Below are 72089 nucleotides of genomic sequence, written 5' to 3'. Positions count from 1 at the left end.
AACTAATTCCCCAGCAGATTCAAGGTATGTGGATTCCCTAGCAAGGTCAGGATGGTTATCCCCAGCAGGTTTTAGATCGATGCTTCCCCAGTCGCCAGGCCTGAAGGTTGCTATTTCCCTGCGGAGGTATCTGTGGGAGGTGGTTCCCCGAGCAGAGTCGGGAGAACTAATTCCCCAGCAGATTCAAGGTATGTGTTTTCCCTAGCAGGGTCCGAATGGTTATCCCCCAGCAGGTTTTAGATCAATGCTTCCCTAGTCGCCAGGCCTGAAGGTTGCTATTTCCCAACGGAGGTATATGTGGGCGGTGGATTCCCTAGCAGAGTCGGGATTTATATCCCCAGCAAGTTAAAAACCTTTGTTTCCCCACAGAGTGTGTTGGTGGTTCTTATCCCCAGCGAGGTCCCCAAGCGGATCGGGTGCAAAGGAGGTTTTCCCCGACAAGGGTTGCCTTTTTCCCAGCAGCAGTGCTATTCCCCAGCAGGGTGGAATTGGAGTGTTGTCGAGTTCCTCAGCAGAGTGCCTCGAGCTCCCCAGAAGAGTCCCTTGAGGGGGATACCTTTTTTATGCATTCATCATGTAGAATAAGCATAGCATATTGCATAATAAATCGTGTAGCATTTCCATGATTATGGAGCATTACGTTGAAAAAGTCATGCATCATCATTGCAAGCATAGGCTAGTCTCAAGCCGTGGTTATCGTTTGAGAGGTGGTTTTGCCCGAAGGCGAAGATGTACTCCGAGGAGTTTTGGTATCATGATCTTGAATCAAAAGTATTCCCCAGTAGCGCGATACTGGAGGAAACTTTTCCGTCGGACAGAGATGGAAATGAAGAACGCAATCAGCGCGACTCGAGCCGTGGTTACCGCTTGAGATTTGGTTTCGCCGGATGGTGAAGATGTTACTCCGAGGAGTTTAGCATCATGACGTCAGATCAACAATGTTCCCCGGTAGTACGATACTGGAGGAAACTTTTCCGTCGGATAGAGATGGAAATGAAGATCGCGATCAGCGCGACGCAAGCCGTGGTTACCGTTTGAGAATTGGTTTGGGAGGTTGGAAGGTGTTACTCTGAGGAGTTCAACATCGTGATTTTGGATCAACAACATTCCCCAGTTAGTCCCCGGCAAGCGTCTGCATGGTGTTGACGTATGTGGATGTCATCCTTGCGATACCAGTAAGTGTCATGTCGATCCCTGTAATATCCTTTCTTTGGTGTCAATAAACATCATTGTTCGATGTCCAGTAAGCGTCGAGTTTCCTCCCAGTCATTGGTTAATGTCTGGTCGAGTTTTCTTTGGTGTCAGTAAACATCATTGTTCGATGTCCAGTAAACGTCGAGTTCCCTCCCAGTCATCAGTAAGTGTCTGGTCGAGTTTTCTTTGGTGTCAAGTAAACATCATTGTTCGATGTCCAGTAAACGTCGAGTTCCCTCCCAGTCATCAATAAGTGTCTGGTCGAGTTTTCTTTGGTGTCAGTAAACATCATTGTTCGATGTCCAGTAAACGTCGTGTTCCCTCCCAGTCATCAGTATATGTCTGGTCGAGTTTTCTTTGGTGTCAAGTAAACATCATTGTTCGATGTCCAGTAAACGTCGTGTTCCCTCCCAGTCATCAGTATATGTCTGGTCGAGTTTTCTTTGGTGTCAAGTAAACATCATTGTTTGATGTCCAGTAAACGTCGTGTTCCCTCCCAGTCATTGGTCAATGTCTGGTCGAGTTTTCTTTGGTGTCAGTAAACATCATTGTTCGATGTCAAGTAAACGTCGAGTTTCCTCCCAGTCATTGGTCAATGTTTGGTCGAGTTTTCTCTGATATATCGCCATCAGAATGGTGTTTTGGTGTTATTTCCGTCGTTGCCAGCGGAATTATCACAAGAAAATGGAGAGCGGGGTTCATTATTTGGCAAACAAGACTGCTATGAAGTGTCGGGGTTCAAATGCAGTGATCCGGGATCATTTGCGCGAAGGAAAATTTCGGGATTCAAGAAAAACATTAAAAAGAGGTGATAATCCCCAGCAGATGTGGTGTTCAGGCCATAGTTATCCCTGCGTTACCATTTATTTTGGTATACAGGTCGACATTTCTGTTTCGGTGGTCAGGCCGACTTTCTCCGTACCAGACGGATTCTTCTTTCAAGGTTGTTCTTTGCCGATTCTGACAGGCATTGTTAATTATTTTCCCATCAGAGTGCAAATTATTCGTTTGTTCTTGGTATTCAATCTCTCTTCATCCTGATCATCTGAAAGCCGAGGCTATTCATATCGACAGGTTCACAGTGGATTGAATAGGGGCAGCTGTAACACCTCAAAATTTGCCCTCCTCTCTTGGGACTAGCTTAGCATATTGCATTTCATTTTTAGGTCATTAGTCATTGCATATTTGCATATCATATGGCAACATCAGGCAAGTCATCCTCCTAGGTCTTGATCAGAAGATAAAGAGGTTAATAGATATTCAAGTTGAGGGTATTATGAATGGATCACTGACCATCTGAGGGTTGTGCATCAACTAGGGTTTCTTGGTTCCTCAAGGAGGATTGATCATTATCTTGGTTGAAATGGTACATCATCATCATCATGGTCTTGTCATCACCAAGAGACTCATTGTGCTTGATCAGATACCTTGAGATTAGGGTTTTGACCTCTGGTCAACCCTAATCATCTGCATTGTGCCAATCAGGGTTTATTAAGGAGATGAGGTCTTCATTGAGATGAGAGATCATTCTAGTGTTTCATTGAGCTTATGGAAGCTAGGGTTTCATGTTTGAGCCATTTCATCAGGAGTTTGAGGCTCAAGATCATCAATGCATAGCCAATTCATCTATCAGTCAGCAAAAGTCAACCAAAGGTCAACTGATGGATTTGGAGGTGGGAGAGGGTTAGAGACACTTCATTCATGTCCAAAAAAGTTTCATTTGACATTTCAAACATCAACAATGAAGAAAATAAAGTCAGATGAAAACTTTCCAAAAATAGAAAGTGACTTGTAATTCAAAATTGCCAAAAATGGAAAGGTTTTCTCCTTAAAATTACATGTCCAAAAATGCTTCAAATGAAATTTTGTCCAACATGAAAGTTGTAGATCTTGCTCTCAACTTTCCAAAAAGTCCAAGAACATGAATTTCTCATTTGTGGTTGGCAAGTTATGATCAAATCATTGTCAGGAAAAGTTGAATTTCAAAGTTGGATAACTTTCACACCAAATGGCCAAATGAAGTGGGACTTTTTGGAGCAAATTTCTTTTGATCTCCTCTATTCAATTCATGCATCACATTTCATTAAAACTCATCACACAAAAAGTGCATTTTTCATGTGAACTTAATTTGAAAAATGGAGGGAAAAAGTGAATTTGAAAAATAAGCATGGTTTTCATGTTTCTCCACTTGCATTGGCTTACAAACCTCATTTTGAAGTGCATTGTGACAGAAAAATGCACTGTTCCATTGGTATGAGCACATAAGGGTGGATTTGCTAATATGCACCAAAATTTGCATTTTCACTAATCATGTGCATTTTGGCTAATTGTAATTACCAACATCATTAGCATCACATATATAAACCTAATTCTAACTGTTTTTGTGATTAACACTTCATAATTCAGAAATCAAGATCTAGATCTCAAGAACTCTTCATTTTTCCTCTCAACTTTTCTTCATCTTTCTTCACAAACCGTGCCAAGATCTTCATCAATCCTTCATCCATGAGCATAATGGAAGCTATTTGAAGCAAGATCCATTGATTTCCAAGCCAATTCAAGGATTGTTGCAAGTGTGTTCAACAATGGCAAATGGAGATTTGAGCTAAATTGTGTACAATCAACATCAAAACCTTGCTTCATTCACTCATACAAGCGCTGGAGGACTTCTGTTTTTGCTTGCCATAGCTTGATTCACACGATTTCACTTCTGCCATCCAATTAAGGTGAGATTTCGACCTTAACGATTCTTGAAATTGATACATGTTTTTGGTAGATCTTGGAATGTAGGTCACACTGCAATTTGTTTCATTGATTTTCATCAAGAATTGGTTGAGTTATGTAGATTTTAAGTTTCCATGCACAAATATGTTTTGCTTCGAATCTTTGAAATTAGGAAGAGTTAGGATAAATTAATGTTATATTGTTGATGTGCTTGGAAATACCTTTCCAATGATGTGTGGTTTGTTAATTTTGGTGAAGAATTGTTCATGAGCTGGGTTTGGATGAAGAACGCGTGATAAACCCTAGAAAATTTTCCAGAAAACCTTGTTTGATCCGGTTTTTCGCTTATTGCATGCGCTAGAGTGTTATGAGGCCATGTATTGGACCACGTGTCCTGGCCGTTAGTGAGCGCGCGCTGCTTTTCAAAATGAGCCTCCCTTCGATCCTCAGCTGGATCACTTCACCAATTTGCCTTGCATTTTTTTCTTCACTAACCTTACATGTTCACATGCCTTCATTCATCCATTTTTTAATTTTCTTCCATATGAAAAAATTCATAACTTCTTGATTACTTGTCCAAATCACATGGAATTTTTTTCACAATGTTCATCATCATGTCTACTATTTAATGGATATTTTTCCAGAATTTGTGCACGTGTGATATTTTGAATGGCCTAGGGAATGTTTACACATGTGTTTGCTTGCACCTTGCTTGCTATTTTGGTTGTGAAATGATGATGCTTAATCCAAAAATCTTGAAATTTTGCATGTGTAAAATGGACATCTCAATGAACATTTTGGCTTTGAGTTTGTGATTTTATCATTCCTGGTTTGTGAGATATGAGCTGTTGAATCTAGGTGTGACAATTTGTGTCACACCATTTCTTGTCCAATTTGTGGATTTTCATTACCATGCCATATGAACTTCAAATAATGTGAACTTTTGCATGTTGATACTTCTGGATGTTAAGATCACTTGTGAATGTTTGTGGATTTTTTGGATGCAGTTTTGATTTTTTGGAGATTTTCTCTTCTGTTTGACCAATTGTGGACGTTTTGTGAGTCATGATCTTAAATGATTTGTGAATTTCTTGATATGTATTGGATGGACTTGAAATTTTGTGGAGTGGTTCTAGACACATTGAAGTGTGCCATGGCTTTGGTTTGGTGCATTTATCATGTTCCTACTCTGTTTTATGCTTGTGTGAAGTTGATGCATGATCTTGTGCTTCTTATGAGCTTGTTTTTCCTTGCCTTGACTTATGGAATTTATTTGACTTGCTTCCACTTGTCCAAATGACTTGAAATATGGTAAGATAATCATGTTATGAGTGCTGTTTTGCCATGATTTTTCTTGAGATTTATTTAAATATTTTTGAGTTGATTTGGATTGATTCATTCTGTTTGGTCCAATGAGCTTTGAAATTGCACACTTTGCCTTAGATGCTTTGTGAAATGAAATTGGTGTATGATATGAACATGAGACCACTTGGACATTGTTCTAATTTAATTGAACTTGAGTTGTGCCAATTTTCATGTTCTGGTTTGAAATATTTATCCTCCTTTGACCCTAGGCCTTGTCCTAGGGGTTTGGTTCTCATGTTTGAGTTGTGTTTCAGGGCAAAAAGCATATGGCATGGAGGAATTAATTCACTTGGCTTGAGTTGCTTGTTTGATTGATGTTGATTAAAATTAAGTTGTTTTGTAGGTGGCTTCTAAGTCATTTGTGTTGAGCATTGGCTTATGCTTTGCTTGATGCATTGCTTGTGTACAGTTAACTATTGACCATTAGTTTGTCTGTTTGACTGTTTGAGTTGTGTACTGATTATTATTTAGATTGATTTCAGGTACATTAGTTGCTATAGTTCATTTTGAACTTGCTTGTGCTGTTGCTTGGTTGCTTAACTAATTGAGGCAGAATTCCTTTTCTCCATGTAGTCTGGAAGACCTGGCCTGTTACTTGGCCAGACACCTGTCTGAAGTCCTCCTTAAGAGGCAATGCTTGTGCTTGTTTATCTTTGTCCCCAAGCAGGAAAAGACCTTTGTTAAGGCAATTGGCAGACACAAGAGATGTGCAATCCATCTCCTGCTATTCTGTTGAGTCATCCCTTGGCTCACATTACATGTTGATGCCTTGAGGATAGTAACCCAAGATCCTTGTACAGTTGTACAGTTGAGTCAGAGTCATAAGTGTAGAAGGGTTCCCACTTTCTGAACCCACACTTCCTTTGTCTGAAGCTCTCCCTGGCCAGGGATAAGAGCTGTGAGGCACACCCCTCACTTCCTATTTCATCCGCTTCACCCTAACTCTCGATGTTAGGTTAAGAGCTAACATCACCTGATACAGTTGGCTTGCTTTTGCAGCCTAACCCTTGTGTGAGCCCACTTTGTCTGTATATAGTGTGTGCTATTTGTGATTGTTTGCTTTGATTGCTTTGCCTGTTTAGGATTAGCTTGCTGCCTGTGCAAGTAGATAGAAAACTTAACCTAGGACCATGGTGAATTTGCATGATAACTATTAGGCTCGAGTCCAGCTCCCTTCTAGTTTGTCATTTCCCAGTCTCTGGTTAGGTTAGAGTTCTTTCCCGTTCGGGGGAACTACGTCGCCCTGATCCTCATACCAGATGAGGTACGTAGGCAGGAGACCGTGCGAGGTCTCTCCGGGCACCCTTTTCTTTTTTTGTGTGTGTTTGCTTGATAGTTGCTAGGCTCGAGTGCCTGACTCCTTAATAACTTGTTTGTTTGTTAACCCTCTTGTGTGTCGGGATATGGATGTAAGACCAGCGATTGGCAGTCCGTATCCTATTGGTGTTCGTTGTGTGGAGTCCGACGTAAGTCCAGCGATTGGCAGTCGGTTTCCTTTGTTGGTGTTCGTTGTGTGGAGTCCGACGTAAGTCCAGCGATTGGCAGTCGGTTTCCTTTGTTGGTGTTTGTTGTGTGGAGTCCGACGTAAGCCCAGCGATTGGCAGTTGGTTTCCTGAGTGTGTGTTTGTTGGTTCGGAGTCTGATGTAAGTCCAGCGATTGGCGTTCGGTTTCCATGTTTGCCTGTTTGTGTGGAGTCTGGCGTAAGCCCAGCGATTGGCAGTCGGTTTCCTGTGTTTGTGTTTTGTTTCGGCGTGCGTGAGCCGAACTACGGTAGCTCTGATTCTCGTTCCAGACGAGATACGTAGGCATAGGATGCGATGTCCTAGCGAGCCCTCTCCCCTCTTCCTCCACCTGTGTTATTTTCAGTGTGTGTGTGTGATGTTTGTGAGCAGCTTTAGCAACCTTTCTTCTATTCTTTTGAGCGTGGATCCCGTCGAGTACGACGGACGTGAGGGGTGCTAATACCTTCCCCTTGCGTAACTGACTCCCGATCCCATCTCTCTTTGGTCGCGAGACCATGTCTTTTCCAGGTTTACTTCGAGCGTTTCCTTTCCCTCTTTTGGGATAAATAACGCACGGTGGCGGCTCTGTTTGTTTTGCTTTTAGCCCGCCGGTTGTTTTTCGCGGATGCGACACTGTCTGAATGTCAAACTGGATATTATGACATTCATCACTGACAGCATATGCTGAATAATAGGCAGGTTGGTTGTCTGCTACAGTTCAGTATGTATCTCAGTCTGCTTATCAAGAGGATAACAGACCTGACATAAGGCTCAATGTGTAAATGTCAAATTGGATGCTTTGACATTTATTAATGTACGCTGATACTGAAGTATGGACAGATTGGTCCTGTACAGTTCAGCAAATTTGTACTGTCTGTTTTCAGGAAAAATAGACTTAGCATATGGTCCTTGATTTGGATGTCAAACTGAATGTTGCAACATTCATTCCTAACAGCGTATGCTACATTGTAGGTTGTTTAGTTTTTCTGTTTCAGCATTTTTCTCAGGCTATTCTTCAGGGATTCAACAGCTGAGAGAAAATCCAGGAAACCAACAACCAAGCTACAATTAATGAACCTAACAAATAGCCTATTTGTTAGTAACCTAGATGTGGAATTTAGGGGAACTCGTGTGACCTTAATTTCAGGAAAATACAAGTACAAGGCCCAAGTGCTGCAATATAAAAGGATGGCAATCCTTCATTCAGAAGTGGGGTTTTTAGGCGTGAAGATTTAGTGTGTCCATCATACTTCACTGCTGTATTTTTGTGTGTCTTGTATTAGACGTATCTTGTAAGCCAAGATATTGTCACGTAGATGATTGCATTGGTATAGGGTGTTCATTGAGTTGTAAGTGTTGTGTCACTCTAAGCTTTTAAGCGTGAGTGTTGTGTATCTTGATTAAAGCTGTTAAGCATAATCAAGAGTTGTTTGAAGTGTGACTTCATAATTGTCTTTAATATTGATTAAAGGTAGTAATCACTGAGGTGATTGAGGGGGAGTGAGTAGGAACTCTGATCTTAGTGTAAGATTGAAATTACATTGGGTAGGTATTAAGTGATAGGGTTAAACAGTTGGTTTAAGGTCTGAATTAATACTACTAATAGTGGATTTCCTCCCTGGCTTGGTAGCCCCCAGACGTAGGTCATGTTGGACCGAACTGGGTAAACAATTACTTGTGTTATTTACTGCACTTACATTTTAAGTTCTGCATAATTCTTGTCTGCGTAGAATTGGATGTCATAACAACCCTTGTGACATCGGAAGTCTGTTAACTAGAATTTCAATTGGTATCAGAGCAGGCACCCTGCCTGTTAATTTCTGGGTGAGATCTAGGGAAGTTACTTTCTAGTACCATGGACAAGGATGTAGGACACTCAAATAGACCACCCATGCTGGATGGTTCTAACTATGATGACTGGAAGCCTCGTATGATAGCCTTCTTAAGGTCTCTAGATAGCAAAGTCTGGAGAGCTGTCAACAAAGGATGGGAACATCCAACGAAGACAGGTAACGATGGAGTCAGTATGCAAATCCCTGAAGAAGAGTGGGACAAGGAGCTAGAGGTATTAGCCCTTGGAAATTCTAAGGCCTTGAATGCATTGTTCAATGGAATAAGTAAGAACATCTTCAGACTGGTGCACCACTGTGAGCTGGCCAAGGAAGTGTGGGATACCCTCAAGGTAACTCATGAAGGTACCTCCAAGGTGAAGATGTCTAAACTTCAGATGCTGACCACCAAGTTTGAAAATCTGAGGATGAAAGAGGATGAGACTATTCATGACTTTCACATGAATATTCTTGAGATTGCAAACACCTCTGGTGGCTTAGGGGAGAAAATGGCTGAAGAGAAACTTGTAAGAAAGATTCTCAGGTCATTACCTAAGAGATTTTCCATGAAGGTCACTGCAATAGAATAGGCTCAAGATATCTGCATCATGAAGGTGGATGAGCTCATTGGTTCTCTCCAAACCTTTGAAATGGGCTTGTGTGAGAATGTTGAAAAGAAGAACAAAAGCATAGCTTTTGTATCGAATACTGAAGAGGAGTCAGAAGCTGGATATACTGGAGGTGATGAAAGCATATCAGAAGCCATAGCCATGCTTGGGAGACAGTTCAACAAGTTCGTGAAGAAGATTGATCAAAGAGGTAGACCAAATGTCAAGAACATCCCGTCTGACATAAGGAAAAGATCAACTTCTGAAGAAAAGTTCAACCAAGGCAAGGGAATCCAATGTCATGGATGTGAAGGTTATGGACACATTAGAGCTGAATGCCCTACTTACCTCAAGATGCAAAAGAAGGGGCTAGCTGTCACATGGTCTGAGGGAGATTCTGAGAGTGAATCTGAAGGAGAATCTGCTAAACATGTCACTGCACTAACGAGTGTTTGTGCCACTGATGATGACTCAAGTGCAGATGAACTGACCTTTGATGAACTTGCTGCAGCATATAAGAAGCTATGTGTCACCAGTGCAGAAGTGCATGTACAAGGAGAAAAGCAGAAGAAGCTCATCAAGGAGCTGGAGGATGAGAAACAGAAGCATCTGACAGTCATAGAGGGTCTAAATGGTGAGATAACCTTGCTGACCTCCAAGCTGGATCAAATGACTAAATCCATCAGAATGTTGAATAAAGGAACTGACACCTTGGAAGAGATCCTAAAGGTGGGACAGAAGTCTGGAACCAGGTCTGGTTTAGGCTTTGTGAGAAAATCCTCAGCTGAACTCAAACGCTCAAAGGCTAAAGTTAAGAAATTCAAGCGAAGGTCACACCCAATGTCTCAACATCAGGGAACCAGGATGAGTAATCATCAGAAGAGGAAATTCCAGCAATGGAGATGTCACCACTGTGGTAGGCTTGGCCATATAAAAGCCTTCTGCTACAGGCTTCATGGTTGCCCTAACCAAGCCTCTCATGTCAGACCTAAGCATAAGACATATAGGCACAATGTCCACATCAAGAAGCGACAATGGTATGCTAGGTTAGCTCACACAGCTCTAAGGGCATCTACCAGAGAAGACTGGTACTTTGATAGTGGCTGCTCAAGACATATGACTGGTATGGAGAATATATTGGTGGATATACAACCTCACACCACCAGCTATGTGACCTTTGGTGATGGTGCTAAAGGAAAAATAAAAGGTGTGGGTAAGCTGGACTGCTCTGGAGTTCCAGAACTGAATAATGTGCTCTTAGTAAAAGGACTAACGGCAAACCTCATCAGCATAAGCCAGCTGTGTGATCAAGGGTTTTACGTTCAGTTTACTAAGGAGCTATGTGTTGTGACAAATGGCTATAATCAAGAAGTTATGAGAGGATCCAGATCCAAAGATAACTGTTATCTGTGGGAACCTAAGCTCTCAAACTTTTCCACAATGTGCTCCTCAGCCAAGGAAGAACAGGAGGTGAAGCTGTGGCATAGACGCCTTGGTCATCTACACTTAAGGGGAATGAAAAAGATCATATCCAAGGAAGCAGTTAGAGGAATCCCAAAGCTGCTTATTGATGAAGGAAGAGTCTGTGGAGAATGCCAGGTGGGCAAGCAAACCAAGATGTCACATCCGAAGCTAGGACATCCTACAACTTCCAGAGTTCTGGAACTGTTGCACATGGACTTAATGGGACCTATGCAGGTTGAAAGTATGGGTGGAAAGAGATATGCATACGTGGTGGTTGATGGCCATTCCAGATACACGTGGATAAGCTTCATCAGAGAGAAGTCAGATACATTTGATGTCTTCAAAGACCTGTGCATCAGACTTCAAAGGGAAAAGGACAGTTGTGTTGTCCGAATTAGGAGCGATCATGGTACGGAGTTCAAAAATTCCAAGTTTGATGAGTTCTGCTCGTCTAAAGGAATAAGTCATGAGTTCTCCTCTCCTATAACTCCTCAGCAGAATGGGATAGTTGAAAGGAAAAATAGAACTATTTAAGAATCTGCCAGAGCTATGATTCATGCAAAGAAGCTCCCTATGCACTTTTGGGCTGAAGCTATGAATACCGCTTGCTATGTTCACAATAGAGTCACCTTGAGAAAAGGAACCTCCTCCACTCTGTATGAAATATGGAAAGGCAGAAAACCCACTGTGAAGTACTTTCATATCTTTGGAAGTAAATGCTACATTCTCACAGATCGTGAACAGAGAAGGAAAATGGATCCCAAAAGTGATGAGGGTATATTCCTAGGATACTCAACTAACAGCAGAGCGTACAGAGTGTTCAACTACAGGACCAATGTCCTGATGGAATCCATAAATGTTATTGTGGATGATAAAGAGGAAGGAATCGATGTCATAGAGGATGTTGGAACATTCCTTGATACTACAGTAGACATACCAGTCAAGTCTGAAGAAGTACATGAGACTCCTACTGAATGTGAGGTAGATGCACCCACCAAAATGCCATCTATCAGAATTCAGAAAGACCACCCTAAGGATCTTATCATAGGAGATCCCAATAGTGGTGTGACTACCCGATCAAGGGAAATTAGCTCAAATTCCTGTTTTGTATCCAAAGTTGAACCAAAAAATGTGAAAGAAGCCCTGACTGATGAATATTGGATCAATGCCATGCAAGATGAACTGGAGCAGTTTAAAAGGAATGAAGTATGGGAGCTAGTTCCACGACCTGAAGGGACTAACATCATTGGTACCAAGTGGACCTACAAAAACAAGTCTGATGAGAAAGGAGTAATTACTAGGAATAAAGCAAGACTAGTAGCTCAAGGATATACTCAAGTTGAAGGGGTTGATTTTGATGAGATGTTTGCACCCGTTGCTAGGCTTGAGTCCATCATATTGTTGTTAGGTGTAGCATGCATTCTGAAGTTCAAATTGTTCCAAATGGATGTGAAGAGTGCATTCTTAAACGGCTACTTAAATGAAGAAGTCTATGTGGAACAACCGAAAGGGTTCTGTGATCCTAACCAACCTAAGCATGTGTACAAGTTGAGGAAAGCCTTGTATGGGTTGAAGCAAGCACCTAGAGCTTGGTATGAAAGGTTGACTGAATTTCTGACCTCAAATGGATACAGAAAAGGTGGGATAGATAAGACCTCTTTTGTGAAGGATGAAGATGGCAAAATCATGATTGCTCAAATCTATGTGGATGATATAGTTTTTGGTGGAATGTCAGAGCAAATGGTAAAACATTTTGTTCACCAAATACAATCTGAGTTTGAAATGAGTCTGGTTGGGGAACTGACTTATTTTCTTGGAATGCAAGTCAACCAAATGGAGGATTCTATGTTTCTATCCCAAAGCAAGTATGCCAAAAACATAGTTAAGAAGTTTGGTATGGATAATGCTAGGCACAAGAGAACTCCTGCACCTACTCATCTAAAGTTAACCAAAGATGATGGAGGGCCCAATGTTGATCAATGTTTGTATAGAAGCATGATAGGGAGTCTTCTATACCTAACTGCAAGTAGACCTGACATTTCCTATGCAGTTGGAGTGTGTGCTAGATACCAAGCAGAGCCCAAAGTGAGCCACTTGAATCAAGTCAAGAGGATTCTCAAGTACATCAATGGGACTTGTGATTATAGGATGCTGTACTCACATGGATCTGAGCCTATCCTATTTGGGTATTGTGATGCTGATTGGGCTGGGAGTGCTGGTGACAGAAAAAGCACATCAGGAGGATGTTTCTTCTTGGGAAACAATCTCATATCATGGTTCAGCAAGAAGCAGAACTGTGTATCTCTGTCCACTGCAGAGGCTGAATACATAGCGGCTGGAAGCAGTTGTTCCCAACTGGTGTGGATGAAACAGATGCTTACTGAGTACAATGTCTCTCAAAATGTCATGACATTGTTCTGTGATAATCTCAGTGCCATCAATATTTCCAAGAATCCCATCCAACACAGTAGGACCAAACATATTGACATTAGACATCACTTCATCAGAGATCTGGTGGAAGACAAAGTGATTACCTTGGAACATGTAGCCACTGAACTCCAACTGGCTGACATATTTACAAAGGCTCTGGATGCTACTCAGTTTGAAAACTTGAGGGGCAAACTGGGAATATGTCTCTTTGAGAACTTATAGCAACCAATGATGTTTGGGATGTATTGTTTAATATCTCTGCCTATTAAACAATTGGAAGTGTGCTCCGATTGGTCAACAGATCATAGCTATGTCACTTGCAATAAGTGTGGCAACAAGAGGTTAAGGAGATATCCTAACTTGAGGCAGCCTATGCACCTACAGGAGTTCAAGGACAATGTTCATGCAGGAGTGGTTCTGGATGTCAGACACAAAGTCATGGCATCTGATATGGTGGTACCTACTGTAAAGAAAGAGTGTGCGACTACTTGATCAAAGTTGTGAAGCAAGATCAAGTGGGTGTTGACTTGGTTGAAACTGTGAAGTAAAACCAAGTCTGTAATTCTGTCATTTATGTGTAACTCTGTTTATGTGGATCTGTAATTTAAAGTGTTGCTTTGTCAACATTTTTGACAAAAAGGGGGAGTAACACCTGTGATGCCCCCAGGACAACAGATTGTTTTGTTAAAACAGATATTCAAGACAGATTCAAGATCCTCTACTCTGCAGCTGATGTTCCACTTCTATGAGAGTGAGTATGTGTATGTGTGTTGCAATTAGAAGTTTTTATTTAACTTCTGTATGTGTGCTACAATTAGAAGTTTTTATTTAACTTCTGTATGTGTGCTGCAATGTGAAGTTTTTATTTAACTTCTGTATGTGTGCTGCAATGTGAAGTTTTTATTTAACTTCCATTTGTGTGAGTGTGTTGTCACTCTGAGTGTATTAGCTAGGTTAATTTCCTGCTAGATATGTGTTTTCCGCTGCTATGGACTCTGTTGTGAGACCAAAGTGTTTTAGCCAAAAATTTGCCAAAGGGGGAGTTTGTAGGTGTTTAATTGGCTGCATTGTATGGTAAAACACTAGCTGGATTCTAATGTCTTGACTGATGTCATGACATGCTGTGGAGGTGTTTGTTTGACTGCATTGTATGTTAGAATATCTAGCTATACTCTGATGTATTGGCTGATGTCATGACATACGTGAGTAGTACTGCAGGTTTAGCTAATACAGGATTTATTGAATGTCAAACTGGATGTTATGACATTCATCCCTGTCAGCAGATACTGAGGAATAGAACAGTTGGTGTTCTGTTATAACTCAGTATTTATTTTCAGTCTGGTTATCAAGGAAATACCAGACCTGGCATAAGGCCTACTGTCTGAATGTCAAACTGGATGTTATGACATTCATCACTGACAGCATATGCTGAATAATAGGCAGGTTGGTTGTCTGCTACAGTTCAGTATGTATCTCAGTCTGCTTATCAAGAGGATAACAGACCTGACATAAGGCTCAATGTGTAAATGTCAAATTGGATGCTTTGACATTTATTAATGTACGCTGATACTGAAGTATGGACAGATTGGTCCTGTACAGTTCAGCAAATTTGTACTGTCTGTTTTCAGGAAAAACAGACTTAGCATATGGTCCTTAATTTGGATGTCAAACTGAATGTTGCAACATTCATTCCTGACAGCGTATGCTACATTGTAGGTTGTTTAGTTTTTCTGTTTCAGCATTTTTCTCAGGCTATTCTTCAGGGATTCAATAGCTGAGAGAAAATCCAGGAAACCAACAACCAAGCTACAATTAATGAACCTAACAAATAGCCTATTTGTTAGTAACCAAGATGTGGAATTTAGGGGAACTCGTGTGACCTTAATTTCAGGAAAATACAAGTACAAGGCCCAAGTGCTGCAATATAAAAGGATGGCAATCCTTCATTCAGAACTGGGGTTTTTAGGCGTGAAGATTTAGTGTGTCCATCATACTTCACTGCTGTATTTTTGTGTGTCTTGTATTAGACGTATCTTGTAAGCCAAGCTATTATCACGTAGATGATTGCATTGGTATAGGGTGTTCATTGAGTTGTAAGTGTTGTGTCACTCTAAGCTTTTAAGTGTGAGTGCTGTGTATCTTGATTAAAGCTGTTAAGCACAATCAAGAGTTGTTTGAAGTGTGACTTCATAATTGTCTTTAATATTGATTAAAGGTAGTAATCACTGAGGTGATTGAGGGGGAGTGAGTAGGAACTCTGATCTTAGTGTAAGATTGAAATTACATTGGGTAGGTATTAAGTGATAGGGTTAAACAGTTGGTTTAAGGTCTGAATTAATACTACTAATAGTGGATTTCCTCCCTGGCTTGGTAGCCCCCAGACGTAGGTCATGTTGGACCGAACTGGGTAAACAATTACTTGTGTTATTTACTGCACTTACATTTTAAGTTCTGCATAATTCTTGTCTGCGCAGAATTGGATGTCATAACAACCCTTGTGACATCGGAAGTCTGTTAACTAGAATTTCAGACATTAATAAAGGAAAAACCCTTAAAAATTGGTTCTCTTGATTCATAGACTTGAGTTTACTATCCTTAGCATTGTGGTGGAGTTATGGACTTAGAACTAGGACTTTGACCTTTGCTTTGGGATTTTGTGATTTAAGACCTTGGGATTCATCTGGTATCTTTGACTTTGGGATTCTTTTGAAGACTTGACTTGGTTACTTTGGTTTCATCTGATACATGTATTATTATTTGCTTATTTGGCTTGCTTGAGGCTTAATCCAAAGGAGGGAATTCTTGCTTGACTTATGTCATAAAGCTTGCCGTCTCTTGGTTAGATCTTTCCTCCCTAGATTTTACTTTATGTTCTAGGATAGTCTCTTCTTCTCCTCTCTTTCTTTGATTTTCAAAATCTTCTCTCTTCTTTTCAAAACTTTCCTGATTTCAAACTTGAACCACTTTCTTAATAAACCTTGACTTTTGTCAAGTGATTTTCAAAACCTTTTTCTTAATAAATGCTAATACATCTTAAGCATGTTTAGACCAATTTTAAAAGACTAAAAAATACATAATTGATTCAAACTATTTTGTGCCCTTTGTGCACTTTTTCTTTTAAAACATTTTCTCAAAGTTTATACATGAGTCATTTCGAAAGTTAAGATATAATTCTCCTATCCCCATAGTATTGATGATAATTCCTTTCCACCTAAGAGAGCTAATGGAATACTTGTTGATATTTATCCAAGTTGGAGCCCTTCTCTGTGGTGATGTAAAGTTCTCATACTTATGGGTGGCTAGTTGACTATTATTCTTAAAATGACAAAATGTCTTTTTATTAAAAATGAATCAAAACAAACATTTTTGTTATCTTTACCACGAGCTGCGAGGTTTTGATCTTTCATTGCACTTTATTGGTACCTAGGCATAAGACTCAGAAAGTCTTAGTAAACACAAAAAGTTATAAAAACATTTCTCTTCTCATCTCCCCAATCATTTGCAAACAACACCACTTTTAAGGTAAAATGCACAGATTTTTCAAAGAGGTTCCTATAGAGTACTATAGATGTTTAGGGTGTTAATACCTTCTGTTTGCATAACCAATTCCTGAACCCTTATCTCTTTTATTAGTTTTATTTTAAAAATTCTGTGAGTTTTATTCATTCTATTTCCCTTTCCTTTGGAAATAATAAAAGCGCGGTGGCGACTCTTGCTTTATGAGTTAAGTTAATCAATAACTTAATCTCAAAAAATTTACCGCTACAATGAGTCGTGGTCAAGATTTTCAAAAACAATATATTTCCTAGATTTGGTATTTTGAGACTCGTCATTAGTGACAATGGGTCTCACTTCATATCAAGAATATTTGAAAAACGGTTACTTAAGTATGGAGTCAAACACCGAATAACAACCCCCTATCATCCCCAAACAAGTGGCCAGGTTGAAATCTCCAATAGGGAAATTATGTAAAATTTAGAAAAGATGGTTTCCATATCTAGAAAAGATTTTTCATCAAAGCTTCAAGAGGCTTTGTGGGCCGATAGGACAGCCTATAACACGCCTATAGGAAATACACCATTTAAACTAGTGTATGGTAAATCATGCCATTTACCGGTAGAACTCGAGCATAAGGCCTATTGGGTCGTCAATACTTTGAGCATTACCATTGTGTCGACGATGAGAATTATTATGCTAGCTTAAAATTAGAAGATTTCCTCGCTACTTCACCAAATTAAAGGTACTAGAAATTTTGTCGAGCTACTGACATTAAATGAAGCATTATTTGAGAGGCAACCCACGATTTCTAATATTTTTGTTTTATGTTTTTCAATTTTATGTTTTTCAATTTTATGTTTTTCCATAACAAGTTTCCAGGTAGCAAGTATGGAAAAGACAACAAAAGAGGATGGAAAAGGAAGAATTTACAAAGAAATTCAGAAAACTCATGTTTCAGCAGCACGACGGACGATCCGTCAGAAGGATGACGACCGTCATGTCTCCAGCAGTCTGCCAGACACCCCACGATTTCTTTTTGACTGTTTTTTACCATCACTGAGCATTCCACACAGATTCTGTCTTTCTTTTTTCCATCTTTTATCAAAATATTGAGGACAATGTTTGATTTAAGTGTGGCAGAGGAACTTTACTAGCTTTCATTCTATCGCTTTCTAGATTTATCTTTATGTTATTTATTTCATGTTGTTAGCATTCCTAGTTTAATTGTTAGTTGAGTCATTGCATGTGCTATCGAGTATTTATTTGTGGTTTTATACTGTTTATTGATTTTCCTATTTTCTTGAGCCATAACAAAAAAAAAACTTAAATTCAGTGCACCTTTTGAAAGTTTTAGGCTATAGATTGAGTTGACGTTAGATTGTGGAGACTTCGAAAAACTTTACAATATCGGTATCGTTTTAACACCTTAAGCCGCCCAAATATGAAGATCGATTTGAGTACTTGTTATGCATTAGCCTTGAATTCTCACCCTTTAGTAGTCCTTAAGTAGTTTATTTAGCAGACAACATCATTCTAAGTACACACTACGTAGGAAGCTGATGCAAATAAGTGAATGATCTCAAGCTTAAAAAAAAGAAATTGAATAAAAAGGAGTGTTCCTTCTAAATTAGGTGACTCTCACCCGGTCACTTAGCCCAACCGTACAAGTTCCTTCATTTGTTGATGTTTAAGCTAATGTGCAAGAAAAAAAAGGAATAATAATGAGGAGGAAATCATAGTCACTAACAGGCTATCCTACTATGAGTGTGTAAGGATAACAAGCTTAATGTGATTGCGCTAGAATGAAAGAGGATAAAAAAGGGATGAGTAAGGTGGGCTTAGGAATAATGACATGACTTAGATTGGTTTGTATATGAGGGGAGCTTATGACCGCACGATTGTGGAATTGTGTTCCTACGATATCCTTAGTGCGTAAGCGAATACCTATCGACACAATCTTGACCGATATGGAGTTTGTAGCCTAAAATGAGTATCCATGTGCATTGTTTTTCATGAGTCTTGATACTACATTATGCAAGCTTTTCGAATTGTTTTCATATGTGTAGCAGTTTGCTTAAGGGCTAGTAAATCTTTAAGTATGGGGGAGTTTGATAACATTAAAATAAATAGTTCATTTTTACTCGATTTGTATAGGCTTTAGTGTCATTTTATCACTTTTTGAAGTGTTATGTTGGTGTGTAAGCCTTAAGACTTCATACGAGAATTTGGTGCGAAACGGAAAAGGCGGGGAGAAAAATGGAAAAAAATGTTGTTGTGACAGACTACCTGTCAACAAATCACAAAATTTAAGCTTTAACAGCCTGACGGACGGACCATCGGAGACTTGAAAACCGCCACCCTTCCCATCCTGCTTGACGGACCGATCGTCGGCCAACTGACGACCATCAGCCTCGGGCAGTCAGCCCATTTTTCACAGTCTTCTACTTTCCTGGTTTTTCTCCACTTTTGAGCAAAAATCTCCACCAACTGACACACGAATTTGAAGCAGTTTTCACTAGTTTTTGACTCTATAAATATGGGATTTTCTGTTCAGCCAAGGGGTCAATTTTCAAGGTTTTAGAACTTAAACAGAAAACCACTTTTGTAAAAGTGTTTATTGCTCACATCTAGTGATAAGTGCATTCTACACTAGGAATTTGGAGTTTTGCTCATTGTATTTGGATCGTTCATCAATTAAGCTTGCCGACATTATTTTTTCCATAATATTTTCTCAAAGTTTTTCTATATCGGATAAAGACTCCATTGGAGTAGATTATTATTATAATAGTTTTTTGTTACTGTTACTGTTATATATATATATATATATATATATATATATATATATATTATATATATATTATATATATATATATATATATATATATATATATATATATTATATATATTATTATTGTGATTTTATTATTAAGTTTATAAAAGTAATAGGCGCTAATCATTAAAAAGTAATTCTCTTTTCGGTTCCGAATTTTGTTTTAAAAAGCCAAAAAACTTTACAACGGCGAGAGTGCTCAAATACCGATCAATAGCGCGACAATGTGAGATCGGGATTCGATCATAAAATTTGAATTTTCAATTTCTAAAAACAGAGACAACACTTTAGTTATTGATTATGACTTATTTATTTTCAAAACTTATTTTGAAAATAAGTTGTGGAGCGACAAAAGTTATTTCAAAATTGTAAGTTGTGGAGCGACAACATGACATTTACGGTTTCAAAACATGACACGTACTGCTCGAGAGTGAGTTTTGTATTTAAATTTATATTTTCTCCAAAAATTATTTTAAACTCTATAAAAAGCGCCTAACTTCATCTGAGTCCCGGAGGTACATCGGAAATTTACATTCCGACCTTATTTATTTAATATTTACTAAATTAACAAGTTTTAATTTCTATCTTATTCTCCTCTTATTAAAAGATCTTAGTCTTAAATTTACATATCATCACTAGATAACTGATTCTTTTGTGCACTTGCAGACTAGCCCATCACTGAATCTTAAAGAAACTTCAATGTTTTGACACAAAGGATTGAATATTGAACCGTAGCAATTCTTTGAATTGAGTTTAGGTTTTGTGATTACATAGGAGAGAGGATGGCAAGAGGGGAGGTGTTCTTCTAGGAAAAAAAATCTTATCCCTCTTATATACGTATATACGTATTTCTGAGAATGGTTCTTTTTAGGGAATTGAAAATAAATTATATTGTTCTAAAATAAGAGGCTTGAACGGTAACAATCACTTTTAAATTGGTTTTTTGTAAAATGGTTAATTTTTTACAGTGATTTTCGATCTAATGAGACATGATAATGGTTTTAGGCCCAAGATCAAGAACATCTTCATATATATATATATATATATATATATATATATATATATATATATATATATATATATATATATATATATATATATATATATATAATGGTAAGAAAGGAAGTATCATCTTATTTTGTCCTTGTTATATCACTTAGTTTTCTTAATACTCTTTACAAAACGTGAGCATAAAGTACAAATCAAAGTAGTAGCCACCTTAAATGCCATAGAAGCAAGATATATACACAACATTAACAATGTCTGCAATAAAAGACCCTCAAACTCCAATTTATTGCATGTATTAGATTGTGCGATGATTCTTATTCACAACTCAGAATTTTTTAAAAACAAAAAGATATATATATATATATATATATATATATATATATATATATATATATATATATATTATATATATTATATATATATATATAAAATATGGTATGATGTACTTCATTCAAATACAATAATATAGAAATTTAAAAGGACAGATCAGAAGGAACAAAACATCAAATCCAAAACAATATTGAAAGCGTCCTACAAATAACATTAGAAAATAAAAACAAACATTAGAAAATAAAAACAAAAACCTAAAGAAGCATTCGAATGAACTAACAAACATTAGAAAAGAAATAAAATACATTCCCTTCAAATAACAAACCACTTGTCCAAACGAAAATAACTAGACGGCACTTCTGTCAAAAATCAAAGTCTTGATTTTAATTAGCGTTGCTTTAACATCTATCATATTGATTCTTGCTTCAGGTGAATGTTCACAACAATTCAGGACTAAAACCAAAAATAGATGACACGTGTCAATATCTTATCCATTTGTACTCCGTTCTGTTGGATTAAATTAGAATCCAGGACCTCCAAAATTGAATTAGGCAATAATCCACTGATCCATGTTTTCAAACTTAGATCTCCAACAAAAATATCATCAGTTGGTTTTCTTCTTGTAAAAATTTCCATTAGCATTATCCCATAGTTGTACACATCCCCTTTGATAGAAACAATTCCCTCAGATGCATACTCTGTGTATATATAAATACTAATAGTTATCAAATATTCTTAAATATAATAAAAGTAAGTAAAATTTAAAAAATAAATGAAAAACTCCAAGGAAGTATTATATGAGTTCAAAAATCAGTTGTAGCTTAACACAATAACTACTAACAATTACTATAGAAGTAAAAAGAGATCAAGAAATGACCTGGTGCAAGGTATCCAATAGTAGCCAAAGTATCTGTATGGGTTTTAGATTGTCCTTCATCCATGAGCTTCGCAATACCAAAATCGCTAACATGTGCAACCATATCTTCATCCAGCAACACATTTGTAGGCTTTAGGTCACAATGAACCACTGGTATTGGAGAACCATGATGGAGATATTCCAATGCAGATGCAACATCTATCATTATATTTAACCTTTGCAAGAAAGTCAAATAATAATTATCTGAATACAACCATTTGTCCACACTTCCATTTGACATGAACTCCATCACCAATGACTTGAAATTAAGATTTGAGCAACTGCTGATAATCTTAACTAGATTTCGATGTCGTAGATTTCTCATTGCATTGCATTCTGCATCAAAGGTCCTTGATTTTTCCTCTGACTGCAAATCAATTACTTTAACTGCAATCATCTCACCATTAAGAAGCTTTCCATGAAAATTACTCTCTTGAATCCATTTGTTGCTTGCACAAGTTCATAATAAGAAATTCTTCTTGGAGCTCCTAAAGTTGATAACCCCCTTTCAAGAGTATTTTCAACCTTTTTCTGTTTATGTTTTAAAAGCATTATGAATGCAACAACCAAAATGGTTGACAGAACTAGAGGAATTATGCATTTGAGTAATAAGATTTTTGTCCTTGAACTCTTCCTAACTTGTTTAGGACATAGAGGCACTTGAAAACGAGGATTTCCGCAAAGAGCTTCATTATGCATAAAAGATTGGGATGTGAAAGTTTTAAAAAGTCCACCATCGGGAATTTCTCCTTGTAAGCTATTATATGAGAAGTTGATATTTTTAAGATACGAAAGTGATGTTAATGATTTTGGAATAACACCAGGTAGCATATTTTGGGACAAGTCCAAGGAGATCAAGTCTACCATGTCACCAAGTGACGTGGGAATTGATCCATACAGTTTGTTATGTGCTAAGGAGAGATTTTGCACTGTTTTTAAGAAAGTAATGGTTGTAGGAATATTGCCTAAAATTAGATTTTTTGAGTATAATTGCTCTCAAATTCCGAATCTCAAGTGGAAGATTATCGGTGAAAGCATTAGTGGTCAAATTTATCTCTAAGATATCTGTGAGACTCCAAAGAGAGGAAGGTATCATAGAGTTCAAGTTGTTATATCCTATGTCTAACTTTTTAAGAAAAGTCATGTTTCTCAAACAGGTTGGTAAAACACCAGAAAGCTTACTATTATATAGATACAACTCACTTAAACTCTCCATTTCACAAAGCTCGTCAATAAATGATCCATGTAGATCATTGTTGCTCAGTTCCAATTTCTGAAGTTTCTGTAACCCTTTGAATGTTCCAGGTACGGGTCCATTTATATTATTCCCAAACATAGAAAGAGATATCAAATTGCTCATGTTTCCAATTTCTAAGGGAATATTACCATAAATTCCACATAAATTTGCGGTAAAGACTACTGAAGTTATGTTTCCAAGTAAGTTATCCTCGTTGAATCCATTTGTTGCTTGCACAAGTTCATAATAAGAAATTCTTCTTTGAGCTCCTAAAGTTGATAAACCTCTTTCAAGAGTATTTTCAACCTTTTTTCTTTTATTAACTTTTAAGAATATTATGCATGCAACAATCAAAGTGATTGACAAAACTAGAGGAATTATGCATTTGAGTAATAACTTTTTTGTCCTTGAACTTTTCCTAACTTGTTTACCACATAGAGGCACTTGAAAACGAGGATTTCTTCAAAGAGCTTCATTATGCATAAAAGATTGGGATGTGAAAGTTTTGAAAATTCAACCATCAGGAATCTCTCCTTGTAAACTATTATATGAGAAGTTGATATTTTTAAGATACAATAGTGATTCTAAAGATTTTGGAATAACACCAGTTAGCATATTTTGTGACAAGTCCAAGGAGATCAAGCTCACCATGCCACCAAGTGACGTGGGAATTAACCCATAGAATTGGTCCATTGATATAGAAAAATATAGCAAGTTGGTCATGTTTCCAAATTCTAGGGGAATATTTCCATCAATTCCATATGTGTCTGCCAAAAAGGTTACCACAGTCATGTTTCCGATTGACTTAGGAAGGTTGGATGGTATATGATTTCCTGATAACTCTAGAATCATTTATTGTCAAATTGTTGTCATATATGATAAATGATTCTATGAACTTTAAATTTCCAAAAGCAATACTGGGAAATGTTCCACTGAATGCATTGGAATTTACTTGAAATCTAATGAGCTTAGAAGCATTGTATATAATTGCTGGGATATTTCCAACAAAATTGTTATGATCCAAGTGTAGAGATTGCAGACTAGGAAGGTTTGTATTAAATGGAATTATACTTGAGATGATTTTGTTCAAGTTGCAAGTATGAGAGTGATGATATGTTAAGGAGTTTGAAAGAAATAGGTCCATTAAAGTTATTGTATGACAATACTAGATACTCAAGTTGATAAGATAACCAATTTCCTGATAATAAATATTATTAAAATCAGATTCATACTAGACTAGTATCAACAACTTTTTTATATTTTTTTATTATAAAAAAAAATACTATAGTTAAAAATTAAACTTTGTGCCAATTAATTATATTTCTCTAACTCAAATTAGTTAAGTTACCCCTTCCATCCCATTTCATTTAATTATTTATGTAATAGTTTTTATTTTATTGTAATTTGTTCTTGAAAGTTGTATTTGATTAATTTTTTAATTTTCTTTTTGCTCACATAAATCTTTTATTACCTATTATATATTTACATTTATTATCAATTGTCATATATTATGTTACCGATATAATAAAATGTTTAAATTATTAAATAAATGATATCTCAATTTTAATATCGGCAAATAACAAACATGTCTATATTTTTAATTAACCCCAACAATTTATAGCTTAATTGACAATTCTAATTCAAAATAAGTATCATATTCCCTCATATAAAGTATATTCAATTTAAACTACATCATCTCAAGAATAGTGTTTTTACTTATAACATTACAGAATGACGATCAATATAATATTAAAGTAGGCTTTACATCAATGTCATCTACTATTTCACTAGCAATAGTCCATCATTTTTCATCGGTGCAAAACATGAGGACACACTTTTAAAAAATATCATCATCTCTAAAAATAAATTGCTTAAATTTGACTCATATCTAGGATCGGTCATGTGCAAGTGCAACAAGTACTAAAATACAAAGTCCTAAATTTTGAAATGTTTAATTTTTTTCATAAATATTAATAGAAATAAACAAAATGTTATAATAAAAATTCAATAAATAAATAAATAATGTTATGCTAAAAATCAGACGTCGATCAAAATTAAAACTAATTATAATTAAATTTATTTTTGATTAATACATAATTTTATTTTTGATGTGTCTTTTTTAATTATTATAATTGTTTATTTTTTAAAATATTGATCAGGTACTAAGTCAATAGCAAACTCCATTTCGTGCTATGGTGGAAAATCACTTATATCTTTAGGAAACTCTTCCAGAAATTCACACACCACAGGAAGATCACGAACTACTCCCTTTCCTCTGACTTCCAACAAAGCTAACATTACAAACTCTTGTGCATTATCCTTCAAGGACTCTCTCACTTGCTTAACTGTTACAAATGTCAACTCTTCACATTCATCAAACTCAGATTCACGCTCTGGACGAAAGTTAAGGATATCTTCGGGAAAACATTAAGAATCACACACCATTGACATGACATTAGCCGTCACATTGCTCTCTACTCTTTGAGAAGCAACATCGATAATAACTATTCATTTTCCATAAAGACATCCCAACTTGATCGGTAAACAGGAATCTCAAATCCCTTGCATCTTCAATGTCATGAACAACACAACTTCGACATCGCCTGAGCTCTTACAATCAGCGACACACTGCACAACCTTTTCAAAACCATTGCTACAACACTTGGTTTAACTCCAACCAATTAATTCCAAGAATAATGTCAACTTGTTCCAACAAAACACAAATCGTACACATCCTTAGGGAAAACGCCAAGATACTCAACACACCACTAGCTCATCTTTAGCCAAAACATCTCATTCTCCCTCACAAGGAAGCAACCAACGAGAACACCTGACCGTCTTCCTTCAAGGATAATACCATTTGCTAACAGACACAATCCTCTAATCTAACCTCTCTTCGGGTTTAGGAAAAGCACAACATTCTCAAAACAATTGAAATAGCCAACACTGCACTCTCGCATGTAGCAATATGATGTTCAAACTTTCTACAGTTAGAATATCCCATAGAAGCAGGTGCTTCTCTCTCACTTGTTTCATTCCCAACTTGCAAATAGAAAAGTAAAAGGCTTTGACAGTGTTCTCACGCACATGTCGCATACTAGGGAACAAACATAATTAAACAACCTGGCTGGAAGGACCGACCTACTCTGATACCACTATGTAACACCCTAAATTTCCCCCCGCATAAATTTAAAAGATTTATCATAGTAAAACAATTCAACATGAAATTTAGGATGCTACACTACAGCATACAATCAACCTGCTCAATTGAAAAGACATGTAACACTTCACAGTTATAAAAATAGTAGTAATAACTACATGTCTGAATGTTAATTTTTATTAAATAGCAGCGGAACAACAATAACAAACAGTTAACTCCCATATCCAACATCAACATAACATGTCATTATAAGAAATGTTAAAACATAACGAAATACACACCGTTCCAAATTCCTCAGTGTTACACATCAGAGCAAACGCCGACACTAAAATAAATCGGAAGACTTTATCTACCACTTACATCTAAGCTCCTACTGTGGATTATTTGCACGTTACCTGATAACACCAAATTACATCGTTATTTTGACTCGTTTTGTACATCTTTTGTTATCATTTTATCTCTATTTCCAATGTTATGTAGGTACTTTGTCTATATTTAAGGTATTTAACCATATTAGGACCATATGCAAAGAAAGGAAACAATTTGGATGCAAAACAATGACAAAATGGAAATTGCACACAAGGCGACCTACATGGCGTTCGCCATAGGGAAGGCCATATTAGAAATGACGTGTCCAACTCACCAACGGATAGATTGACCCACTCTTCCATACGTTGGGAAGATGGCGTTCTCCATCTTGACATGGCATTCACCATCCTTTGTGAAAGACAGGCGGTTAGAAAATGGATTCACTTAGTCTTCCACTCTTCCCATGTTCTCCTATTTTCATCCCACTAAATGAGAAAGCTTCACATGTCACTTTAGGTTTTTGGAACATTATAAACAGGCTTCAGACTTCATTTTCCAAGTTATAACTCGTCACATCGAGGGGTTATAACACCAGAGAGTATTGAGTTTATACGAAGTTTGTAGCACTTTATTTTCCCTCATTTTAATCTTGCCTCCATTTACATTCCTTTACCAGACTTCAGCAAATTTACTTTGTATCAGATTCAAGCCTTCGCTTGGAGTAGGTTTTTATCGCATTTCGTATTTTATTATCGCTTTATTTATTTACTCTCTCTTTATTTATCTTGTCTCGCACTACTTTTATTTACAAGTCTTATTTATCGCACTGTATTGCTTTAATATATTTTTCCGCAATGTCTACTTCTAAGCTTCAAACTTATACTTGCATGTTTGTCATAAGCATGTCCAGCTAATTTATTGATGATGGGATGTGAGGATCGTCACTTGATGGTACTCTACCTATTTCTTCTTTAGGATTTCGATTGTGGGCTGTTTTGATTTTAATACAATCTTTCTGAACTCAATTTAATCGGTCACTGCGAAAGTAGAACCGTGAAAACGTCGGGTAAGATCGAAAGTCGTTCGACATTAAAGAATAAGATTGATTTGTTTTTAATTAATAAATACCGCAAAAGAACTTTGTTAATTGACTAGGAAAGTCTAATATTTCTATAAGGATGTTTTAAAACTATTCGCTGACGCGTTTGTAGGATTAGGATCCGGTTACCATAGCGAAATCCTGGAACCCTTTTTAGTTAAATTTTCCAATCAAAATTACTTTTCAACCGAGTAAAGAATCTGATTTCTTAAAATATGATTTACTACTTTAACGCATTAAGCGCAGGTCACCCATGACAATGGACGATATAGATTAAAGAGTCAAATTTGGTTCTGAATACGTGGAAGCAACGGTTCATGTTCAATCAGATTCTTTTCAAAGTAGAAAATATTTCCCCATACGACGATCCTATTTAGAAGCAATCAATGGTATTGTTGTTTGATGAACCACATCCCAATATTATTTGCCTAAATTTATTAAAGTTATTTAACTTTGTCTCACCCATTCTTAATTGATTCTTCTTAGATAAACATTGTAACAATTAGAAACGTTAGATTGATAGTTAGGTCTCTGTGAGATCAATATCTTTTAAAACTACGCCATAGACTGTACACTTACAATTAGTTATTCCGATAGACTCATTATCTCAAGAACATTACCCACATGGAGGCAAAATTCAAACAAAAGGTGTGAGATATCATAATTATATAAAGTAAAGCACGATAATAAGTAACCATCAGATTATCACATGCACATCACCCATCCCACAATACAATTCCACATAATCCACACAACAACTTTCCACACATAATAACAACATCACAACTATCCATACGGAACAACAACACAACAATTACCCAACCAAGATAACAATATAACATTTATTTAATATAACAACAACATAACAACCATCCGATATAATAACAACATAATCAACCATCTGATACAATAACAACATAATCAACCATCCAACGCAATAACAAATGCAACCAATGTATAATGCAATGAGACTCAACAACTCGACTCAATGCATGTGGTACCAATACGTGAACACTTAGGTTCACCGTTTTGATCCTCACCTCCTAGGATCAAAGCCACCAATTTGTTACCATCACCTTCGATAACGAATGACTGATTCCATCACCTCCGAAATCAACTACCGGCCTAATCCACACAATGGCATTTGAGGCTCACCATCAACGAACCATTTTTCCAACAACATGAATGCATGCAACATATTATACATGCAACAACAACATCATGCATAATGATTCACCACTATAGTCAATGTACACCTCCAATATTGGTCATCATGCATCAAACACATGTTATACATCTCAACAACATCAACATATAACATAACAAGCAACAACAATGCATTTCAGGTTATGTCACACCACCACATAAACATTACAATGAATTTCAACACCATCGCATGGAAAAAATATTCATTTTCAGATATTGAAACCAATTTTAAATGAAATTACACGCTCTCAACTTTCGGACGCTTCGAAGGACACTCGAATCGGACACTCGGAATGAAAGTTATGATCAAAACTGTGTTGGAATCCAAATCTACCTGGCTGCGACATAGAAGCGTCACTGGCATTCCGTGGAGGTCTTCCGGTGATCTTCAACATGCAGATTTCCTCGCACTTAATAATCAAAACCTCACTCTTACCTTAGAGTTCCTCGCACTTAATACAATTCTCTCTTAAATTCCTCATCTTCTTTCTCTAGTCAACATTGCATTTTTCTATCTTGCTTTCCAATTTTACGTATTGTCAAATGGTTTCTCTCCAAACCTAATTTTCCCAATTTTTAGAATATATAGTAACCTCCTTACATTTGCCTAATTATTATTATTGTCCAAATTAATTATACCTTATCTCCTCTTACCACTAACTTTCCTTAATTCACACAATTGGTCCAATTCTTATTTTTATCAATTTCTCTATTTATTTCTAATAATAATTAAAATGCTAACTATTCTAATATATGTTCACCTAATTAAATAAATACTCTTATTATTTAATGACTAAAAGAACTCTAAATAATTCCACAAATTTGTACACCACTTAATTATTTTAAGAGATTAATTATTATGCACTGTTAGTATAAAAAAATTCACACAGTCGATTCATCACCATCATCCGTTTGTATTATTTTATAGGTTTTTAAAATAAAAGTCAAACTTATTTCAATATCCAACGTATATGATTAAGTGACGGTGTAAAATCCTTTTACACTGTCAATGTATTTTAATTAAATCCTTATTTTAATTGACCCAATCCATCGATCCATCCATACACACAATACACACATTATTCACACAAAAATTCAATAAAAATAAATAATTGAAAATTGGGTGTTACAATAAACCTATGGGCTAGTTTTATGTTGTATGATTTCTCTTAATAACATCGCATCAATTATATTGTCCACCACATTTTTCTGAATTATAAAGTAACAAAAGGACGAGATTTCACAAAAGTGATTCCATATCTAATTGTATGAAATAGCATAGAATTTTGCTCAAGCAAGTATATCATCTCACACTTATGCAACCATTAACGAACACGACCTATGTCAAAATGCGGGAAACTTAGAGAGGAAATAAATTGAGAGGCCTAGTGCATAAATGTGTTTCATAATTCACAACCCAACTTTTTTACAAGTTTTAGCAATAATGCCTGTACGATGATATCATTATTCACAACTCGATTCTTTCTAAAGCAAAATGATATATATTAAGAATATGTAGGGTATACCTCAATCTAGTTCAACAACAATATAAAAAATTGAAAGCACAAACCATAAGGAGAAAATATGTATTCAAAAAACAATAGTGAAAACATATGATACAAACATTAAAAAAGAAAAAAAAAATTAGACTGTCTTTCTACCAAAAATCAAAGTCTTGATTCTGATCAAGGACGCCTTAACATCTACCATATTAATTCTTTCTTCAGGTGAATATTCACAACAATTCAAGGATAAACGAAAAATAGACGAGATGTGTGTCAAATTTTTATCAATTTGTTCTCTATTATGTTGGATTAAATTAGAATCCAAGACCTCCATAATAGAATTAGGTAATGATCCACTGATCCATGTTTTCAAACTTAGATCTCCAACAAACATGTCATCTGTTGGTTTTCTTCTTGTAAAGACTTCCATTAGCATAATTCCATAGCTGTACACATCTCCCTTTACAGATATAATCCCCTTTGATCCATACTCTGCATGTTTATATAGACTACTGATTGTCAAATAATAACTTAAATCGTAAAGAAGAAAATGTTACGTAAAAGAGATCGAAAGATGACCTGGTGCAAGGTATCCAATAGTAGCCAAAGTCTGTGTATGAGTTTTAGATTGTCCTTCATCCATGAGCTTCGCAATACCAAAATCACTAACATGTGCAACCATATCTTCATCCAGCAACACATTTGTAGGCTTTAGATCACAATGAACCACTGGTATTGGAGAACCATGATGGAGATATTCCAATGCAGATGCAACATCTATCATTATATTTAACCTTTGCAAGAAAGTCAAATAATAATTATCTGAATACAACCATTTGTCCACACTTCCATTTGACATGAACTCCATCACCAATGACTTGAAATCAAGATTTGAACAACTGCTTATTATCTTAACCAGATTTCGATGTCGCAGATTTCTCATTGAATTGCATTCTGCATCAAAGGTTCTTGATTTTTCCTCGGACTGTAAATCAATTACTTTAACTGCAATCATCTCACCATCAGGAAGCTTGCCCTGATACACAGAGCCAAAGCCACCCCTTCCAAGTAAATTACCCTCATTGAATCCATTTGTTGCTTGCACAAGTTCATAATAAGAAATTCTTCTTTGAGCTCCTAAAGTTGATAAACCTTTCTCAAGAGTATTTTCAACCTTCTTTCTTTTATTAACTTTCAAAAGTATTATGCATGCAACAATCAAAGTGATTGACACAACTATGGGAACCATGCATTTAAGTAATAACTTCTTGGCCAATGATCTTTTCTTAACTTGTCTACGACATGGAGGTACTTGTAGGCGAGGATTTCCGCAGAGTGCTTCATTATGCATAAATGACTGAGCTGTGAAATTCTTGAAAGGTCCACCATCAGGAATCTCTCCTTGTAATCCATTGTATGAAAAGTTGATATTTTGAAGATACAATAGTGATGTTAAACTGTTTGGAATAGCACCAGTTAACAAGTTTTGGGACAAGTCCAAGGAGATCAAGCTTAACATGTCACCCAGTGATGTGGGAATTGACCCATATAGTTTGTTATGTGCTAAGGAAAGACTCTGCAAAGTTTTTATGACACTGATGGTTGAAGGAATGTTGCTTGAAATTTGATTTCTTGATAGATCTAACAGTAAAATTGCTCTCAAATTCCCAATCTCAGGTGGAAGATTACCAATGAAAGCATTAGAGGTCAAATTTATCTCTAAGATATCTGTGAGACTCCAAAGAGAAGAAGGAATCTTAGAGTTCAAATTGTTAAAACCAATGTCTAACTTTTTAAGAAAAGTCATATTTCCCAAACATGTTGGTAAAGAACCAGAAAGGCTATTAATATCTAGATACAACTCACTCAAACTCTTCATTTCACAAAGCTCCTCATTAAATGAACCTTGTATTCCATTGTTGCCAAGATTCAATACTTGAAGTTTCAGTAACCCTTTGAATGTTCCAGGTATTGGTCCACTTATATTATTCTTTTCTACAGAAAAATATAGCAAGTTGCTCATGTTTCCGACTTCTAGTGGAATATTACCATAAATTCCACAAGAATCTGCCTGAAAGTATTGTGAAGATATGTTTCCAATTGACCTAGGAAGATTGGATTGAATATGATTCCCTGATAGATCTAAATATAACAAATTTCTACAACTTTTCAGGGAATTAAAGAATTGAGAAGGATCACCTATTGTTAAGCCATTGTTATGTATGAGAAAAGCTTGGAGGGACCTTAAATTTCCAAAAGCAATATCGGGAAAACTTCCACTGAATTTATTGTAACTCAACTGAAATTGAACGAGGTTAGAAGCGTTAAATATACTGGCAGGAATATTTCCAACAAAATTGTTAATATTCAAGTGTAGTTCTTGCAGGCTAGGAAGGCTGTATCCCTTGTTTGATGGAATTAGGCCTGAGAAATGATTTAGTTCAAGATGCAAGTGTGTGAGTGATGACATGTTGAAAAGTTTGGGTGGGATAGTTCCACTTAAGCTATTGTTTGCCAATTCTAAAAACTCAAATTGATCAAGATGGCCAATCTCCTCAGGTATTGGACCTGAAAATGGATAAGAAACAGTGTTGCTTATTAGTACTTGTTGTGGCTTTGGGGGAATACAAAAGTTTATTAAAACGGTTTTGTAAAATTATAAGTGTTTGTAACAAAGACACAAAGATAAAATTCATATTATGAAATGGATATGATCTTATTTTGGGTAAATGTATCGAGATAGAAAATGAAGAATACCTGTGAAAAAATTCATTGCGAAAGCTAAGAATTTCAGCGATGTGCAATTGCCAATTGATCGTGGAATGTTTCCTTCTAAACTGTTGAAGTATACTGTAAATGTTTCAAGTTGAGGAAGCTGATTGAAAAAATTATCTGGTAGACTTCCATTTAAATTGTTTTGGTCCATTCTGACCTTCTTCAAAAAAGTCATGTTAAGAGATGGAATTTGACCTGCATTGCATATGTTTGTAAGTTTAAAAATGTGTAAATGAAAGACAGAAAATAGTAATACATTATGTTTATCTTTAGTTAACATATGACTAAAAGTAATAGGAACGTAATATGAACTATTCATATTACAACTATTACTATTAAAAGAAGAATTTTTAGATAAAAATAGCTCACCAATATCAACTTAAGAGGTTATATATAAGATTTATTTATTTATTTAATTTGTAGGCAGATCAATAAGACAATAGTTTGGACTTGTGGTTATCATGTAATGAAAAATATGTTTGATATTATCCAGACGAATATATTTCAAGAATTACATGAGGTATAACAAAATATTTCAATGCTTAATATGTAAATCACATCACTTCATGTTTTAACATGTTCTCATTTAATTTATTTTATTGTATGCATTTGTAGATATATGATGATCCATCATCACATGACAAGAATGTTATTGATAATATCCGACAACTTTAGGCTCAATTCTTTTTGCAAATAGTTGAAGAACAACATCAACTTGAAGAGAAAGAAACATAGAATTCAATAAAAGATGGCGTTTTATAAGAATTAATATTGAATTATTAATTAACATTGTTTTTTTAATATAATTTATTTTTGAATTTGAATTTACACTCTTTGGTATAATTTGTTAAATTTAAATCAAAATTTGTGAGTTTAATTTTGATTGGTTGAAACGATAATAAAAGATTTGTAGGTGTCATATGTGACCTCAACTTGATTTAAGATTAAACAGTTATGTTATGTATTTCTCTCATCCATTTTAGAGAATAATATTTGTTGATGGTTCATTTAAAATCATATATTGATGTCATTTATAAAACTAACTTTAGTAAATAACATGTGTGATACATACGATATACAAACAATATAAGAAAAGTTTATACATCTAATTTAAGAAAAACAACAGGTGTGAAAGGTTGATTTCTGATCAAATAACCCCGTTAAACTTTTAACACTCAATTTTGGAGATAATTGATATGATATATATGCTCTACATATTTTTTAGGTAAAAACAGGTGTCATAAGTTGGTTTCTAATCAAACTACTCTCCATTAAACTTTAACATCGGTTTTTGGAAAAATATAGGTACGATTTATAAGTGTTTACACCTCTTTGAAGAAGAAAAAAGATGTTGAATGTTAGTTTTAACAACAATATGTAACACTTATAACATCAGTTTATCACCAATGTTAAATCGATTTATCATACCTTTTTTAAAATCGGTGTTAAAATCATACTTACAATACCGGTAGCAACAACATCGGAAAAAATCAGGTATTAAATCTCTAAAAAATGGTGTTAAATCTATTATCTACACTGGTGCCACTTAGGTATCTTTCACCGTATGGGTCTCTAACTCACTTAGGTGCCCACCTTTCCTCCATGTCCGACATGGTTGGGACTCAAACCCAATTAAGGCATGAATCATTATTGTCACATCCCCACTTACCGCTTTACCTAAGCCTTTGAGATGGTATGTGCACAATCACATCCAAATATGTGATTAAAACTCAACAACAAAATAGGACTGTCGGAGCAAGACTATATTATGAATAAAAAGTCTAAGTTTATATATATATATATATATATATATATATATATATATATATATATATATATATATATATATATATATATATATATATATATATATATATATATATATAATTCTTATGAAATATCAATAAATTTAAGACAAATTACTATCCTTGATAGATATAAAATTAGGCTTTTTATTCATAATATAGCCTCTCAGGATGTTATAACCTCTCATGCTTTTTCTTCCTTCTTTTGAATTATGAGCATTTTAATATCAACCCGAAATCATTTCAACTATGTTGGCACCCCTAGAAACCATTATCTTATGCCCACAACTAACTCACGAATATGAATATCATAAAGAATATAACTTTTTGTAATACTCATAAACTCTATGGTCAAATCCCATAAAGTGCCGAATGTACGTATATTTTCTCTTTCGTCAGAGTTAGGTTTCTTGGAGCTTGTTTAGAATGAGGGTTCCTTAAGCTTTCATGCAATGACTAATGTTTATTCTATGTATGGTTTAAGGTTGAAGATGACCATGTGGGATGACCTTTAGCGACATAGACATTTTTTTCGGCGAGATGCCTAGTGTGTAATAGGAGATTTTAACACAGTTTTCTCCATTTACGAGAGACTATATATAGGTTGGTGACAAAATATGAATAGTCTTATACAGTGTGATGTTTTTGGGAATATTATTACTTAGATGAAGCTTATGGACCTTCCTCTCTTAGGTATGTGTTTTAACTGATTTCAATCAAATGAGATGGAAACTATGTATCTTAATAAGATACTCGTGTTAGATGGTTGATGGGATCAGTGAGGTATAATGTATTGTTACTAGAGATATCTTTGACTATTTTTCTATCTATCATCCGTTATTTTAAACACCGTTAGTATCTAAAGCCTTTCAGGTTTAACAATCATTACCTGAATCACAAAAATTTGGAGTAAGTGTTCAAATTTTTTGGGAAAGTTCTCTATCTATCTATATAGAGAAAGAAAGATAAAATTTTGCACAGTTGATCTATTTGTACCATTCAACCTTCTTTAATAGAAAGACAACTGGTAAATGAGGTGGTTGTTGTGAATTAGTTGGTAAACCAAGAAACCTTTGAAGATTCATTTATCTTCAAATTAAAATTCAAAAAGACATATAACTCTGTTAGCTGGAATTTTCTAAATTACATGTGAGATTGGTGTTTGATGGCATGATATAATTCACGCGAGTTCCCTGGGAACCTTGTCATTCTCTTAAATGCTATCCTTGATGACACTTATCATATTATATTTTCTAGTTAATCTTCTAAGTATTTTAATTATATTTTTAGTTAATTTTGTATGAAATAAATCAAGGACAAGATTCAAAATATCATGGAAGACCTCAATTTGATTTGAAATCACTAACAAATTAATTCTTTTCATGGTGGAAGTTACAGTTATATGAGGTGGAGGGAACTAAACACAAAAATTGAATAATAAAATACTTAGAAAATAATCGTAAAATTCAACTTGCAATTATTGAAGTTGAATGACAATAATCGATATTGAAAAAATCATAGTGTGTAGAATCCTTAATGCATTGTGCTTCAAGTTTTCATGTGCCTGGCATGCCAATGCATATCATGGAACGCGTCTCGCTTGAATTTTTCTGTGGCACGATTGCTGAAATTCATTAAAAAATCGGTACAAGAAAAAATTATTTCAAATGCAAGGGTCATGATTTTGGTAAAGAAAAGTTGTTGTGAGTGCTAGAGGTCTAAGGTAGACAATCCATCATCCTATGAGTCCATTTTTTTTGTAATCTCATTTACTATATCTCGTATCTTTTGTTATGAATAACTGTAGCGTGGGTGGGCTAGTTTCATTAGGTTGGGCTCTTTGAGATGAATTTGTTGTAAACATGTTTGATCAATGTATTTTTCTAAGTATTATTCTATATAATTATGAACCTTTTTATGATTAAAAAAAGATTATGTTTCATGTGTTTATTCATTGAAGAATGAGTATATTGATTCTAAATTGTGCATGAGTGTTAGTTGTATATGTGAATAGGAATTAGTTTATTCATAGATTAATGGTTTGTTCCTAGAATAAGGGAAACAAATCAGTGTGAATAGGAATTAGTTTATTCATAGGGTTTGTTCCTAGAATAAAGGAAACAAATCAGAAATTGATTTGTTCTCATTAAATATAATTAATTAGTGTAATTACTTGTATAACCCTGTAATCTCTATATATACCAAAAATAATAATGAGAGAGGTATCAAACCTATTTTCCTGACATGGTATCAACCTCGCGATCAAACCTGTGATTTTCTGGTTCTGATCGAGTTTTGTTGTTCATCGTTTATTGGTGTCTGATCGATCAACGTGGAATTTGTTTCGCGGAGATTTCATCGTGATTCTAGGGTTAGGGCTTCGGTTTGTTTTGCGATTCTTTTCCCAAATCGTGATTCTCGGTCGTGTTTGGTTTTTTTTTTCGGTTGCAATTTTGATTTTTTTGTTCTTGGATGTTCTTGGTTTGAGACTCTTGATCGTGATTATCTTTTGATTCTGTCGCTTCTTCAAAATCGCATTTGCTTTGTTTGTGGATTGTGGATTGTTCGGTTCGTGGATTATCTTGGTTATCTTCTTGTTGCACTGTTTGTGGATTGTGGACACTATACTGTTCGTGGAGTATTTGGTTTGTTTACTGTTGCTGGATTATTATTATAATCATAATAATTATTATAATAAGAATTATTATTATAATAATTTATCAATTAGTGAGGTTGAATCTTGTTGCATACTAACTTAGATGGCTTCCGAAAAAGAAAGAGATAATTTTTGTGTCCGTTTTACCGACAAAAATTATTCGGCATGGGAATTTCAATTTAAGATGTATGTTAGAGGAAAGGGATTATGGAGTCACTTAGATGATGTTTCTAAGGCACCGACGGAGAAAACTGCTTTAGATGTGCGGGAAACTAAAGATGCTCAAATCATCACTTGGATTCTCAACAGTATTGATCCTCAGATGATCAATAATTTGCGCTCTTTTTCAACTGCTCAAGAAATATGGAATTATTTGAAGCGCATTTATAACCAGGACAATTCGGCAAAACGGTTTCAGTTAGAGCTAGACATAGCCAACTATAAACAAGGTGACTTGTCTATTCAAGAATACTATTCTGGTTTTCTAAATCTCTGGACAGAACACTCCGCTATTATACACGCTAAGGTTCCCAAGACCTCCCTCGCGGTTGTTCAAGAAGTTTACAACACCGGTGGGCGAGATCAATTTCTCATGGAACTTCGTTCAGAATTTGAGGTTGTCAGAGGTGCTTTGCTAAATAGGAATCATGTTCCTTCTTTGGATACTTGTGTTGGTGAACTTCTCAGGGAAGAACAACGTCTGATTACTCAAGGAGCTATGTCTCATGATGCTGTCAGTTCCGAACCCGTGGCAATTGCATATGTTGCTCAGAGCAGAGGAAAGGGTCGTGATATGCGACAAGTCCAATGTTTTTCTTGCAAACAATTTGGACATATTGCTCGCAGCTGCAGTATGAAGTTTTACAACTATTGCAAACAACAGGGTCATATCATCTCTGACTGTCCCACGCATCCTCCCCGACCAGCACAACGTCCAGCCGAAACATTCCATGCCACTACCAACTCTACAGTTGGTCCTCTCAGTACTGGTGCATCTAATGGCGGTGTTATACAACCTAAAATGATTTAACAAATGGTACATTCTGCTCTTTCAGCCTTGGGAATTCAGGGTAAGTCTTCTAATGTTTCTCAACCGTGGTTTCTTGATTCTGGCGCATCCAATCACATGACGGGCTCCTCTGAATACTTGCACAATTTACATTCTTATAATGGAAATCAGCAAATTCAAATTGTTGATGGTAATAAACTCACTATCACTGATGTTGGTGACATAAACTCTAACTTTCGTGACGTGCTTGTATCACCCAGACTTGCTTCCAACTTATTGTCAGTTGGTCAATTGGTGGATAACAATTATAATGTTAATTTTTCTCGTGTTGGTTGTCTTGTGCAGGAGCAGGTGTCGGGGAAGGTGATCGCGAAGGGGCCTAAAGTGGGAAGATTGTTTCCACTCCAGTTTAGCTCTAGTCATTTATCTTTTGCTAGTAATAGTGTTTTGAACTCTTATGAGGATTGGCATAGAAAATTGGGCCATCCAAATTCTGTTGTTTTGTCTCATTTATTTAAAATTGGTTTGTTGGGAAATAAACATGTTTGTACTGCTTCTATTTCATGTTCTGTTTGTAAATTGGCTAAAAGTAAAACACTTCCTTTTCCATCAGGTGCTCATCGTGCCTCCACTTGTTTTGAGATGATTCATAGTGATGTGTGGGGAATGTCTCCTGCAACATCTCATGCTCACTATAAATATTTTGTCACATTTATTGATGACTACAGTCGTTTTACTTGGATATATTTTCTTCGATCTAAGTCTGAAGTGTTTTCTATGTTTCAGAAGTTTTTGACATATGTTGAAACTCAATTTCAAACAAGTGTGAAAAATTTTCGATCTGACTCTGGAGGTGAGTATATGTCTCATGAGTTTCAGGAGTACCTTCAACAAAAAGGGATCTTATCTCAACGATCTTGTCCCAATACCCCCCAACAAAACGGGATGGCAGAGCGAAAGAATCGTCATTTGCTTGATGTAACGCGCACTTTACTTCTTCAAGCTTCTGTGCCATCCCGATTTTAGGTAGAGGCTCTTTCCACAGTCGTATTCTTGATCAATCGTCTTCCTTCTATGGTTATTGATTTTGATTCTCCTTTCTTTCGTCTTTTTAAAACTCAGCCTGATTATAGTTATTTACATACTTTTGGATGTATGTGTTTTGTTCACTTACCTCAGTTTGAACGAAATAAGCTTGGAGCACAGTCTATTCAATGTGCATTTATGGGGTATAGAAACTCTCATAAGGGTTTTGTGTGTTATGATGTGTCTAATCACCGCTTTCGAGTTTCTAGGAATGTTACATTTTTTGATAATCAATTTATGTTTCATTCTCTTTCTCCTGTCACAAATGAAATTGCTATTCTTCCTAATTTTTCTGTTATGCCTCGATCTATAGAACGTTACAAACCAGGAATCACATATGTCAGACAACGCAGAAAACAGGTTCCCACGGCCCCTCCCGACACAGATCCGCCACCTGACCCTGAACCGGTCAAACAACGACGTTCTAGTCGAATATCTAAAGCACCAGATAGATATTCACCAGACAGGTATGATTCCTCACATACTTCTCTGACCGCCTCACTGTCTAGCATATTTATTCCTACTTGTTATGCACGGCTGTTAAAGACGTGCGCTGGATAAAAGCAGTGAATGAGGAACTTCAGGCTCTTCAAGAGAATTTTACATGGGATATTGTCTCTTGTCCCCCTGATATCAAACCCATAGGTTGCAAATGGGTGTATTCTGTGAAACTGAATTCTGATGGGTCTCTCAATCGTTTCAAGGCTCGATTGGTTGCCTTAGGAAATAAGCAGGAATATGGAATTGATTATGATGAGACATTTGCACCGGTTGCCAAAATGACATATGTTCTTACAATACTCTCCATAGCTGCTTCTAACGGGTGTTCTCTTCATCAAATGGATGTGAAAAATGCTTTTCTTCATGGTGACCTGACGGAAGATATTTATATGACTCCTCCTCAAGGTTTATTCTTGTCATCTAAGGGTGTGTGCAAGCTCAAACGCTCCTTATATGGTTTGAAACAATCGCCTAGAGCATGGCATGAAAAATTCCGCTCAACTCTACTTGGGTTCTCCTTTACTCAGAGTCAATATGATTCTTCTCTATTTATTCATAGAACTTCTACTGGAATTGTCCTGCTTCTTCTGTATGTTGATGATATGATTATTACTGGTTCTGATCATGCTTCGATTCAAAGCCTTAAACAACAGTTACAAGCATCGTTGCATATGAAAGATCTTGGTAATTTGCATTACTTTCTTGGTCTTGAGGTTCATTCTACATCCAAGGGCATATTCCTCCATCAACACAAGTATGCCACATATTTAATTTCTATGGCTGGTCTACAATCGGCTAATCCAGTGGATACTCCTCTTGAGGTTAATGTTAAATATCATCGTGATGATAGTGATCTCTTGCCTGATCCCTTATTGTATCGTCAACTCGTGGGTAGCCTTAATTACCTGACTATTACTCGTCCTGGCATATCTCTTGTTGTTCAACAAGTAAGTCAGTTCATGCACTCTCCTCGTCATCTTCACTTGGCAGCAGTTCGTCGCATAATTCGCTACCTGAAGGGAAGCTCTCATCGTGGTTTATTCTTTCCCACTGGAATTGCTCCTAAACTAAGTGCTTATAGTGATGCCAATTGGGCAGGATGTCCTGATACTCGGTGATCTGTCACTGGTTGGTGCATGTTTCTTGGCTCTTCATTGATATCATGGAAAAGTAAGAAACAAGCGAGAGTCTCTGAATCTTCTACTGAATCTGAGTATCGTGCCATGTCTGCTGCCTATTCTGAAATAATTTGGCTTCGTGGTCTTTTGGCTGAACTTGGATTTCCTCAAACAGAGCCAACTTCACTTTATGCGGACAATACAAGTGTCATCCAAATCGTTGTGAATCCTGTTTTTCATGAACGCACCAAACATATCGAAGTTGAGTGTCATTCGATCCGTGACGCATATGATGACAGACTAATATCACTTCCTCATGTCAATACTCAGTTGCAGGTTGCAGATATTCTTACCAAGGCCGTTCCGCGTCCACGTCATCAGTTTCTTGTTAGCAAATTGATGCTCATTGACCAACAACATCAATTTGAGGGGGGGGGGGGGGGGGGGGGGGGGGGGGGGGTGAATAGGAATTAGTTTATTCATAGATTAAGGGTTTGTTCCTAGAATAAGGGAAACAAATCAGTGTGAATAGGAATTAGTTTATTCATAGGGTTTGTTCCTAGAATAAGGGAAACAAATCAGAAATTGATTTGTTCTCATTAAATGTAATTAATTAGTGTAATTACTTGTATAACCCTGTAATCTCTATATATACTAGAAATAATAATGAGAGAGGTATCAAACCTATTTTCCTGACAGTATAATGTGCAATTATATCATAATTTATTATTGATATTGTCGTACCCCAAATTTTGATCACTATTTCTTTCTTGTTAGTTACTTAGAATCCAAGTCATTGAGATGCTCAGGACCCTTTATAAGGCATCTGGTCAATCCCAATGATCTAAAAAATCAAAGGGGGACCATTTTGACTTTTTAGTCCCTGTTAGGGATTTGTTTTAATTCAGGGATGTTAATTGGAACATAATTTAGAGATTTATGCTAGAGGGATATTACCCGTGATAACTAGGACAATTTGTCTTATTAAAACATATTAGTCAATAATAATAACTATGAAGATTATTTGTTTAATAACAGGGATAGAATATGTCATAATAACGTTATTAGTTAAATGGGAATAAATTATTATTATTATTATTATTATTATTATTATTATTATTATTATTTAATATTAAATTATATTATTGTTATTTAGGATTAATTTATATTGGGATTAACTAGGGTTAAATAATTTTTTTTTTATTAAAACAAATTATCATTAATCGGTATATTATCAAATTAGGGTCATAATAAGGTTATAAGTATTATTATTAAGATTATTATTAATTTATTATTAAGATTATTACTATATATTCGCTAATGCTATTTTATTTTGAATAAACAGAATAGTCTAGTTGGTTTTAAAAGGAGTAGAGGGAGTTATAAGTAAGAGATCTTGAGTTCAAGTCTTAGCTCTCTCTTTTTCTTATATTCTCTACTTTTATTTCTATTTTTATTTTGACAATAAAAATATATTTTTTTATATAATTTTCGTTTTAATTATTATGTGTTTTTAAAAATAATGAATTTTCACTTTTTCCACTTTTTTACTCAAAATATATCAAAAAAATCACAAAATAAAAAATATATTGAAAATATTTTGTTCTTTTTATTTTAGGATAGTAATTTAATTTGATTTTTATTTAAAACATAATAAAAAGATTTTTTTTAAAAAGGATTTTATTCGCTTTTACATTTTAGGTAGTCTTTGCTATTTTAGGAGATAATCAACACAATTATAAGGAATTAATCATGAATCAAAATCAAATAAATTTATTTTTGTGCTCTCTTGATTATTTTTATTGACTATAATTACATTGATTTTATGCTCTTTTAAACTTAACTACTAATGTTATAAATAGCCCCCTCTATTTTTACTAAGGAGATCAACTAACCCTTACCAACAATCCGTTCTTACACACAAATGATCTCACTCTCACACGTAAAATCACAAGACCAATTTTCACACTAACATATTCATACACAAATTCACCAACTTAGAATCACTCACACCTACAACAAATTCACAAAGTCCAATACCAAGATCCTCCATGAATACAGTAACATGATAATCACCAGTTTACAGTCATACCTCATTATTTTCTATTCAATTTCTATATACCATTTTCCTTATTCTTCCACAGCCATCATTACCATCTACATGAATAACACCATCATGCATCCTCAACAATAACAACTCTATTTTCGATCTCCATAAACAAAACAACACCAAATACAAACATGTAAAATCCAAAACGACAGCAAACCCGTAGCACAAAAAAACGAAAAAAGAAAGAGCAAACTGGATTCGTCGTTGGAAACCGCGCAAGATCCACTGCCGCATGACAAACCACCACACCATCCATCTTCGATCGCGTCAACACCCTTTTCCGACGTTGTTCAGCCATCTCTGATCGTCATCACAAGCAAACCACGCACAGGTCCGACTCAAAAAGCGATCACCGCATGATCCACAACTTTGACCGCCGCGTTTTTCTTCCAACCTCGCGCCTCACAAAATTGCATGCACTCGCCGAAAACACTGTTTGATTTGGTTTATCTGGTCGCTGTAATCAGATCGCACGCTCTTGATCGTTTTGTTCCGGATTGCTTGTCGGTATTTTTCACTTTCCTTTGTTTTGCTGTTTGTATGCATGGCTTTTTTTTTCTTCCGTTATTTGTTTGCTTAGTTTGATTTGAAAATTGAGAGGAAGAAGAAATACAAAAGAGAGCTTTTCATGAGAGAGGGTGATGGACTTCGTAAGAAAGGAATTAATTAAGCAAGATTCATGTGCCTAATTTTGTCAAATGTGGTACTTGAATCTTATTTTAGTGTTTATAATTTTAGTGGTGATATTAAATTGTGTCATAGTCTTTATGAGAAATTAATAGACACTCTACTATACAAAGAGAAACTTGATTTAGTTGACCTTTAGATTTATCACGACTTTACTGTTACTACTATTTTATTTTGTAATTAGTTTTGATAGGTTACAATAATTATCATTATCATTAGTCCTAATTATTATTAAAAAATTGTTTAAACTTAAATTACTAAAGTAATCTACGCGACTTTTCTAGGATCATTAAGTTAATCCTAATTACAAAAGTTATCCCTCTATAATAAAATTAAAACAAAGTTATCTATTTAGCTCTGATAGTTTAATTAGATTTTTTTTCTCATTTTGACAAAAATAAATGATAATCCTTCTTATTTAAATTAATTTGAAGAAAATATATAAAAAAATACAAAAAATAAGGTTATAAATAAATAAAAACAAGGGAATGGAAATAAAAAAAAAATCTCAATTTTAAGTGTGGGTTAATTAAGTTAATTTTCATTAGATATTATGCTTTAGGGTATTTTACCAAAAATAAAAAAATAAATTAATAATTAAGGTTTTTCTAATTTTAATTAATTTATTAATAAAAAATTATTTTTATGATTTAATTTGTTTAATTAGTTATAATAGTCATATTTAGTTAATTAGGGATTTATATTATCTATATTGGGATTAATTAAATCAAGAAATCTGGGATAAAAAAAAAAGGATAATTTTTATGGTTTTAAGGGATATAAATTAGAGATAAAATCAGGATAAAGAATTATGTATAATGAAATATGGGATAAAAATGTGGGATAATTTTGGGATAGAAATTTGGAATAAAAAATGTGGGATAATTTTGGGATATAAATTTGGAATACAAAATGTGGGATAATTTTGGGAGATAGAAATTTGGGATAAAAAAACTTGGTTATGGGATAGAAAATTGGGATTAAAAAAATTAGGGATATTTTATGGGATAATCATGGGATAGCTTTGGGATAATATGGGATAAAATTCTATGACAAATTTTAAGGGTTTTAAAGGGATAAAAATTGGGATACGGAATATATTATCTAAGGGATACATTATTTATTTTCTTAAATAAACTAGAAGTTATATTTTTTAATTAAATAATTGGGATAAAATTGATCTCAACACACTTCAAATTATAAGCCCTCTACCCTGAGGTATTGAGGCATTTTAAAATCAATCATTTCTCCGCCCCCGATGCGTGAGAGTTTTCAAGGGATAAAAACGACAAAACAAACAATTATTTTCTAGAAGAACTACGGTACTCTGATCCCTCGCCTAATGCGAAGGTACGTAGGCATAGAGTTGTAAACTCTAGCGAGTACAATTATGAAAATATTTTTGGGTCTCTCGTCCATTTAAAAGTAATACCTTCTGTAAATAAATAAATAATTAATAATTAATAAATATTAAAGCAAACACTTTAGAAACACACACTAGCCCTAAAATTGTAGGAGGATCCCATTGAGTACAATGGAGGTAAGGGGTGCCTAACACCTTCCCCTTACTTAACTGACTCCCGAACCTAGTCTCTTATTCTTCACTATTAGGTTTTATCATTATTTCCCTGTTCCTTAGGAACGAATAAAGGATGGTGGCGACTCTGTCATTTTTCCAGCCGCGACAGATATTTCTATACATAAGGTCTTAGTTTCCTTTTATATAGTAATTTACAACCGATAAAACGCTCATCAATTGTGAACTCATCTGAGACATTAAGAGGTTTCAATTGAAGAAGAGGGTTACACATAAAGAAATTTGGTGTAACTAATTATGTTAAACTAATTGTGATAGTTAGGAATGTCATTCTATGTTCAAGCGAAATTACGAAACAAGGTTAGATAAAGGATTTAAAAAGGGGCTTAGAGTATCATAACAATTAGTAAGTTATCAGAAACATCTCTAGCAAGAGCCCGGTGAGACACCATCCCCCACTTACCCCACCACCCTTTAGACAACAGAATCATATCCAAGTTACTCGTCACTCCCCTATTGAGTTGAAATTGAGTTAGTTTTCTACCTAGAAGGGGAAATCAATAAGATCCATCTGATAGATAAACTATTAAACCCAAGAGACTCCATTGAGACACTCGACCGATGAGAACCAATCATATCGACCCTCTCACCACTAGTGCAACCCGTATTGAAAAATATCAAAAACACACCACACTTCCCCCTCCCTCCCCCTCAAAGGAATTCTTTACAGTTCAGGAGATATCCCGGATCACTCTATCTCGAGTATGACACACTTAGAATGAACATTCACCATAAAATTGAGTTTTTAAGGCCCCTCATTCGAAACAAACCCCAAAGAACCCTTCATTATGAAAATAAAAAAGAATGACGAATCACCTTTAGAAATATACCAAATCTAAATCAAACCACAATTATTACCAATAGAAAGTTTAAAATTCTAGTCTAAAAAAGAATCACCCTATAAAAATGCACTAAAGAAGAGAAACCTTGCTAAGCTTTATATAAAGAATCAAGTAAAGATTTGTCAAAGTTGTGGATGAAAATATCTTACCTTCCAAGTTGTTTCCAGAAAGACATAAATCTCGAAGTTTGGTGATGTTTCGGATGCCACCTGGTATGGGCCCTTTGTTGAAACTATTGTATTGTAGATATAATATTTTCAACTCTTCACATTGATGCCAAAAATTAGGCATTTTACCTATAAAAAATTGATTATAATAAAGATAAATATATCTATTTATGATTTGAATATCCTTCAGAAATATTTGAAACATATTATTATGACAAAGATAAAAATCTAACAAGTTCTTGAAATTTATCCATAAATATGTTTACTAAAAGCTAGTTATTTTCAAGGTGCATTATTTAGTGTGACAGTGTGAGGAAGGCGTGACGAATAATAGAACTAATGTTCTATAATTATCAGACAAAGACATCACGATTTTAATGTTGAATATAAAGGTCACTTGTATTTGAGTCACTCTTTTATAAATACAACATTTAATCTATTTATTATTGAAGTAGGATTTAATCTATAAAAAAATCGCACAAGTGTGAGTCTTTATATAATAGAATAGAATAGAATTTAACACATGATTAAACTTCTGTTTTTTATTAAGTCGAACTAGAGGTTCTTATTGGACTTGTTAGGGAATCTGGAGAAGATAAAAGTAACAAAGAGGCCAACACTCTAAGATCACGAGAGATGCCCCTCATATCCACCCAAAACTTTGATAGAGATTTAACTCATCACACTTAAACTCAATACTCTTATTAGTAATATTATCTAGTATCATTTTTTAAATTTATCCTTTTATAAAACAGTGTAAAAGGAAAGAAAAAGTTAAAATAAATTTTCTCTTCATTACACAAATCAATTAGAAACACGTAAAAAAAACAAAGCACAAGTATACATTAGGTACACTAGTTTGACAACCCTACTGATGTTCGGTTAATAAGGGTTGTAGTGTTACTTTGTGTATGGATCAGATATCTTAGTTCTGTCTTTTCAATATGGTGATTGTTAGTTTATAAAGAATCCCTAATATCTTGGATCCTAAATGGCTGATTCATTTCTAATTATGGTTGGTGTTTTCTAGTGCACCTAATGGTGACTAATGAGAATAATGTCCTCTACCTTTTTTAGTTCAACCATTTAAAGACATTTATGTGACGTGAATGATCTACTAATACGCGTAATTGATAACTTGTTTTGGGTTTAGGTCAGGGAGGTAGCTTCTTGCTCTAATAGGAACTTCGTCCAAAGAGACCATACTCGATATGTCTAGGATGTACACAACCCCTCAAGCATGATGCCTAAAAGGGGTGACAAGCTTTAGAGGGGTTTCTGGGATGTACACAACCCATTAATCATGAGGCCTAAAAGGAGCAAAATACTTTTAGAGGGGGAGTCTATGATATACAAGGAGAGTCTAAGATGTATAAGGAGATACTGGAATGTACATAGTCCCTTAAGCATGAGCTTCAAATAGAAGAAGTTCTTTAGTGGGTGAGTCTCGAACGTACACAATCCCTTAAGCATGAGGCCTATAGGGGGAAATGCTTTAATGTAGGAATCCAAGATATATACATTCTTCAAGCACGGGCCCAAAATGGAGAAGTGCTTTATAGAAGGAATTTGGCGTGTAGACATATGTATGACCTTTGGACTTATTCTTTTTACTTAGGATTTCATTTAAATCATTACTCGTTGCCTTGGGACTCACATAATTGTCAACTCATCATGGGAATCTAAGAAGTAGACATATGTCTGACCTTTGGACTTAGTCTTTTTACTTATGACTTTAAATAAGTGTTATATTTTTTTATTCAAACTCAGGTCGTATTTAATACTCTCTTAACATTCTTTTGTGTTTCTTGTGAATTTCCTTTCTCCCTTTTTATTCACTGTCTGCTACCTATCGTAAGTATAATTTTGATTCTTTTCTTTCTTTTATTTATAGTCATGGTTTTCATTTGCGAGTGTGACAAGTCTGAAAAGGTTGTTGAGTCCCAAAATGTTTAAGAGAAGTTTGAATTATGGAATCAATGTTGAAAGTTTCATAATGGAGGATGAAGGAAGTGAATTAGAAGTTCATGGAAAGAGATGTGAGGTTCTTCCATAAGTTATTATAATGATAATGAAGAGGTTTTATTCAATTTATCATGGAGATTTATTCCACTCCCCCGAGCTCCATTTCTGAAGAGGTTCTATTTATCCAATACTGAAAGAGATATCCAACACTGAAAGAGGTTGTATTTATCATGGAGATTTGTTCAATTTAAGTTGGGATTTCATATGTCAAGAATACGACTAGATAAAAGCATTCGGGGTTGGGATAGATATATCCAACACTATAAGAGAAGACAATGTTATTTTGGAACCATATGTGCGAGGTGAGAAGTTTTGTATGTGGCGACCTCTCGGGGCAAAGAATATATTTTTATACTTCTACACTGGTGTTTTTGAGGATTTTGGGTTTGGAACATTTTCACCCTATTTGTTAGGTTTGTGCTTTTATGATTGGCAACATTTTTGTTAAAAACATGTATCATAATAAGATGTTGAGCAAGATGTCGTGACATGTTGATCAAACATCTTGGCAGGTTTTGTTTTACTTCTTGGGAGACTTGTTTTATTATGAGATCTCTGAAGATTCTCTGAATATTCAGATATCATATCTGACTGTCCAATAAGGTTTATTTTAGGAACTCTTATTTCATTTCCAACTGTGTATTTGTTTCTAAAAAGGGATGTTGAGACATTTTAAGAAACAAGTCATCTTGCTCCTGATTTTATGCAGAAGATTCTGCATAAAAATTTGTGCAACATTTCAGATTGGATCTGGTGCAGTTTTAAGCCTAAGCCCGTGCTTACCAAAGGCTATTTAATTATCATGTTACTAAACCTAAAATAAAAAAGTGAGAGATATGCTTGAGTATTGTGGAATTAGGGTTTTAGTGTTATTTGTTATTTGTGAGCCACTCTTATATCTCGTTGATATTAAATATGGATTGTATCTTTGAGTTATAATTGTTGATCACTCGTAACCTTTTAAGCAAGAGTGGATTTTATGTTTTGTAAGAATGTCATATAGTATTGGATTAAAGTCATTATCACTTTGTGTGATTGAAGGGAAGTGAGAGGGGTCTCATATCTAGGAGAGTCTTAGATAGAAATTCCAAGGGTAATGATTAGGTGAGAAGTTTTTAAAACCAGAGGTTGTTTAGAACTCTAAACTAAAACTATTATAGAGGATTTCTTTCCTGGCTTGTATGCCCCCATATGTAGGTGACGTTGCATCAAACTGGGTTAACAATTGACCTGTGTTATTTACTTCCTACTTTTTACACTATAATTGTTTCTGGTGTGACATGTCCATATACTGGTTTCGTGACATTGTATATGACATATGTTATCTGTGTACTTATTTCTGGTGTGACATGTCTTGATCCTGGTGTCGTGATATCGTATACAACATCAATTTTCTACTTACTATTATTGTTGATTGAAGTCCTGATATTAGTGTCGTGACATCACATACGACATTTGATATCTGAATACCATAATTTCAATTGGTATCAAAGCAGGCATCCTGCTCGGTTTCTGGGTGAGATCCGGGGAAAATACTTTCTGGTACAATGGAGGGAGGATTTGTTAACAGACCACCCATCTTATATGACACCAACTATGACTATTGTAAGGCACATATGGTGGCATTCCTAAAACATATGGACATCAAGACTTGGAAAGCTGTCATCAAGGGTTAAGAACATCCTGTTGTGAAGGACAAAGATGAGAAGGCTACTATTGACTTAAAGCCCGAAAAGTACTGGTCTAAGGAAGAAGATGAACTGGCTCTTGGAAACTCCAAAGCTTTGAATGCTCTATTGAATGGAGTTGACAAAAACATATTCGGGTTAATAAACACTTGCACTGTGGCCAAAGATGCGTGGAAAATTCTCAAAACCACCCATGAAGGCACATCTAAAATGAAGATGTCTAGGTTTCAGCTTCTCACCACTAGATTTAAGAATCTAAAGATGAAAGATGATGAGACTATTCATGATTTTCAAATGAATTCTCTTGAAATAGGATATTCATCTAATTCCTTGAGAGAGAAGATGTCAGAAGAAAAGCTGGTTATAAAAATTCTCAGGTCCCTACCTAAGAAATTTGACATGAAGGTCACAATCATTGAAGAAGCCCAAGACATCAACAACATGAGAGTAGATGAACTTGTTGGGTCACTCCAAACTTTTGAATTGGGTATTAGTGACATATCTGAAAAGAAAAGAAAGAGGATAGCTTTTGTATCCAACACCGAAGATGAAGAGGACCAATGTGACTTGGATACTGATGAGGGAATGTCTAATGTTATTGTACTTCTTAGGAGACAATTCAACAAGGTTCTGAAGGGAATGGACAGGAAGTCAAGACCAAATGTCAAGAACATCTCATCTGACATCAGCAAGAACAATGATTCTTAGAGAAAAGAAAGAACAGAAGAAAAGCCCAATCAAGGAAAAGGTATTCAGTGTCATGAATGTGAGGGTTTTTGTCACATTAGATCAGAATGTCCCACGTATCTCAAGAAACAAAATAAGGGCTTGTATGTTTCTTAGTCTGATGATTCTGAAGGTGAAACTGATGATGAAACTGCTAAGCATGTTACAACTTTCAATGATAGATATGAAACTGATGGAGATTCTTATGATGAGGATGTCTTTAATGAAGAATTGGTTGTTTCCTACAAAGAGCTTTGTGCCAGAAGTAAAGAGGTGTGTAAGACATGAGAAGAGCATAAGAGAATCATAGATCAACTACAGACTGAAAAAAAGAAACTTTTATCTATTGTCACTGATCTTGAAAATGAGGTAACTCTATTGTCTTCTAAACTTGAAAACATGACCAAATCCATAAGAATGTTAAACAATGGGTCTGATATGCTAAATGAAATTCTTCAAGTTGGAAAAGGGGCTACAAACTTAAAAGGTATAGGTTTTAATTGCCAATATCAAAATAAATAAGGAAAAACCCATGTGACAAAAATTATTCCTCCAGAAAGGAAGTATGAGCCCATGATCCCCGACCAAATGTTACAGCATCCTGCCAGACATCAGGAAAGTCAAACTAAAGTCAAGTTTTTTCCTTGGAAATGTAATTACTGTGGTAAATATGGACATATAAGGCTTTTCTGCTATAGACTGTATGGTTATCCAAAACATCCAACATATTCTAGGGCTAATCATGTAATGATTAAAACTAGAAAGTAATGGAAACCTAAGGTTGTTGTCTCTAGTCTTATAACCCATAATTATCTTAGAGCTTCATCTAAACAAGATTGGTACTTTCACATTGGTTGTTTAAGACACATGACAGGGGTCAAAAAGTATTTGTTGGACATTAATTCTTATTCCTCTAGTTTTGTCACGTTTGGTGATGGAGCTTAAGGTGAAATCAAGGTTATAGGAAAGATAGGTTGCACTGGTCTTCCTAGACTAGATGATGTTTATCTTGTGAAAGGATTTCCTGCAAATCTCATCAGCATTAGTCAGTTATGTGATCAAGGTTTAAAAGTCAATTTCACCAAGTCAGAATGTTTGGTTAAAAATGAGAAGAATGATGTTCTGGTGAGAGGAGTTAGGTCTAAAGGAAATTTATATTTATGGATACCACAAGAAACTACTTGTTCTTCCACATGCCTAATGTCCAAGGAAGATGAAGTCAAGTTTTCAGAACCAGAAGCTTGGACATTTGAATCTTAAAGGGATATCTCTTGGTTACTCTACAAACAGTAGAGCTTACAAGGTATTTAACTCCAGAACCAAGGGCATGATGGAATCCATTAATGTTGTGGTTGATGATTCAATTATTGTAAAAGGGATTGATATCGATGAATATGTTGGAACATCATCTCAACAAACCGATGCTTCAGAAAATGTGGAAGACATTAACCTAAACATTGAGCCAGCAAGGAATGAATCAGATGCTTCTGCTGACATCTGAGTTGTTTATTTTTATATTTATTTTTGTATGTTTTTTTGTGGGCCTTTGCCCTGAATATTTCACCTTTGTGTGTCATGGTTTATACCTCTAACTCACATGTTCTGATACTTCTTTACTTTATTGTTTTGTTTTCATTGAAGAATGTCTACTTGGTTTGTCTGATTCTGGCTAAAGAGGGGGAGTAAATAGTGTAGAGCTGTGCTCTTGATTTTTTTATCTCTGTGTGAAGGATGTTTCTTTGAGGGGTAGTATGTTTCCTTTGTGACAGGGGGAGTAGTTTCCATGTTACTGATCATGACATTTAGGGGGGTTTGATATGTTTGTGATTAGGCTATTGTGTGCTTGATGTGATGTTAGACAGAATGTCTTGACATTTTGTTTCTGAAGGGGGCTTGGAGTGTGAGAGTTTATTTCTCTCTATGTGTTTTCAGTGAGGCTGGGTTTCTATTTATTTATGTTGCGGGTTCCCCTGACGTGTCTTGGTGTTATACCAAGTGTTTGGTTGTTTGGTTTTATGCTTGTGATTTTTGTTGTTGTTTTATCTTTTCTCTGGCTATATGATGCAAAGGTTGTTTTAGCCAAAAAAAATCCAAACGGGGGATTGTTAGGTCTGTACTTTTATGATTGACTGTAATTTTGTTAAAACATGTATCGCAGCAAGATGATGAGCAAGATGTCGTGACATGCTGGTCAAACATCTTTGCAGGTTTTGTTTTACTTCTTGGAAGACTTATTTTATTATGAGATCTGTGAAGATTCTCTAAATATTCAACTATCATATATGACTGTCCAATAAGGTTTATTTTAGGAAACAAGTGATCTTGTTCATGATTTTATGCAGAAGATTCTGCAGAACTTATGCAACCGTCCAGATTGGATCTGGTGCAATTTTAAGGCTGAGCATGTGCTTACCAAAGACTATTTAAAAAGGACGTTACTACAAAAGAGAGAGCTACGCTTGAGTATTGTGGAATTATGGTTTTAGTGTTATTTGTTATTTGTGAGGCACTCTTATATCTCGTTGATATTAGAGTTAGATTGTGTCTTTGAGTTGTAATTGCTAATCACTCATAAGCTTTTAAGCAAGGGTGGATTATATGTTTTGGAAGAGTGTCTTCTAGTATTTGATTAAAGTCATTATCACTGTATGTGATTGAAGGGGAGTGAGAGAGGTCTCATATTTAGGAAAGTCTTAGATATAAATTCTAAGGGTAGTGATTATGTGAGAAGTTTGTAAAACCAGAGGTTGTTTAGAACTTTAAACTAACATTATTATAGTGGATTTTCTTCCTGGCCTGGATGCCCCCAAATGTAGGTGACGTTGCAGCGAAATGGGTTAACAATTGACCTGTGTTATTTACTTTTCGCTTTTTACACTATTATTGTTTCTAGTGTGACATGTCTTGATACTGGTATCATGACATCGTATACGACATCTATTATTTACGTACTTGTTTCTGGTTTGACATGTTCTGATCCTGGTGTCGTGACATCGTATACGACATATGTTTTCTGCTTACTATTATTGTTGATTGAAGTCTTGATATAATTGTCGTGACATCGCATACGACATCTGATATCTGAAAACCTGAATTTGACGTTTTGAGTCTAACATCCTCAAGGTGTTAAGTTTCTCCCCATGTTAGCTTCATCCGAATAGCTGAGCATTTTTCTGAGGATTCCATATCCTTTTTTGGGGCTTAGACATCAAGCCCATCACCATTATTTTCTTTTAATGGAACTAAAGGGGTACCCTAGACTGGGTAGGTATAGGTATAAGTATGTGTACCCTATGAGGGATTTAATTTCACCATATACCTCTAATTACAACAATTGGAAGGACAAGTTTATCAGGGTTAAAACTAGTACTCAATGTCTGGAACTATCCTTGAGGAGGATGTGTCATTTAGATTTCATATATATTAGACGGGTAAGTCCCTTTGTATCCTGGATTTTCTATCGTCTAATATTAGTGAAATAGAGAGGGAAGTGGTTGAACTCTTATAGAATTTTCAAACTATGTGGGTAGAGAATTTGTTTAAGTATGACATTTATTACTCTAAGTTATTGAGTTTCTTGGGTAAGGCGTTGTCCTTCTGAAAATTTTTATTATTATTTTTGTTCTTTAATTGATGCTTACTTGTTAGTTTTACACTATTCTTTTTGTAGTAAATATGAGTTGTATTTCTATTACCGAGAAGGACCTGATGGCGTGAGCTAAGATTCACATTGGTGAAAGTCAAGACGTTTACCATAATTATTTTCCAATTTCTAAACTCGTGGAACCAAGAAAAAAGAACACGGGTGAAGGGAAAGCTGCGATATTTGTTCCCATAAACACTAACACACATGTCCTTACCATGGAGGGAACAAGATCGCCTCATGAGAAGAAGAGGAGAGTTCATCTGAGAAAGCAACTAGTGATTGTTGGTGCCCCAACGTCCATAGATCTGGAGACGACGAGTGTTATGGCGTGTTCTAATGGTCGTCACCAGAGAAGCTCCTCTTCTCCATATCAAAATCATTCCTAGGATGAGACTTTTGACGAGTTGGCGTATCTTTATAACCATCTTAATGCTATTGGGGATTTAGAGAAGGAAAAATCTATGGGAGCCTAGATGATACTTCAACTTCTTGGTTTTTATCTAATGAGTAGCGCCGTGATGAAGCATGAAGTTTTTTAGTCATGTGAGAATTACTTGAAGGTTTAGGTGAAGAGGCTGAAAGAGATTCAAAAGATCAACCGTGCACTTTTGGCCTCAGCTAGAGAAAGGATAACCTCTCTTGAGAGAGATTTGAAATATGCCCATGATTATCTTTAGAAGTTGAGTCAAGAAAAGGACACGTTATATAAGGAAAAGGAATCCTTAGAGTTGCCCCTCAAGAACCAAAATTCATAGCATGAGGCCACAGTGGGCAAACTCAAAAAGGTCATAGATGAGGCTTGGATGAAGTGAAATTTTCTTGCGGATGAAGGGTTTGAGAAAAAGAAGGCACAAATGTCATACTTGTTCCCCGAGCTTGATCTTAGCAAGATCATTTATTTTAAGGTGGTCGCGGGAGGTCCTCATCAAAGAGACTAATCCAGATGGCGAAAAACCCCCACCGTTAATATCAAGATGTTACCTCCACGGGAGGAAGAGGCTTTGGATGAGGAGATCATTATAGAGGACAAAACTCTCCCTGATGGGAATTGTTTGGAGGTTGCCTTGTCATTTATTATTATTATTATTATTATTATTATTATTATTATTATTATTATTATTATTATTATTATTATTATTATTATTGTTTGTGTGGTTTGTAGTATTGCGTGGGTTTGTATCATCCCCTTTATAAAAAAAAAAGGCAAATTTGCAATCATACTTTGTTTCTTTGAATTATACCATATCACTGTCTTCTTTATGTTTCACTTTGCTTATATGTCAATGGACTATCGAGTTGTAGCATTTTTCTGATTTTTGAGCATAAGATCAATTCCCTCATGATAATATGTACACGGGGATTTCATTAAACTCCTTTTAATGACATCGAGAGAAGAATCCATTTTTTTCATTTAAGGATGCTTGCTAGCTAGTTCTTGTGTTTGCTTAGTTGGAGTTTTTTATTTATGCAAAGAGAGCCTTATGGATTCATGTGTTTTCTCCAGTTGGAGTCTTTATGCAAGAAGGGCCTGATGGGCTCCTGCATTTTCTCGAGTTGGATTCTTTATGCAAAGATAGCCCGATAGGTTCCTACATTTGCTTCAGTTGGATTCTTTTACAAGGAGAAGAAAGTGGGTTCTTGTGTTTTCTCTAGTTGGAATCTTCATGCAAGGAGAGTCTGGTGGATTCTTGGGTTTTTCTAGTTAGAGTCTTTATACAAGAAGAGTTTGGCTGGTTCCTGTGTTTTCTCCAATTGGTTTGTTTGATCAAGCAGGATATTGTTGGTTACGTGTGCATGAATTATCTAGAAATGTCTCGTTCTAGTGTCATAACTCTTCCATAGTAGCTAACATTTCTACTATGGCAAAACTTGGTCATGCTCATGATTGTGGTTGTTGGTGTTGGTGGTAGCTTTATCATCATGAACCTTGTCGGTCTGTTGTTGGAATGGGAGAATGTGTGTTCCATACCAATTTTACTAGGCCCCACAATATGCACAAAATATACACGATGAATACACAAGATTGATAATTATACTGATGTTAGATCAGTAAGGGTCACAATATTAGTTTGTGTATGTCTCAAATATCTTAGTTTTATTTTTTTTAATATGATCATTGTTGGTTTGTATAAGATCCCTAATGTCCGTGGTCCATAGTGGGTGATTCATTTGTCATCATGATTGATGTTTCCTAGTTCATTTGAGGGCAATTAATGGGAATAATTTTGTCTTACTTTTTTTTATAAGGTTAACTATTTATAGCTATTTATGTGATATGAATAGTGTACTTATATGTGTAACTAATAACTTGTCTTTGTTTAAACCTTTCTCTCGTACATGTTAGGTCAGGGCAATCGTCTTCCTTCCTGAATAGGGACTTGACCCAGAAAGATCATTCATGGTATGTCTGAGATGTACACATCCTCTCAAGCATGAGGTTTCAAAGGAGAATTTTTTTTAGAGAGGGTGTCTGAGATGTATAACCCTTTAAACATGAGGCCCAAAATGAGCGAAATATTTTTAGAGGAAGGGTCTGGGATGTACATTGAGAGTTTCGGATATACGTGATCTCTTAACATTTTCACATTTCAATATACAATATAAGAAAATTGTAGAGAATAGATTTTTTTTCATTCTTTTTTTGACTTTTTTCTTCATTACAAAATCTCGTTCCATACAATCTACTATGAACAACATTTTTAGTTTTGATAAATACATGGCTAATTTTGATTCTTAAGCCATTACTAATTTCAATATAATAATTACAATACTTCTTTCCTTTTAAGGCTATTTGAGCCATTATTAATGTTAGGATATATATAATGATTGTTTTTTTTTTAATGGTAAATAAATAAAACTTAAATAAGTTTGTGATCTTCTTACTTAGATTAAATTTTATATTTAATCTCTTGAATCACATCCTTTTAAATTATTTTGTTATTTTTTTCTAATGGTTAATAAATAAAACTTAAATAAGTTTGTGATCCTCTTACTTAGTTAAATTTTATATTTAATCTCTTGAATCACATCCTTTTAAATAATTTTGTGAAAAAAACTAGTCATCTATGTTAATTTCCACTAATCTATGCTAATATATAAAGGGAAAACATAAATTTGGAGTAACTTTTTTTTCTTCCAAATACATCATTTTCAATTTTACTTTAAATTTTAACTTTTTTTTTCCACAAACGACGGTTATATAATGATTTATTATTTTTCACACTATTATCTTTAAGTATTTTATAAATAATTTAAAATAAATTTAAAATTAAATTAAAATATAATATGATTTATATCTATACTAATATATAAAGGGAAAACATAAATTTGGTGTAGCTTTTTCTTTCTTCCAAATACATATTTTTCAATTTTATTTTAAATCTTAACTTATTTTTCCCATACACGGCGATTATATAATCGTTTATTATTTTTTACACTATTATCTTTAAATATTTTATAAACAATTAAAAATAAATTTAAAATTAAATAAAAATATAATACGATTGATATTTTATGCGAATCAGTATTTGAGAAAACGGACATACGAACGTGAGTGCTACGTGCCCATCTGAACACTACATGTTGCATTTTTTAACTAACTAGACACGAATTTCGCATTAACACTTGAAATATTTAATTTAACACAATGTTGTCTCAACATTGACACATGACAAGGATGATGATTTGTCTTTACAAAAATAAAAAAATAAATATTTAATATTTTAATTATTATATGTTTGGCGTCCCCAAATTTCATCTTTTCCAAATCTTCATCTTTCCAAATCTCAAATCTAAAATATGGATTTTTCCAATTTCCACAAATTTAAAATTACATATTTCACCGAGAACTGATACAAGCAGACACAACTAACAATATTTCCTAAAACATTATTAGGTAAATCCAAAAAAAGTAATTTGCTAACTTTAAAAAATTAATTTAGTTAAATTTTAAAATAAAAGTTCCTTCTTTATCAAATGTCTCACGATTCTTTTTATCTTTTTTTTTTCCCTTTCATTAACATTCAAAATCTCAAAATCCCTAAATCTCTAAATAAAAACTCATATGAAATTAAAAAATTTAGTATGTACTCCTCCATTCTTTTTATAAATAAATTTATTTTTTAATTTTAGAAATAAATTTACTTTTTAATTTTATAAATAAATAATATATTTAAATTATATATAAATTAGATACATTAATAAAAAAATTATAAAAAAATTGGAGGTAATATGTCATCCTTAAGTGTTAAGTAGAACAAAAAGATATTTTTATTTTCTAATACATAATTTACACTTTTAACTTTAGTTTTTTTATACACTTAAAAATAGTACTCTTGTCATTCTTAAAAAGTATCTTTATTTTTTCTTTTTGTTATATTAGTTTTATTTGTGTTGTTCATCACTATGAATCCATCATTCACTCTTTATTTATTTTATTTTTTTAAATGATTTTTATAATATTATATTTATATAAATTATTTTTAAAAAATTATGTGATTTTAACTATATTTAATATTCAACGATACATAACTAATTTAATAAAATAATCAGTTTTAAAAAACTGAAATAAATGAATATATAGTATAAATGATTGGAGTACCTGAAAAGTAATTGAAAGCTAAACTGATATATTCAAGTGAAGACAGATTTGAAATTGTTTCCGGTATGACTCCAGACAGCCTGTTGTGAGAAGCACTCCAGTTTTTCAACTGACTAAGATTACCGATACCGTTGGGGATAGAGCCACTAAAATTGTTAGAGCCAATATACAAATATTGAAGTTGCGATAAGTCCCCCACTGCTGCAGGTATTTCTCCAACAAACTCGTTATAGGAGAAATCAAGATACTTTAATCTGCGCAACCTGCATATTTCTTTAGGAAACGGACCACTCAAACTATTATCGGAGAGGTCAAGTATAACAAGGAAAGACAGATTTCCTAGGTTTGGGGAAAGGGTGCCTCTAAGACCCATGTTTTCAAGTCTCAAACTGTGGACTCTATTGTGTTTTTCATGACAAGTTACACCAACCCAATTGCATATTGAAGACGAGGTTGACCAATTATTAGATAACTTATTAGAGGGGTCTGAAGTAATGAGGGATTTGAAGGCTAAAAGAGCAGATTCATCTGTGGTGATGTTTTTTGTATTCGCTGCGAAAGAAGCAACAAAACATTGCAGTGAGAGGCAAAAAAGAAAGACACTAGTTAATAGATTCACCATTTTTTTTAGTAGTGTGTGTGGATGAGAGATAACGCATGGGACTGAAGAGAATATATATATATATATATATATATATATATATATATATATATATAATATATATATATTCTTGCAGTTTGAAGTCAGTCAACAGATGGAAATATATGTCACCGCGTCTTCGCAAATGAATGGCATTCACATTGTTTCAAAGTATTTAAGAATAAAATAGTAAAATTTCTTTGAAAATTTATTAAAAGTATAAAGAAGGATATACCTATGATGTTTGGATCACTCAAAGTCTTCCATTGAGTGATACAAATATTATTCATGACTTTCAAGTCTTCCATTGGTTGATATTTAAGAGCAGTGTGAATGGGAGAATATTTTCTTATTGCTTATGTCATGTTTTTGTCGGTTTAAATTGTCACACTCTATTTAAGCAATTTAAAAAAAAAATCTCAGCTTCAATCATAATTGTAAATATACAACATATATTGACCAACATTTTATTAACCACTTTTTAATTCAATTGGTTCAAAATTAATAATATTTAAGGTTAAACTCTTTACTTTTTAAATTGCTTCGCCAAACTCCATTCCTTAAATACAAAGAACCAATGTCACATCATTACACTTTAGTGGTAAAAAAAGCAAGATAACTTAAGAATTAAGGAATTGTTAAGTACTATCATTGGAGATCTTTTAATTATTCAATTTTAATATAAATCTTTGGTCCCTAATATGCAATTTTACTTTCAATTCATTCAATAATCGATATATCTAAATTATATATGAATTAGATATATCAATTATTGAATGAAAAAAAATTAAATTAAATTATAATAATAATTAGGGGTGTATTAAAATAAAATTAAAAATTAAATTAGTTCACCAGTTATAAATAATTAATGTTTTAAAAATAGGACTAGATAGACCATTCAAATCGAGAATTGAAGAGGTCAATAATCTGATCTGAATGTTGAATCGAGTAAGTTATTGAATCAGTAGAAACCGGACAAACCCGACCGAAACCGATAAAAAGTTGAGAATCGATGATTTTGGAAAATCGATGGATTCAATACTTGCTTTTTTTTCTCAAATAAAATGACGTCACTTTGATAATTATTTTAAAAAATTAAATTAAAATTTAAAAGTAAGAAAACTCATGTATGTTATTGAGAGAGTTGCAAGCATTTGTTGTTTGTGTATCCAAAATTAATGTTATTGTAGATTAATTAAATTTGGATGATGTTAAGGATGATGCACAACTCAATTATGAAGAAAATATAGACCAAAGTAATAATATCTACTACTAGAAAAAATTCAAATAACTAGGGGAATATGCCAAGAGTTAAACCTCTCCCTAAATTAATATGTTGCTTGGGCTTTAACCCCTCCCAAAAATTACATTACTAGGGGCTGCCCTTCGTAAATATTATGGAGATAAATTTTTATTTTTGAAATAGATCATTACGAGGGCCTACCCATCGCAAATAAAATGGCGTCATTACTATTTTTATTGGACAGACAAATATGCGTTTGTGAGGGGTTTAATCCCTAGTAAAATATTACTTTCATTTGCTAGAAACAACCTCTAGCTAAAGTTTGATTGTGATGTCAAATCACGTCAATGTCATGACTGCTTTTCTGCCGGTGTCATTATTGTTTCCTCATTTGTGGGGGGCATCCCCTAGCTAAAGTCTGTCATTATTGTTTCCTCATTTGCGAAGGGCAACCCCTAACTAAAATATGGCATAAATATTTCTACCGAACCATTCCCCCCACACTCAATACACACTTTTCTCTCTTCTAATTCATTTTTCCAACAACTCTTTCATTTTCTCTTCAAACAATTATTTCCTTTTCTCTCCAAACCTCCAACAACACTAATCAATTTTAAGATAACTTTTAAGTTTAAATTAAATTTTCTATTTATTTACAACGTACATTCATCTAATCACATTTTTATTCTTCATTTTTTATGTTTCACGTACCATTTGTTCATCTAAAGGTGTCAAATTACGCAATAAAGGAGCTTCAAATTTAAGGTCTATAGTAGTTTGATTTGTTCATTCATTTAAAGTACTTTTTTCTTAAATTTAAATGTATCTAAAATTTGTGATTGTTGGTACTGGGAAACTTTCAATGTTTGTAAACAAAATTGAAAATATACATTATTAATATTTATAAAATTTATAATATTATAATATTTATAAATTTTTTTATGTTATAGTATTTCAAAAACCTTAGATTTATTTATATTATAATATTTATAAAAAAGAGTTTTGGTGTTATATTGTTAATATAAATATACATTGTTAATATGTACAGTTAATATTACTAATATATACTGTTAATATTTTTGTTGGTGTGATATTGTTAATATTAAAATATTATAATATATATATAATATATATATATATATATAATATATATATAAGAGTTTATGTTAAAATAAAATATATATTTCTAATGTTTACAAAGTATATTTATAAGTGTATTATTTGTAAATTTTATAACTGTATTTAGAAAACATGAATTAAATTATAAAAGCAAATATTATAAATGTATTTAGAAAATAGGAATTAAATAAATAAAAAAGTGTCATTTGCATGGGGCTTAACTCCTCACAAATACCAAAACATATATGCTTTTGCTTGAGATTTAGCAAGAAACGGAGCGAGGAAAATCAGTATATATATATATATTATATATATTATATATATATATATATATATATATATATATTATATATATATATATATATATATATAATATATATATATATATATATATATATATATATATATATATATATATATATGCTTTTGTTTGAGATTTAGCCAGAAACGGAGCGAGAAAAATCAGTATATATATATGCTTTTGCTTATATATATATATATATATATATATTATATATATATTATTATATATATATATTATATATATATATATATATATATTATATATATATATATAATATATATATATATATATATATTATTATTGTTATTATGTTAGCTTCTATAATATTTACAAAGTATTTGCTTAATATTTATATTTGTGAAATATAATTGAATATAATGTATATTTTTTTATATTATTTAATAATCTACATACCAATTAAATTATATTTAAAATAGAATATGTTACTTTTAAATGTAAAGTATGTATTATTTTTAAAAATAAATATTATTATTAGTATAATAGTTTTTTAATCTTTAAATGTAATGACATTAATTGTAAAAAATATACAAATAGAAGATCTAAAGTTCAAATTTGATTTAAAAGTTCTTAATTAACTATTATCTTGATGAAAAATATATTTAATTATATATCATACTAATTGATGATTTATATTATCCGATGAATTTTAACTTTGAAAATTTTAACATAAAGATATAATACAAAAATTTGATATCAATTTCAACTTCAAGACCCCAAATACTAGTATATTTTCATTAATTTCAATTGTAATTAGCACGTATTTTAACGTTGAATCATTAAAAAAATGAATAAATTACATTCTCTCTGTCCCACGATAAGTGACTTATTTGCAATAAAAAGATGTCCCAAAATAAATGACTTATTTCATTTTTCAATGCATCTCTTTCCAATTGTACCCTCTAATTAATATTATGTTCATCATTCTCAATACTTTATAAGGGGTAATTTAGTAAAAAAATATCATTCTCTCTTTCATTTATTTGTTTTCCTTAATCTGTATAAAATGATCAATTGGATCACTCATTGTGGGACGGAGGAAGTAATATTTTATATGGTGCAATTTTAATTTATGTATCAATATTAATATTATTAGCATATATATATTAGTAGCAGTACATGTATGTGTAGGATATTAGTGGGGGTATATGCCTACAGATCCAATGAGCTAGGGGTTTTGCCCCTCATAAATACCAAAAGATAGATGCATTTATCGGGGACTTAACCCCTAACAAAATACTGACACGATTGTGCTACTAGTCTACTCCTACACCTGTACTGCAGTAGGCTAAAAATTATGAATTACATTTAGCGAAGGGATTATCCCCTAGCCATTTTTGTGAGGGACTTATCCCATAGAAAATCATTTGTAATAAGTTGTTTAGCTAAGGGACATCTCCCCTCACAAATTTTTATTTTGTGAAGGGGTTTTTGCATTATGAGGGGTTTAACCCCTAGCTAAAAACATTTTTCTTGTAGTGATCATTGATGGGGAAGATGTTCCTGTTAATTTTGATGCAAATACTTTTAATGAAGAAGTAAAGCCCAACTTTGAAACAACTTTTCCTCCTTCAAATTAAATTTATTAGACGCTGAAGTTATTTTGTTATTTAGTTTAAGTTACAATTAGATTATGCTGAAATTAGACTTTGTTCAAAACTTATTTGGATTTGTATTTTGTAATATTTCGATGTGTGTGATGATTATGTTTTCAATTTGAATTTAAAGAATGAATTTGTGAAATTATGTTATTTTTAAATTTTCAAATTTTTTAGGTGTCAATTTTTTTAGAGAGTAAGTCAACTTGTTCGACCGATTTAATAATTATATAGTTTTGTTATAGAGACATGTTTATTCAACCGATTTATGTGGTTTTATCTGATTTAGTCAAGTAGTTTGACTAGTGACCCACTAGTTAGACCAACGAATAAGCTGAAGATTATATTAGTTGATAATGTCTTTAGGGCTTCATTCCCTATATTTGCGAGAGTTTCTTATTAATTTTTGTTGTTGTTAAGCCCTCTTTTATGCCAAGAAAAAAAGAGAGTAATAAAAAACAATCATATGCATTATTTGAGTCATGAGGATTTTGTGGATAACTTGTTTGTTTTGTGTCATGTTACGTCTTCGGTGTGGTATATGGTGGGTAGGAATTTTCTTCTTCTGCAGTCTGTCTTAGAGGTGTTCGAGTTATTTCAAGGGTTAGGAAAAGGTAAGAGTATGCATTTAAGTCTAACCACGATCTAGCACGCAACAATTTAGAAATTAAGAAATACGCGCATTAGAATTATTATTTGTATGGAAAATTTATCGATTGATCACTAGGTGACTACGATTATTTGCCTCTCTTCGAAGTGGGTCCAGCCACATTCGCCCAAAATCTATCTATCTATCTATCTATCTATCTATTTATCTCTCTCTCTCTCTCTCTGAGACTGGGAGCAAGACCCGCTCTTAGGGTTGGGTTCATAATGATGTGTTGTCTAGTTAGTTGCCTATCTAATTATGTTAATGCTCTCTCTATATCTTCCTTCAACTTCTTTCTTTCATATGGCTCTCTTTATCTTCTCTTTCATCTCTTAGTTTCTTAATTGGATCTTGGTAGTGATGGTGATGTGGTTGTTGCTTTGTTTATTTTCTTGTTTTGTTTGTCTAGTGTGTTTATTTGTAATTTGTGCTCTCTCTCTCTCTCTCTCTCTCTCTCTCTCTATATATATATATATATATATATATATATATATATATATATATATATAATATATATATATTCATAATTTATATTATTTCATACTCAAATTAGAGTTTATCGGAAATAGTGGATTCGTAGTCTTTTGCGGTGCGGTGGAGAGGATGTTGGTCTGCAAAGGTAACACTACAACACTCAAGTCACTAAGAGAGTGGAAAGTGAAGTTTTAATGGAAAATAATTTGAACACTTACGAAGTGGCACACTTTCCTTTTAAATAGGAAAAATGGTTGATAACTGCATGAGTGTTGAATGGTATGGGATATGGTGAGTCGTTGGATTGATTTGGAAAATTGGCATGATATTCTCGTGAGGGGTTATCAGAGATGTGGAGAAAAAGGGTTCTACTTGCTTCACATTTAGTAATGTGATGCCTCGTTATTAGGCCTTCACCTTCAGGGCCTGGCAAACGGTCCAAAATAATTGGCTCATAGTCTTGTCACGATGTTTGGTAGGGTGAGTGAAGCACGTCGTTGCCCGACCACGGGATATGTGAACTTGGAAGTACTAGATGGGACGTTGTCATTCTCAGAAATTGGCATATTAAATGTCCATCTTAGAAGTCGTAACATTATTCTAGGAGTGACTAACACACCTTTGTTTGCAAGCTATCGATGATGTTTCTACATCTTTAGAGTACTTGAGTGTTGTATAGCCATTTCTGAGAAGATCTCAATTGTTAGTGGTGTGGGGTAAATCATGATCCTTAGTGCCTAAGTATAAAAGGGTTTTGAAGTATTACTTTACCTTTTTCCATTCGTGATAAGCAAATAGAGTGTTTTTGTTTCCTTTCCCATTCTCCTTTGAAAGCATTTTATTTTGGTGTTGAATCAAGTCCATAAGATTTTTTTAGCTGACGTTAGTTTTGCATGTTAGACATATCCTTCTTCGGAGTCCTTCAATCCACATTCTTTTTTCTCTCTTTCTCCCCTTCTATAGAGCTTCCAAGCTAGTGATCGCTCAAGTTTGCATGCTTCATTGTACCTGCATCAATTCTTTTTACACATACTTTACCATGGTGATAGTATCAACTTAGACCAAGAAGGTTGGTAAGAATATTTCATGTGACTAGGTGGATCAAGGAATACTATGTACTATTCCTAATTCATAAAGATCTTTTTGATCAAACTTTAATGGACATGAGTCCTATAAGCGTTTGGGGGGTGTTTTGGAGGAAGATAAGAGGATCTGTATCTAGAATGATGTGTGCATCATCCCTTTTCATGAATGTTTGTTCTCAATGACATGTTACCTCTTTGCTTTCAATGAATTCAATGTCAACATACTAAATCACTTACCGATATCACCTTTATAGTTGCTATAGTGAGTTGGTAATTCATTAAATTTTTCCAGCACTGGTGCGAGTATAAAGGGAGTAAGTCATCTTTGACATTATTCTTTCATCTTTTCAAAGTTCAAAACAACCATAACTACAAAAAAAATTCTAGTTTTATTTCCTTGTGGCAACGTATCTAGTACTTTGAAGCATATTCTGATAGCATAAAGCATTTGGATGATTGTTTTTACCTGGTCAGTCCTTTGATCGAGGAAGCACATGCAAATATCTACAACTTAGAGCTTGGTCATTCCTCTATTTTCTCAGACATCTTCCATAAGTATTAACTCAAATCCACTACTTCATGGGGGATAGGTTTTATGCTTACAAATAATGAGAAATTCCCTTGGAGGAGTTATACTTGAATAATCACTTGGTGGATTTTTGCAAGGAGCTTGGTTGTACCGGCAAAGCTACCCCGTATAGCGGGCGTCAGGAAACTGGTTAAAAAGTGCATTCAGACCCGTAGGCTGGTGGATTCCAAATCGAAAGAGGAAGGGAAGTGAATTTTTGGTAAGTGACACCAAGGCCTTATTTTCCTTGTTTCATTTTTTGGACCTTCTCATATGTCACTTTTCTCAATCGCGTAGATGTAATAAAGAGAGAGGATACCATGTAGAGATTAAGGAAAGAGGTTTGTGAGGGTGCTACTTTGGGCCTTCTGATCTGGTTACCAAGCATGTCGTTTAGATAGTTCCTCATTATGCTCAAGTTGAAATCCAAGATTCCTTCGTCTGAGTCGTGATGGATGAAGTCTTACTACCCCCCATAAGCATTAGATAAATGAAGGCTGGCGATTCTCGATTTTATCTAAGGATGCTCGACATATGGAATTGGCTGACTTGAATTTCCATACTCTTCAGGCGTTGGCTATTTGGGGCTGCTGACCAAGGAGAAGTTTTCATATCTGATTATCTTCTACGAGAGAGGTAAAAACTTAGGGAATGGGATGGTGATCTTAGAGTTGAGTGGAATCAACACTTGGAGGAGATCTGAGGTACTTCCAATTTATTCCCGACTATAGAGGCCATTATGGGGTCTTTTGAATATCCTGATACTCTGGTGGAAAAGGTATAACTGCTTGCCCAAGGAGTAACCAAGGAGAATGAGGTATTCACTTATGTTCAGGAATCATTTTCCAATGAAGAGGTCGGTTTGGAAGAGACGAATCGACCCTCAGATCCTGCTCGAAAAAGGATAGAAGAGCTGGAGAAATTTGTGAAATAGACTCATAAAAGTCATAAGAAGGCTAAGGAATATATTTGTGCGATGTGCCAATAAAATCTTGATCTTTCTAAGGAGATGGTGAAATCGTTACAATAGGATTTCTCCATTGTCGAGGGTGCTTTTAAGAGTTCTTTTAAGAAAGTGGAGTAGTTTTATCCCAACATTCAAGTCTCTCGAGATCGATTTCGTCTCGATCAGGCTATCAAGACGATAAAATGGTCTCTTTGAAAAACTAGCTCTCTCCCTCGTTTTTTGATAGGTTTAACCATACCCAACATGTGTTGAGCTTTGACGTTTTTGTCCTTCAATGTGTATATATTTTAGTTATTTATTCATATTTTATCTAATTTGTGGCGTTTTTTTTCCAGTCCCGGGTTCATTTCTCTAGGACTTAGCTTTTCCTTCGAGTTTGTCCTCGAAGTTTATTGGACGTCTCTAAAAACAGTACCTGGCCAAGGGTCTCTAACCCTTCCCATGCCCCCAGGTGAAAACCGGGTTTTAGTTCGACGCATTGAGAGACCCACCGCGACCTTTAGAATGGATAGCTTCCAAGAGGAGGGTGGGCCAATTATTTGATATTTTTTAGGCTTGCTTTCTTTGCGTGTGTGTGTTAGCATCATGGGATTTTGATTGCTTTAATCATTCACTTATAGCATTTTTTATAGCACCCCTGAGTTTTTGTGAAGGGGCCCTAATCTCTCAGGTTGTACTTTAAACTCATCATTACCTTTTATAATCACAAAGAAAAGAGATAGTTTATCCAAAAATTCCTCAATTATTTTATCAAATGATTAAAATACATTACGATCATTTTGTTTTTACAAAAAGGACTTGAACTTAAAATAACCAAGTGGATGTTCCACTGCTTGTTGGCCCATAATGTTCTCCACTTTTGGTGGATCAACCATTTCTACTTGCCTGGCCGAGATGACCTACTTTGTTTGCGGGAGAGGTTGGATGACCATGTCTTTTTACTTCCCAATCAAGGAGGCCACATTGATTTCCATCGCTTTATCCTCACATTCCTTCTGGTTCTCTTGAAGGGCCTTGTAAATTAGTTTTTCTACCTAAAGGTCAGTGCTTATCGTCATCGACTCACCAATCCCTCTATGGTACTTCAATTTGAGGTGGACAAGTGAAGCCACTGCTTCCAGCATTGTATCAAACGCCCGACCAAGGATGCAATTTTAAATGCTCCTACAAGGGAATACCACGAATTAGGAATCAATAATTATAGTGTTACTCCATTCTCCTAAGGGGACCATGAACTTGATTTCTATCCAATGACAGGTTACCGTGCCACTAAAGACCTGTAGGTCATACCCTTCTTAGGTTAACAATGTTTCCTTCTTGAGTCCCATCTTCTTGAAGAGATGTGACTACATGATGTCAAAAGTGTTGTCGCCATCAATCAAAACTCTAGAGACGTCAAAGTTGAAAATAATGGAAGTTATTACCAATGGGAAAATTTAATTTGGGATTCCCCTAATATTCTCGCTATTCAGAAAACCGAGGATTTTCCTTTCCCGGATCTCGATTGAAATGCTTATGTCCTTCTTGTTGATAACCATCAACTCAATGGTCTTCCTCTCCATTGTGTTCTTGGAAGGGTTACTTGCCATCGAGACGCCTCCTATAACGAAAGAGATATATTGACGTTTTCCCTTGTGCCATTCATCTTCTCAACTGCTCACTTATTTTCCTTTGCCCCGGGTCATGGATTCAACGCTTTTCTTAGGGGAATACCTTCTCTTTGGAGAGTCTTTTTGGCCCCTCTTTTCGTTCTTGGTATACTCAGACAACTATCCCTTGTTGATTAACCCTTCGGCTGCATCCTTTATCTGGATGAAATCGTTGGTATTATGGTTGTGACTTTTGTGGAAACATGAGTATTTGGACTTATCATTCCGTTTTGGGTGTTTAAAGATTCACACAAGTTGAAACAAGAGTTTATGCTTCCCTACCAGGACAATACTGATTCAGTCAGGGTTAGTGAGGAGAGTTTTCACTTCACGACTCCATCAACATGATAGTAATCCAACTGGTCTACATAATCGACATGTTAATCTGAATCTCTAGTCTCATTGTATGTTTGGAACTTCGACAGCTTCTCTAGTGACTTTGGAATTCTATTATCCATAATGCGAGCATAAATGAGTTTTTATTCTACATCTGGACGAGAGAATATTCTTTATAACTTTCCTTCCTTCTAGGGAGGTAAACCTTATGAGGAGTATGGTTACCTCTTCCTCCTTCAAGACTCGGGGAATGTGTATGGTGTCTGTGTTGTCAGCGGCTTGGTGACTTCTGGATCCCTTCTTGATTCTAAAGTGGCGGTTTTATGCAAAGTCACCTCTTGTATAGTTTTGTTTTTTGGATTGGTGTTGTGTAAACTTTCTTCAGTTCGAGTTAATCTCTCCACCAAGGCCTGAGAGTTTTGATGCTGCACCATTTGGTAGACGATGTTCAAGAGGCCATTGGCTCATTGCAAACCAAGATTGGCCTACAAAAGTTAAAATCCAGGGAGCATTTCTTGCTTGAACATCGTCGATAGTGGTAGAGTTCTCAATGAAGGTTTGTCTAGGTGAAACTGCGGTGTGCAGATCTGAGGAATGAAGAAGGTTGAAAATCTACCTGGTCTGCTCAAGGTTAGACATGATTTTTCATGGGAGAACAGATGGAGTGGTTGTCAATACTTGATTGTTCTTCCCTTGAGGAGGTCGTTGGACGGTGGAGTGAGTAGCTTTGGAGGTCGGCATCGTCAATGGATTTGATGGAGGATTTGAAGATTGAGAGTTTGAATATGAATCTCGCTGAAGAGATTAGGAAATGGAGGTATGGGATTCAATCAAAGGAGATATGAATTTCTATCGCATGAGATTTCGTTGAATCAAGAGAAGTTAGATAATGGCATATTGTAGGAATCAGAAGTTGAGTCCACGTACGGTGTCAATATTCCGTATTGGAGCAAGAGTTGATCGAAAATAGTGGATTCACGATTTGTTGTGGTGGTTCAAAGCTTCTGATGTGGTGGAGAGGGGGCTTACCGCAAATAAAGCACCCAACACTCATGTCATTAAGAAAGTGAAAAGTGAAGTTTGAGTGAAAAAAGACTCTAATACCTATAAAATGGCGTGTTCTCCTCTATAAATAAGGAAAATGGTTGAAAACCTCACATGTGTAGAACAATGTGGGATACGAGCAGTAGTTGGATTAATTTGGATGATTAATATGATATTCTTGTATGGAATTATGGGGAACGAAAAAAAAATTTAGTAAGTCGTTGCTAAATAATTGGACATTCCCGGATATACCATAAGTATTTACTTTTATGATATATATATTAATATATATTTATATATATATATACTATATAATATATAATATATATAGATATATATATATAATATATATATATATATATATATATATATATTATATATATATATAGATATATATATATATATATATATATATATATATATCATATATATATATCTATATATATATTAATATATATAATATATATATATATATATATAATATATATATTATATATAATATATATATATATATAGATTATTTTTATAATTTATTTTAAAAATTAACAAAAATAAGTTGAAAAAATATAAAAACATTTGTAATTGTTTTTGAAAATTCTCAAATACAGTATAACAAAAACATATGATAATGTATAAAAGTTCTTTGAATTATAATGGACGGCGGTTGTTTTGCGATTTGATGGCGGTCAACAAACGGGGACGCATTCACATTGTTAAATCTCTAAGAAAAAGTTAAATTTCTTTAAAATATATTCAAAGTATATAATAAAAAAAATTAATTAATATGCACCGTCAGTGTAAAAAATTTAACACTATCGATTCATCACCATCACCCGTTTACTTTATTTTATAGATTTTAAAAATAAAAATCAAATTTATCCTAATATCCACGGTAATAATTTATTGACGGTGTAAAATACTTTTATTCTTTCGGTATATATGAATTAAATTCTAACAAAAATAGAAAGTAGTAGGACAAGTAGTAGGACAGATGATACTTCTCAAACTCTTCCACAATGTGATATTAATATTATTTATAATAGTGATTAAAATATTAATTTATTATCCACTTGCTCTATGGTACAGTTAATTAAGTTGTTACATATCACTAAATATTCCATCAAATGTATCTCAGCCAAAGT

The 72089-nt window shown here is 34.4% G+C and overlaps 1 protein-coding gene and 2 pseudogenes across 1 annotated transcript; all 3 read right to left on the bottom strand.

Moving 5' to 3' along the window:
* Nucleotides 1-20899: 20899 nt before the first annotated feature.
* On the bottom strand, nt 20900-23059 carry LOC127075200 (probable LRR receptor-like serine/threonine-protein kinase At3g47570; annotated as a pseudogene).
* A 328-nt stretch (nt 23060-23387) lies between these two features.
* Nucleotides 23388-24293, bottom strand: LOC127137179 (probable leucine-rich repeat receptor-like protein kinase At1g35710; annotated as a pseudogene).
* A 5897-nt stretch (nt 24294-30190) lies between these two features.
* On the bottom strand, nt 30191-59907 carry LOC127075195 (receptor kinase-like protein Xa21). The gene is made up of 5 exons (XM_051016673.1): nt 59254-59907; nt 46551-46697; nt 32973-33185; nt 30795-32783; nt 30191-30707 (listed from the first exon to the last, which is right to left on the bottom strand). The coding sequence occupies exons 1-5, from the start codon at nt 59873-59875 to the stop codon at nt 30355-30357; spliced, it is 3324 nt and encodes a 1107-aa protein (XP_050872630.1). The 5' UTR covers nt 59876-59907; the 3' UTR covers nt 30191-30354.
* Nucleotides 59908-72089: the final 12182 nt, after the last annotated feature.

The sequence above is a fragment of the Lathyrus oleraceus genome, chromosome 4, assembly GCF_024323335.1.
Source record: "Lathyrus oleraceus cultivar Zhongwan6 chromosome 4, CAAS_Psat_ZW6_1.0, whole genome shotgun sequence".
Taxonomy (NCBI): domain Eukaryota; kingdom Viridiplantae; phylum Streptophyta; class Magnoliopsida; order Fabales; family Fabaceae; genus Lathyrus; species Lathyrus oleraceus.
The sequence above is the reverse complement of the archived record's forward strand: the minus strand, read 5'-3'. Positions and strand labels throughout refer to the sequence as shown.

Excerpts from the sequence above, each read along its gene's own strand:
- LOC127075195 (XM_051016673.1), bottom strand. The coding sequence starts at position 59,875 with ATGGTGAATCTATTAACTAGTGTCTTTCTTTTTTGCCTCTCACTGCAA. Across the intron at positions 33,186-46,550 it reads TTCTGGAAACAACTTGGAAG|GTCAAATTCCATCTCTTAAC; the intron begins GTAAGATATTTT and ends TATGCAATGCAG. Across the intron at positions 32,784-32,972 it reads CGCAATGAATTTTTTCACAG|GTCCAATACCTGAGGAGATT; the intron begins GTATTCTTCATT and ends ATCCATTTTCAG.